This window comes from Rattus rattus, chromosome 11 (assembly GCF_011064425.1).
Source record: "Rattus rattus isolate New Zealand chromosome 11, Rrattus_CSIRO_v1, whole genome shotgun sequence".
In the NCBI taxonomy this organism is placed as follows: Eukaryota; Metazoa; Chordata; class Mammalia; order Rodentia; family Muridae; genus Rattus; species Rattus rattus.
The window spans coordinates 71,472,289-71,544,377 of NC_046164.1; the positions used below are offsets into that span (position 1 = coordinate 71,472,289).

General features: G+C 45.5%; 1 protein-coding gene across 1 annotated transcript; it reads right to left on the bottom strand.

Annotated features, from left to right (window-relative positions):
* Positions 1-4,860: 4,860 nt before the first annotated feature.
* Positions 4,861-38,141, bottom strand: Maea (macrophage erythroblast attacher, E3 ubiquitin ligase). The gene is given in 7 exon segments (XM_032916175.1): positions 4,861-5,884; positions 6,339-6,530; positions 7,624-7,757; positions 9,508-9,616; positions 16,320-16,523; positions 18,397-18,579; positions 38,034-38,141. Coding segments are annotated over 7 exon segments (987 nt in total). The 5' UTR covers positions 38,103-38,141; the 3' UTR covers positions 4,861-5,788.
* Between the last annotated feature and the right edge of the window lie 33,948 nt (positions 38,142-72,089).

Genomic DNA, 72,089 nt, shown 5'->3' on the forward strand with positions numbered 1-72,089 from the left:
TGGAATCTGAGCTCTTCCCACCACCTCGTGGCCAGGTCCTAGGTCCCGTACACTCGTGGGATTATGATTGTGGACTGTACTTTCCCATTTTACATGCACACACAAAGATAAGCCACAGAGTTGCTCCCACCTCCCAAAAAATTTAAAGAAAATGAAATATCTTTAAGATATTTTTATTACATTTTTTATTGGGGGGTGTTAGAAGGTGGAACCTCCCTCGTGTGATCAGGACAATTTCTGAGAGCGGGTTCTCTCCACCATTGTGGTTCCGCTACTCGAACTGAAGTTGCTAAGCTTAGCAGCAGATTCCTTTCCCAGCTGAGTGATCTCAGCGGTTCTAAAATGTCTTTTAAAGAAGTAAAAGGTTTTTGTCAAGCCAGCCTTGTGTATACATGTGCAGCAAGGCATCCTTCAAAGGCTAAGCTTGCTGCAAACGTCAGCAAGCTCCTGTGTGCCAGCATGTCAAGGGAGTCCTGTGAAGAAAGGGAATGATAGCAGACGCAGATTCTGAGCAACTGAAGAACTACAAACGATAAAGCTGACGAAATGGTTTCGGTTTTCTTTTATAAGCTATGGTTCAATAGATTTTGAAGTTTAATAGTGAAGAAAAGATTATGATAACTACTCAAGTGATAGGGAGGGGGAAATGGTAGTATACGTCCTGAGAATTGTATTCTTAGATAAATCATTGTGCTACTTGAAGGTATATCATGATAAACAGTCACATAGTATATAATGTCCTTTTAGTTGATGACCAAATTCAACACGTAAGGACACATCAGATGTTTAAGTACATGCTATGGTCACGTAACAATGTAACTGCCTAGTGACCCATTTCTCAGAATATACCACTACCATCAAGAGAACCTCTAAAGTAACAAAGTGAAGTGAGAATGGCTTACTGACTTCCTGACGGAGCATGGGTGAGGCCCTAGATTTGATCCAACAGAAAAGTGGGACGTCTCTTGTAAGACTGCAAAGGCAGGCCAGGTGCCGTGGCACACATCTTTGATCCCGGCATTCAGGAGGCAGAGGCAGGTGGATTGCTGTGAGATTGAGGCCAGTGAGTTCTGGCCTGTCCCTTCCAGAGAAAGCCTGTCTTACCCCCTTCCCCATGTGATTAATTTAAAATAAACAAAATGGATACAGGTAAAACAAGAACTAAGAACAGATGAGACAAATCAGAAACAAGTAGCAGATAACAGACTTAAGTCTAAAAAGAATTATATGTCAAAGACAGATCTGGTGGCACAGGGCTTTAATACCAGCACCTGCCTTTTAAGTCTCATAACCAGAAGCAGGGGCAGGTGGAGTCCAGCCTGGTCTACATAGTTAAGTTCCAGGAAAGCTACAGCTATTTGGGCGGTGGGGGTGGGGGACTGTTTCAATAACAAAACAAAGGGAAAAACCTGTATGAGGGGGCTTCCCCAGCCCCTAGGCCAACAGTTCATAAGGAGGTAGTCTGCCCCTGGCACTGAGATTTTCTTTCAATACCCTGTTTGTTCTCAGGCCTAATCTTTTTCTCGCTGACACAACCTTTAATGTCTTTAAATGCTGCTTTTGCTGTTCTTCCAGATGCTTTGCCAGACTTGAAAGACACTTCGAGACTAGCATTAAATAACAGGGCCTTTATATAGAGGGTGGGCATGATCTCTGAAGTTTCACTGCCTTTCACTCAAAGCAAGTGAGAATTGGTCTTGGGACTATAAGGAAACTAAACAAGCCAGCAAGGTCTATGATGATGATATCCCATCACCGACATCAGTTATTCTGTCAAAAGGGCGACGGTGGGCACAGCACCCCTGACTGGAGGCACCATTTGCTCTATCCCTCCATGATCCATCTAGCCTCCTCAACCACACTTTCAAGTTCAAAAGGCATGGGGGAGAGGGATGGCTGGAGAGACGGCTCAGCGCCTAAGTGCACTTGCTTCTCTTTTTTTTTTTTTTTTCTTTTCTTTTGGGGCTGGGGATCAACCCAGGACCTTGTGCTTCCTAGGCAAGTGCTCTACCACTGAGCCAAATCCCCAACCCCCACTTGCTTCTCTAGCAGAGAACCTCGGTTCAATTCAAACCCAACACTCATATGGGAATTGTAGCTCACAAGTGGAACTCCAGTTCCAAGGGATCTGATCCCCTTTCCTGGCCTCTTTGGGCACTGCAGGCATGTAGTACACATATATCTATATCCACATATATAGGGAAACAGTCATACACACAATTTTCTAAAGAGGTCTTGGGCTGACACAGTGTAATCTATCCATTTTAATAGACTTCAATTTACCCCAACATCTCTCAAGCAGGATTCTCCAATGGTTGTGTGTGTGATGTATTCCAGCAGTACATGCCTTCCTGTTTTTAATTTCTAAATATTTTATGTATTTTTAACATGCAAGTATGTGCACCATGCATATGCCTGGTGCTGTAGGTTAGAAGGCACTGAACTCCCAGGAACTCATAGATGGCGTCAAAGATGGTTATAGGCCACCCTGAGTGCTGGGAACCAAGCGTCGGTGCTCATCACTGACCCTTGTTCCTGGTGCTTTTGGGTGTAGAGTTGGCCCCACTATCCACTAAAGCCCAGTTCTGCTACTTAGCAGGGACCATGTAATTCAATGTGGGACCCTGGATCACCCTGTAAAATTCTCATCTGCAGGCAACACTGACCACCACACTATGGGTGCAGCTGAGATTTCCATCTTGAGAGCTCCCACCTCCACAGTCTAGTAGTAACACACTGGAAGAATGAAATCCAGTTATCCTCTAACCTCCAATGAGTACACACACACATCTGTGCTGGTCTGAGAATGGCCGTCATAGGCACGTTTGAATGCTTGGTGGAACTTTTCAAGGATTAGGTGTGAACTTCTTGGAAAAGGTGTGTGTCTTAGTTAGGTTTTACTGCTGTGAACAGACACCATGACTTAGGCAACTCCTATAAGGACAACATTTAATTGGAGCTGGCTTACAGGTTCAGAGGATCAGTCCATTTTCATCAAGACAGGAGCTTGGCAGCATCCAGGCAGACATGGTGCTGGAGAAGCTAAGAGTTCTACATCCTCATCTGAAGGCTGCTAGTGGAAGACTGGCTTCCAGGTTGCTAGGACTAGGGTGTAAAAGCCTATGACCATAGTGACACATCTACTCCAACAAGGACATGCCTACTAATAGTACCACTCCCTGGGCCAAGCATATTCAAACTATGACAGTGTGTCACTAGGGGTGAGCCTTGTCTTAAAAGCCTGTAGCATCCCTAGTTCACTCTCTGTCTGCCTCATGGTTACCTCAAGATGTAACCTCATAGGCAGGAATTGCTCCAGCACAGCTGCCTGCTGCTACACCTTCCACCCTTCTTCTGTAGGTGCCTCCACTGGAATTTTATGGCAATGAGAAAGTAACCAAGGGGTTGGGGATTTAGCTCAGTGGTAGAGCGCTTGCCTAGCAAGAGCAAGGCCCTAGCAAGGCCCTGGGTTCGGTCCCCAGCTCCGAAAAAAAAAAAAAAAAAAAAGAAGAAAGTAACCAAGACTAAAATCTTTCAAGTCAGTATCACAGTTTTGTCCTATTATCTACTTCCTGCTAACCAGAAGCTAGCATAAAAGATGTCAACTGCATGTCCTTTCCCGTGTGTCATTCCTCCCTCATGCAGGCAGGATCTCTCGAGGGAGAAAGCTCAGCTTCACCTGTGTCTTCTCACCCAAAGTGGAACCTACAGCTGCCACTACGGCAGAGGGACATGTCATCATATAACACATAGAAAGCCAAAGCCAAGGCACCAGCAGACCAGAGAGAAAGGATGGATTCCATTTAAGTCCAGCTTCATGAACCAGTGAGTTTATGTGGATTTACAGGAACATAAAGTCAGCTTCAGTACCAAGAAGTTCCCCATGTAGCTTGTTGTTTGTTTTTCAAGACAGGGTTTCTCTGTGTAGTTCTTGCTGTCTTGGAACTCCGGGATTAAAGGTATAAGCTCCCTGTGTGGCTTATAAGTAGCTGTGACTCCCCCACTCCCTTATCTGTTTACCTTGTAGAGCCTTGCTGAAGGGAGAAGCCTCCAGAATCTTCTTTCCCTAAGAGAATGTTAACATGCTTAATCACATGAACGTCAGGTCTGGTGATTTCATAAGTCAAACTCAACCCAAAGGACAGCCACACTGAAAAGGTAAATAAATAAAGTGCTGGAGTCATTCTGCTGCAACCTCACTGGTACTGTGGGCAGAAGGGGAAGACCCCAGACAGGGTGTGGCTCCAGAATGATAGAGGTGTCAACTGATTCTAGGCCACAGAGACCCCAAAATATGGCATAAGGTGCTCCAGAGAGCACTGGGAAGCATTGGGTACTTCCACCAACTTGAACTGGGTGCATGTGTTTGTCCACACTGGCAGAACTAGGTGATGAGGTCAATGCAGCTGCCACAGAGGGAGAATCAGAACTACGGAGTTAAGGAAAGACCTGAGTGGGTGAGGGGAAGGAACACTCAGAACACCTGCTTGGCATTGTGCATGGCTTGAACCCTTGCCTCCAACAGTGGTGTCTAAGATCCCAAGAACAGAGACCAGGACAGCTACCAAGATCCTCTGGTCCTTCAACCAGCCTGCAGTGCCCCGGCTGCAGGTGGGCACTGGCTAGATCAGCAGGGCCAACTGTGACCTAACTTAGGACTCTAGGTATTTATGCCCTCAGTCCTCAGAGAAGCCCTTTGGGGGTCTGCAGGCAATGTTTTGTATACAGGGCCAAAGCAGTGTGCTGAGCGCCCTTCACTGTAGTGACAAACGCAGGTCCAACAGAGGTGCTGTATGGTCTACTGCCTGGCAGGGTTAGCAAAAGACACCCGAGGTCTTACAAACACCTCACACAAAAAAGTGAGAAATAGAAAGCTATTTTATTAACACGCTTTACATTTACAGTTCATTAGCTAATCAACATCAACATGCAAAAATAAGCGCTAGATACAAACCTCTACAATATGGTTTTGTGTGAATTACAATGGTTCATGTCTGGAAAACCCGTCAGTACTTACTTTAGCTGAACTATCAGTTTCCGTAATGAAAAGCATGTACACTCTAGGACTACGGAACCACCTGGCAAGGCCTCTGCAGAAACTCAGTCCAGTGGCTTTCCCGTGAATACATTCTCAAAGCAGGAGATAAGGCGGTGCTGGAAGGTGAGACGCTGAACCTGTGCACAGACACAGCCCCAGACACCCTGGCCACAAGGGCAGAGGCTCGAGTAGCAGCCCAGGTGCATGTGGTGGATGGTGCTTTGGCAGCAGCTAGACAGTGAAGTCAGGAAAGGCCTCGGCACCACGTCACAAGTCACTGCAGCCAACCCGGTACGGCCAGCACCTTGCCCAGGCTGTGACCAACAAGAGTTGGCACAGGACCAGCCTGCTCCTCAAGCTCCCCTGAGTCCCGTCACTAGCAAAAGGAAGGAAACGGAGAGACACAGGGAAATAATCGATGACCCAATTCCTACTTCTGAGATGCTCTGGATTTCCTGGGTGCTCAGGTCACACTGTAGAGAAAGTTTCCTTTGAGAGGTGCAAGAACTTGCAGAGGCATCAGTCGAGTTATGTTACAAAATCCTACCAACCAAACGCTGTTCTCAAGCACAGACTTAGTAAATCTCACTTCCTCTTTTTCTAAGAGTATTTGTCGTTGCTCACTGATCTTTGGTCGCAAGAAACAAATGCCGAGGCAGGCTGGGGTCAGGGGTCAAGGGTCAGGGCAGGAGGGCATGGCTCCCACCCACCACAGCCTCTGGCCAAGGGCGTGCACATGGCAACGCAGGCCTACATGATGTACACTTTCTCAGCTTGGGAGAAGTGGAAGACTTCTTTGGTTCTTGGGCAAACAACTTTATCATCTTGACGAATAGAAAGCAGAGACTGGAAAACAAAACCAGAGTTATGCATTAAAATGAGAAAATCCCATGCAAACTAAGATCTGAATTAAGGTTCATTCCAAAAAATAAGCTACCAGGGAACAAATCATCTAATACTATTTACTCATGAGTGTTTTGCTGCATGTGTGTACGTATGTGTGCCTGATGCCTGTGAAGTCAGGAGAGGACGTCAGAGCCCTACAAAGCTGGAGACGGTTGTGCACCACCACGCAGGTCCTCTGCAAGACCAACAAACGCTCTTAACCGTGGGGCCATCTCTTCAGTCTCACGCCATCTAACCTCACAAAGTCACTTCTTGAAGGGATACAGTCAAGAAGCCTGAGGCTGTTCACACGTGGTCCCCTCCTCCATACCCACACCCTGATGCTTTTACCTTCACACAGCTGCCCAGCCCTCCCAGCCCTCCCAGTCCATAGCCCTGATATTCGGGCCCTCACATTGTAGCCATAGACATAGCCATTAGGCAGCATCATGGGTGGGTTGTTCTCGTTCATCACGTCACCAGAGATCTTGCAGACCAGGCGGGAGTTGGCACAGTGAGCCATGGGTAGGGGCTGTGCCAGTTTGTTCAGAGAGCGGCTGCACACAGGGCAGTCGGGGCTCTTGGAGCTGCCATCCTCCTTGTAGCACTGTCTGTACACAGGATTAAGGAAAGGCTGTCCCAACAAGATCAGCAACAAGGCAGGTATGCTGTGACCATTACTGTCTAGCTAGCCACAGGGCATCCTTATGACCATAGGGACACCACTGAGAAAACAAACAGAGCTAACATCCAAGTTAAAAGAATGCCATAATCATCCAATATCAATGTTCACAGAGATCTGACTCAAGACAAGCCATTGGTATTGCTTCCAGTGGCACAACAGCACACTTGTTGGCACCCTCAAACCCAACTCAAATTTCTTCAGAGGGCAGGCGAGTGTAAGACAGAGATGTTCTGGTGGATGCCAGAAGGTGGCAGGCAAGCACATGCTTACTCTCCAGTCCACCAGAGATGGTGAAAAGGATGGTCCTTCAGCCTCATCTTGGAGCCCAGCACAGCAGGCACCAGCTGTGATGCATGCCAGCAAAGTCACTACCTTGTGGGACACTCATACAGAATGGGTTTGGCTACATGGAGCAATCAGGCCAGGCACACAATGGACAGGTTCCGTCAGAGAGGTTCAGCCACACAAGGGAGAGTCGCCCTTGGTGGTAGTGGTGATAGTGTCAGACTCACAAGATGTTAGCTCTGAGTTCTGACTATAGGAACCACAAGGGATGGGAGTCAAACATATGGGCAAGGATCAACCACACAAGGGACAAGATCAGCCACACCTAAGTTGAAAATCTACCATGGGGGTTGGGAGAAGGGGTTTGGAGGATTGGGAGGTGTCCATCACAGGAAGGAATAGGTCAGCTATGCACTGTGGAGTCATATAAGGGATGGGTCAGTCACCTTCAGTGCACAGTAGGTCAAATATAAACAAGGAGGGGTCAGCCTTTCTTGTCTTTCCTGCAGAGGGAGGCTGCTTCCTTTCCAGAGCTATGACCATTATGAGTCAAGCTGAGAAGTCAAACTGGCTAGACAGTTCGGACTCTTGGGAAGCCAGTATCAGGTACACAGCAACATTTGAAATAGAAAAGTCACAGAGGACACACAGACCAAAGAAAGACCAAGCTGCTGGGTCCCAGGCCCTCTCAACCTTTACCCTAGAGGATAAGGTAGAGCAAGGAGGATACGGTGTCTTTATTGCTGAGAGCCCAGCCTGCAGGGTGAGGGTGAAGACGGAGCTGTTTCCCAGCTGGTGCAGCCGGTAGTTGTCATATCGAAACTGCTGGATCAGCATTCGCCACCGGGCTGGGTCCAGGAGGTCCTGAAAGACAATGCAGAGGTGCTGGGACCCTCCCCTGGCAGTTACTAGGAGGCCCAGCCAATAAAGATGCCCCAACAGCCATACAAGACACCTGTTGGTTTAATGTTCCAGAATACTCCCTGGTTTGTATCCTGTGGTCTTGAAACAATGAAACAGAATCGCAGAGAATTAAAGCTGAAAGAGAGGTCACTTCTGAGAAGAAATGCTCGACAGACAATAACATGACCTCAGCTCAGAACTATCCCTGGTTAATGTTGTGACTTAGACAGACACAGTATGCACACAGACAAAAGCAAAAGAGAGAAAGGTTCTGCATCTCTAGGGTAACAACTTAACCTCCACCCTCTTTATAAACACGCTGCTCAGCATTGCTTTTATAGAAGCAGTCGATGGACTGCCCAGTTTGAGAAGCTCTAACAGAAGGGACAGCATCAGCCTTCAGGGCTCTTCTCCTGAGGTTCAGCCATCACTTTCCTCTGAAGGAAGCTTCCTCTTCGCCTCCCTCACTAGTGCACTGATTCTTCCCTCCTTAATTTAGTCAAAGTCATTCTTTCAGTTCTCTTTTAGCTCTCTGAACCCTAAATTTCCTGTCTGCCCCTAAGACCAGGGTTTCTGATGTGATCTTGGTCTTTCTCTTTCAGGTCACCAAAACTCTGTCACTGACAGGACTTGACAGGCTAAGCCTGTTACCCTTCTGGCTTTGACCCCATGAGTAGGCTTGTCCTTGTGCTCACTGATGGGACGGCAGGGATAAGTACCACGTACCCATACCTGCTGTAATCTTCCCTGGACCACAAGGCCTTGCATCTGAAAAGTGGTTCATCTTCTAACTCTGACTCAGGCCAACCCAAACCTCCAATGCAGTTAAGATAAATTTAAGGCATTAACTTAAAATACAAATTTAGATATTTCTGACACTCTGACCTGATGATTATTTCAATACAAGAAGTCCCACATATCAAAGTTATATGGGGTTACTAGGGCCCAGTGCAAATCTAGCAGTATTAACTGGATTCTCTGAAGGAAGAACACAGCTCTCCTCTGTTGGCTACTGGAGTTAGGCCAACTATGGATGAGGCTATAGGGTAGATACAAAGGCCCCTGACAGAGACTTAGTCTCAAGGCTCAGGGAACAAAGTGTTTAACTCTATGAGCAAAACCTGTACTTAATGCCTTCTGAGGTCTTGGCGTGGTGAGGCCATATACTGAGCAAAGGTAAACGCTATACACTGCCCACTCGGGGCAGGAACAGATACCCAAACTGGGGCTGAGGTGTGTCCAAAGCTGTGCAATGCAGCCTGACCATCCTCTCCCAGACCCTCTTCCACCAAAGGCCAGAACACAGGGGCCGAATGCAACAGACCTGCACCAAGGAAAGAGACCAGGAGCAGCCAAAGAAGGGCAAGACCACCATAACCCTTTAGTGCGCTTTAGACCTACAACTCTGGACTTAGAGAAAAAGCAAGAAGGCCAGGATGCTGACATGAAAGACTACAGGAAGAGAACACCAAGGAGAGATGGCAGGGTGTGGAGACCCAGAGCCTTCCAGGTTGAAGCCTGACCTCTGCCTCAAACGCCTCACCAGCTAGATTGGAATAAAGTGAGAGAAGCACAGTTGAGTAGAACAAGCTATGAGGTTTGAAGAAATGACAGCAGATGGGTCCCCAGGAGCTGTGCAGCACTCTCTAGCCCACCCGCACACGTCTGAGTCCAAGGGCCAGCAAGCACAGATAACCGGGGCAGACGTTACCTTGTATGGAGAGATGTGCGTGTCTGGGGGGAAGGCCAGCATGCCCATGACCTGGCGGACCTCATCCAGCTGGCCCCCTTCAGCCTGGCTGAAGTGCTTTCTCGCATGTCTAAAAAGTGACATTTTGGCACATTTAGGTTAATATTTCCAACTTTTAAATAACTAACTAAACAATTCAGGTCAGAAAACAACTGTCGAGAGTTATAACTTTCCTTCCACCATGTTAAATTCAGGCTGTCATGCTTGGAGGCCAGTACCTTTATCTGCTGCTGAACCAACTCTCTAAGGTCCAAATCTCCAATTTTAAGGATCTGGACTAACAGGTCCTTCAGGGTCTGACACAAAGGAATCCCATCCCAGAAGATGTGCTCAGGGGTGTGTGCGTGTGTGTGTGTGTGTGTGTGTGTGTGTGCGTGTGTGTGTGTGTGTGTGAGAGAGAGAGAGAGAGAGAGAGAGAGAGAGAGAGAGAGAGAGAGAAGATATCAGGAAATGGGTTCACTTAGGGCTACATCTACTGCTTGAGCCTCTGAGTGATTCCAATGGCCCTGAGCGCTTGCCCTTCACGCCCAGGGACTTCTAGTCCAGTGTTTTCAATTCAAAGTTGTTTGAGGCAGCGCAGGCCCACAAATAAGACTTATAAAGCTCGTCTAACTCATCATGTATAAGTAAACACATGCACTGTGTGTTTCACACTGTGATGCACATGCTGGCTCCTGACCAGCTTGGGAGGACTGGACATCGAGGAGGAGCATGGAATTCTCCCTGCTGGCCGTTAGCCATGGGGGCCTCAGGTTTCGTATCTTCCCACAAGGCCTCATCCGCAGTCATATCCTCTAAATCCTGAGCCCCTCCTGTAGAACCAGACCATACACCAGTGACCAGCAACACAACAGAACCCATGGAACCAAGTCCACATGGAGATCAGCCCTGTGCTAAGTCAGGACAAAAAGAGCTAGAAGGTTCTGGGAACCCGAGGCAGCCTTGAGGTGAGTAATGTATACCTATGTTTAGATAGAGAGTTGGTAGAAGATGTCACCAAACAGTCCCCAGGGAGTAGCAAGATGACCAAAAGGCCAGAGGAAGTTGGGGGGGTGGGGGGTGTGTGCTCACTCCAGGTTTAGGCCACAGCCAGCTGGATTATGTAACGTTCCATTCAACACAAATAGTGGACAGACAAGAGACTTGGGGAACAGTGATCAGCTCTAAGTAACAAGTGTGCTCCAAGGGAAACTGAACTGGTCACTTCACAGTTTCTTGATCTGATGTTTTCTTCACGGCCATCTGAATGTTCTTCCCTGTTCACACTCCAGAACTAACTGGGCAGGAGCCTTGGCAAAGCTGGAACCGAAGAACCCCAACTAGAGAAGTTACTGCTCTAGGTTTGGCATGCACTGACTAGATAGCTGGTGGACACCAGGAAGACTTTACAAAGCTACTAAAGGTAAGTGGGTCAGGGGAAGGAGTGGAAATTGGTGCATGGTCCTCTCTGACATTTCAATCAAACAAGGATAAGCAGGGATGACGGCTGGCCCTTCCACTGCTAAGAGACCCAGTACGGATCTAACAGGTAGAGGTCACATGGGCAGACAGCCACTCTTCTCTGTACCCTCAGGGCAGAAATAGACCTCAGAAGCTCAGACATGCCTGCAGAAAGCCCTCATTCTGATGTGAGCATGCTCTCAAATGGCCATGTAGAAAACATGAGACCAAGAACGGTGAACTGACCAGTTCAGTTTCCCTTAGAACACACTTATTACTTAGAGCTGATGACTACTTCCCAAGTGGAAAAGACGGGACACAGAGCCCTGATCACATGGGTCTACATGGGTGGTTGGGGGCGCCAGTCTAGCTCACTTGACAGCTATTAGGGTCTAAAGTGTCTGATGAGCAGGGGATCTCAACCTAATTTCTGGCTTGGGAACACAGAGATTTAGTGGGCATGTGAAACTGAGGCCATCAGACTGGCAGTGCCCAACATGTGTGGTTCCCTCTCCAGCACTCCTGCCATGAGGGTGGGGAAAGGGCAACAGCACCGAGTGTCCTGCCTTACCATAAAAAAACTTGTATATGGTGACATCCTACCTCACAGCATCCAGGCGCTTGTTCTGCCGGACAAGTTCGATGAACTCCTGAATCCTGAGGCTGAACTCTAAGCAGCTCTGAGGGGAAAGACAGACAAGAGTTAGGAGGTGCCACCTGTCAGCCGTGCCATGGCCTAGACACCTGAGCACCAGGATCCACAGATCTCACAAATTCTACCATTAAAGCTCAGGGTGCTGGGAAGAAGTGCTATCACAGAGCCTCTATTCTGATAGAAGAGGCGGAAGTCCTTTTCTGGCAGGGCCAATGCACTATGCAGATGGTGAACCCAGTCCCCTCCCTAAGGCAGCCATGTTGCACCCAAATGGGCAGCAGACAGGGAATGTCATCAGCTCCCAGAGTGCATGGGGTAAGGTAAGTAACTGTATAAAGAAACCCTGCCAACTCCCTAGAGGGCAGAGGTCTTCCAGGTCCCACAGGCTACAAATACTACTCCCTCTAGCTGGCACGGAGATGCACAGCTTTAATCACGGCACTCAGGAGGCAGAGTCTTGTGATTTCTAGGCCAGACTGGTCTACACAGTGAGAAGTTAGTTCCAGGACAGCCATGGCTGTGTAAAGAGGACTTGTTCAACAACATAAAAAAAGAACATTTCCTCCCCTCCCTACCATTATCACCAGGCTTCAACTCAGCCCATTTCTTGTCTGTCCTGTAACTGCCTGAGCTGGTGACTGCTCCAGAATAAGCAGGTCCTGTGAATGGCAGAAGCTCCAAGATTTGCAATTGTGAGGAAGATCTAAGGTTAGCACTGAAGTGACTCTTGAGGATAATACAGGGAGTACTGGTAGATGCAGTTTATACAGAAGCCCAGAGCTGAGAGGACTCTGAGAGCAGTGCTACAATCCAATGTAGGCAGAAGTTTCCTTACAAAACCAGCCAGCTTTAGAGCAGCTGCTCCCACCCCACACAGAAAGCCCTTTCTGTGCAGTAATAATCGTACCTCAGGTACAGGGCAGTAGAGCACTTGGCCAGCATATACAAAACCACCGATAACCTAGCACCTACGCGGACATCCCAAGGCTCGCCAGGGCCCGTGTAGCTTCTCTCATGTGTGGAGAGGGGCTTGTGGATGCTCTGTTCACTTTAAAGCCAGGCAAGCAGGAACTGAAGGTGAGCCTGCATGCTAGAGCCCTGTAGGTTGCAGAGGAACACTGTTCCTTCTACGGTTGGTGGGAACCAGTGGGATGTTTAAAAGCAAAGATACTGAAGGAAAAGCAGATTTTTTTTTTTTTTTTGCAAAACATAAACCTTAACCTGTCTATTATTTAGGAGCAACATTCTCTCTAACAGTTAATTTTCAAATGCCTTACCAACACAGAGGTGTCTACTAGTCATGCAAATCAGCTCTCCAAGCCTGAGTCTAAAACACAAATGTAATGCAGTGGGGTGGCTAGCCACCACACTGCTCACTCTACAGCAGCTGGAGCCTCCAAATTTACCCTCTGTGTGACTCCCAGACACAAGGCCTCTGCGTCACTCTTTAGTGTCCTGCCAAGTCTCGAGTTCTAAGCTAAATTACAGATCATCTCTTGGTGCCCTGTTATATGGTTCTCCCAATTTAGTGAAACTGAGTCTCAGATGCTTCTCTCCCCACGCAATCAGTGTCTGGCCTGTGGGACCTTAATGCAGAATGGTTCTCCACTACTCTGAGAGAGAGGAGAGCATGCATGCATGTGCACATTCTGATTACACAGTTGTGATGGCAAGCCTGTCACTAGGTACCATCACAGTGTTAATGGACGACTGCTAACATTTCCTTCTATCTGACTTCTCAGACACCAAAGCAGTGCTCACCCTCCCTCTCAGCATTCACTCAGCACCTCAATTTCTCAGGCTCTGCCTACCCAGAATGTCTACTCCTGGCCCACAGGAAACACCTACAGTAAACTCAGCAAGCTTGTAGACATGCTCTCAGAAGAGGTCAAAGCTTAGGAAGATCACTCATGGAAGAGTTCCTTCTCTGGGAGGGAGGGAAAGAAGGCAGAACTGAGTAGGCCAGACTTATATATCAATTCTGGCTTTCCTTTTAGGAGTTCCATACCAAGATCCTTTCTTTAAGGGAGCCCCAAGTGGCAGAGAAGTGTCATTCCTGGCTGGTGACTATATATACCACAAGCTCAAACAGATGGGTTAAAGCGACACTTAGAACACAAGAAACATAGCTTCTCTGGAAGGCAGGGCTATTAATCAAAGCTAACACATTTCTGCTACAAAACAGGGAACAGGCTAAGTTCTGTGGTTCTGTGTTTTACAAAGTGTATATTCAACAGATACTACAGCCCAGAGTTCTGCAGCCCTTATCTGACTGGGTGAGGAATCCACAGGCTGCCTCATCTTTAAGTGCAGTGGGAGTGAACATGCTATACATGTAACAGGGCTCCATACTTCACTGCTGGTTACTCCTAAGGAAGCATTGGCACCCAAACACCCTGAACCCCACCACAAACCCAACTCTGCTTCACAAACTAAAACCAACCCAAAAGTCCACAAGCAGGTTGAAGCCATGGTGGTCCTGGGTAGGGGACACAGATTCTCCCCAATCTTGGCCCTTCATCCACTCCCACCCGGAGCCCAGCCCAGAAAGCTTACACACCTTCATCTTCCGGAGTCGGGACTTGTTATCATGGCACCAGGCAAGGCAGGTGGCTGTCTCACGCCTCTCCAAGGACTCCTCCACTTCTTTGGCTGTCAGGAACATCTCGATATTCACAAGGTCCTTAGAGGAAGGGGCAGCTCAGGTCACAACATGCCTGTGGCCTACAAGCAGGGGTAACTGGTTTCTACCCTCTTCACCCCAGCCTCCCACCCTGAGTTTAGGCTCAGCCATAGTATACGCCTACATCTGATCCAACCTGTCTAGGGCACTGCTCATCGACAAGTACCCAGGCAATAAGATTCCAGGGAATAAAAATGGTCCATGAAGACTGGGAAGCTTACACGTGGCTGAAGCCTACTGGTTAGGGGACCAGAACCATCTTGTAGTAAAGGCCCAAGGAGGCACAGAAGCACTACACACACTTGGACTGGCTCCCAGCAGGGGTTCAGGCTCTCTATGGTTATATTAATCTTGACAACTTGATGAGATTTAGAATCACCATGGAAATTAATCTCTGCACATATCTGTAAGGGATTACGTAGATTAGGTAAACTGAGGTGGGAAAATTCATCTTAAAATGTGATTTGTACCATTCCAAGGGCTGCAAGTCTCAGAAGTAAAGAGAGAAAGCAAGCTGAACCCTAATAACCACCTCTATTTCCTGACTTTGTATACACTTAACCAGCTGCCTCCTGCTTCTGCTGCCATGCTTCCCATCATAAGGTGAACAATGCCTCCACAGCCTGTGCTAACGTTTTCTTTGTCTATTCTGAACACATCTGAAAGTGTGTGCGTGCATGCGTGTGTGCGTGCGTGCGTGCGTGCGTGTGTGTGTGTGTGCGTGTGTGTGTGTTACACAATGCTCTTTCCAGAGCCTATATTCTTTGAAGAGGGCCAAAGACGATCGTCTGCTGAGCTCTGGAGGATTCCCCAGGGCCCCTCTACATCAAAGGATCCACCAGACTAGCAAGCAGGAGGGAGGGCTGGGCCAATGAGACAGATGTCTGCACATCACAAGAAAGGCAGGAAAGCTACCTGAAGAAAATGGACATGTCTTCAAATTTATAAAGATCATGCTGATGTGTATTTTAATGGGTAAACACACGGAGGACAACTTGCAAGAGTCAGTTCTCTCTTTCCACCATGTAGTTCACGGGATCAAAATCAGTTAAGTTTTGGTAACAAGTGTCTTAATCTGCTGGACCATCTTACCAGCCTGAAAACCTAATTTCAAAAGCAAAATTCCTTTCTGAGATGTACTCTAACAAAAACACATTAATAAAAGACAATTTCTCAACTAACAAGGAGAGTACCAGCACTGCAGTATGCTCTGGCCAGGATCTACAGAGGCCTGATGTGCCTCCTGCCACTCCTTGGCAAGGGCCTTTGTCACCATCATATCCCAACCACTGGACCCTACACATGTAGGACAATGACGAGAGGAGGGAGGGAGGTGAGACTATGGGAAGCTCCTTCCAGAGCTCGGCCAGGCAGGGCATGCAGATCCAGCTGCTCAACATAGTGTAGACACAGCCTTTAAGTAAAAGAAATCAAGATAAACAACAGGAGTAAGCAGACTTGAGTGATGGTGTGAGACAGCTCAGTTGGGAAAGATGCTTGCCACCAAGCGTGACAACCTGAGTTCCATCCACACACTTCATGGTAGAAGGAGAAAACTGACCCCCAAAGACACACATTTCCCAAAGGAATTCATCATGACATGATAAATTTAATAAAAATTAAAAAACAATAACGGATTACAGAAAAAAAAAAAAAGGGGGGGGTATTCCATGGGCTCAGTGATGCACTCTGTGGTGGCCGAGCACAGGATGGTTTTCAGTGTCTCACAGCAGTGGCCCTAACAGTGGTCACTGGTCGGGGCAGGAGGTAACAATACCTGTCCCTGGCTATATGGCCATGTCATCGACTCCAGGGAGCTCCTGCCAAGAACACCACCTCCTGATCTCCTCAGGCACAAGATTAACAAGTTCAAGTTGTCCAAAAGCAAGTCACTTGCCTCCTGTGATTGTCACTGACTGTTGGGCACCACAACAGGTGGGAATAGAAGGGAATGCAATGCTCACACCCAGGCAGGGCCAAGAGCTCAAAGCCCACCTCAATGCCACTCTGGCGAGCCAGCTTCACAGCGGTGTTGTAGTAGCCACAGCGGAGCAGGTGCTCCACCATCATTCGGTCCATGCGCTTCCGCTTCCACATGCTGGCCGCCGCTGGCTGGTCACTGCTGTGCTCCTTGAGGTGCTCGATCCTGCGTTTGCAGAGCTTGGCGCTCTCATCCTCGGCCTGGATGGACTCTACTGCCTAAATCACAGCAGACATGGTTGAGATTTGAGGTTCGTCCATGAGGCACACCACTAGCCATGAAAACATGTGCGTGCCTCTCCTCTGAATGCCCAGGAAAGGTAAGCAAGGGAAAGGCAGAGCCGGGGATGGTGCTGGACTAGACCCAGAAATAGAGAGATCAGGTTCTACATCTGTTCCGGGTGCATTTGTACAGGACAGTGGTTACTGAGAGAGGCCTGGCACACCTCTCCGACCTCTTCATGTGCTTGTGCAGGACATGGGAGGGCTCACTTCCCTCAAAAAGGTTTATCATACACGTATATTTTGTTTTGGTTTAAGCTGCACTGTCAGATGCTTAAAATCTGAAATTTGTTGTATTTCCTCTCTTATTATTTACTATAAAGTGATCCAACTATGTAGCCCTAGCCAGCCTGGAACTTGCTATGTAAGCCAGGCAGGCTGTCGTCAAACTCACAAAACTCCTTCAGGCTCTGCCTCCTGAATACTGGTGTGTGTGTGTGTGTGTGTGTGTGTGTGTGTGTGTGTGTTTTAAACATACATTTGTTTGTTTATTTATTAATTATACAGTATTCTGCCTACATGCCAGAAAGGGGCATCAGATCACAGTATAGATGGTTGTGAGCCACCATGTAGTTGCCGGAAATTGAACTCAGGACCTCTGTAAGAGCAGCCAGTGTTCTTAACCGCTGAGCCATCTCTCCAGCCCCCCAAAGTCTGGTTTTTAAATCCTTTATATATTTCTTTTAAAAATCAACTTGGGTCTAAGTTAAATTCTAGGTAAAAATGTTCTCAATGTGGGCTGCCCAAGAAGGCTGCCACATCCCTGTGTGTCATTGAATTTCTGGAAGACCAGTGTCACCAAGGAACCAAGTCTCATGTCATTGAGGGTAACTTTCTATAGCCACATAGCTAATAGCTAAATGTAAGAATCCACAAGACAGGCCCTACTGGCATTCTTTCCCAAACACCACCATCCATTTCTGTCCCTTGCCTTGGCTGCTGTTACGCTGCTCTCCGTCTGAGCTCTTCTGTCTCACTGTGTAGCACACTAGTTTATCTTCACCTCTTGTACTGGTCTATGAGTCGATGACTTCAGTGGCCCTACCATTCACCCTGCCCTGTCTCTACCCTTCTCTGGGCTCTGAGCAACCACGTCAGAAGTCCATGATCTCTAATATATTTGCCCTTCTATTTACACCGTTATTCTATACAATCTCTTTGGAACACTTTCCAAGTCTTGGTATGGAGCTAATACCCAGCCTGGTTATTATTTGTGACAGAGTCTCACATGTGGCCGTAGCCAGCCTTAAACTCAAACAGACGATCTCTTCTCCCCAGATGCTGGGATTTAAGGTGTGTGCCGCAGTGTTCAGCCCTGATTACTGTTTATCAATCTGGTGTTTTCACTCATTCTTTTTTAAACCCTAAATAAATTTTTATACTTTCTGTTTCCTACAGGTTTTAAAGTTGCTTTCTGGCCCACTCTCCTGGGCCCCCAAAGTCGTCTGTCAAGTCACTTCTATGTTCAGATAATGCTCCAAGGTGGCCACAGCCCTCTGGCCTTTTCTCATATCCAACTCAATCTCCAAGTCTGACTACTATTCTCTTCTGCTACCTGAGTTCTCTACCCGTTTAGGAAGATGTTTTAAATGACTATTCATGTCTTCACAGGGTCCTCCTCAGAGCTAGGTCAGTTTGACAGTTCCAGGAAGTTCTAGGCTGAAACACTGTCTCTGCAAACCCTAGCTTCCTCATAGGTCGGGCTCAGGACACTTTCAGTTCTCTTTCTAGCAGCATGAGGTCAGGACATCCTGCCCCCAGTTTGCCTGTCTCAAATCTCCTAGTCAGGGCCCACTCCCAGAGGACAAACCTTCCTCTTGAGGACACTCAGCTTCTCCACCACTCCATCCAGTAGGCTGACCACAGAGTCCACAGCTGGGCAGCTACTCAAGGTCTTCTCAAGCTCAGCTACCACCATGGTGACGTGGCTGGTCTCCCGATCAATGTTTTTCTGAGCAGCTCGGAAGCGTTTATTCAGTGTCTCATAGGGCACCTAGACAAGAAAAGGCAGAAAGAACCTCAGCCTCGACCTTCAATATATGGATACAGTCCATGTACATGGGCCTCCTTCACATCTGGCACAGGCGGCCTAAGACTCTCGGCTCTCAAAAACCATCTCACAACACCCTGGACCAGGACCCACAAAGTATGATGACTAGAGGTAGTCCAGAGCCTGGAGGGGAGGCTGACTCTAAGACAGTGCTGTACCACAGTCTTGACAGACAGACAGTCAGTCAGTCAGTCAGTCAGACAGACAGACAGACAGACAGACAGACAGACAGACACACACACACACACACACACACACACACACACACACACACACACCCCTTTAAGGACAAAATAACTCCAAAGTTTATCTAAAAAAAAAAAAACAGTTTAAAAAGTGACCAAAAAGCAGGTAAGGGAGGGGGCTTCTTCTCATTTGGCCAGTGGGGAACTGGAGGTGAACCACACTGGGCAGGACAGTCAGGAATAGTCCAGAAAACTTCACACCATTCAGGGTAATAATGTGAAGTCATCATGTTTCATGTAGACTTGCAAATGAACATTAACATTTCCCCTTCATGAAAATGTTTTTATCCCAATTGCAGGAGACAAAACCAGGCCATTTCCTACTATGTAAAGAACAGTCAAGTCACGGGGATTTTCCCAGAGAATCACTGCCATTTCCCCGCCCCTGACTATGAGCACAACACAAGTAAGCTATGCCTGAACAGCGCGCCCCACCTCTGTGGCAGGCTAAGCTAGAGCCACAGCTCATGCCTACTATCAAGTCCTGCTAGTATTAACTGTGCTGTACACCCAGTCTGCTCTACACAGAAAGTTCCGGTCACTGACCGTTTCAAAGCAGCAACAACAAAATCACACCAAAACCCACAAAATAAATCCACACAGTGTCTTGCTGGTGAGGATGGGATGCTGCTGCTAACTGGGAAGCAGCAGAGGATGACCAAGGACAGACAACTGCATCTGTAGCAGGCCCACTCCTGGGTATGCATCTAGGAAAAGAATCTCTACAGATGTCTGCTTACATATTCACTGCAACATCCCCAACGGCAGCCATTGGAATGTCACCAACAAACGAATCAAGAAAATGCAGCACATATATACAGCCCAGCTTTACAGTGGAAAACCCTGCCATACACCAGAATATGGATGAAACCTAAGGACTTCATGTTAAAGAAGAGAGCTGACCACAAAATGACAAACTGTTCCAGTCTACTCACCAAGACTCTTAAATAGCATGCATGGTGAAGCTCTAATGGCAGAACTTCAGTTCGACAAGATGGAATGTTCCAGAGACCATGACAGTACGCACACATAAGTAACAGCACATTTGTACACATAGCAATTCTAAGCTGTGCTTTCACTATAGATAACTAGATAGGTAGATAGACAGATGACAGACACAGACAGACAGACATGTGGCTCAGTTGGTGCTGACAGTGTTCGTCCAGCACATATGAAGCCCTGTCTTTGATCCCCATTCATTACAAAACAGATTGTGCATAGTGGAGATGTGTACCTGCAAGTTCAGCACTCAGGAAGGTGGAGGCAGGGGGATCAAAAGTTCAAGATCATATCCTCATTGACAATATAATGAGTCTGAGGCAAAAAAACAAAACAAACAAACAAAAAAACCCCCAAAAAACAAAAACAACCAACTAGCACTGATAGACTATAAGTTGATAGAATGGGACCTAATATCAAGACTTACTATTACACCTGAGCATGGTGGCATATGTCTGTGACCCCAGCACTCAAGAATGCAAGGCAGGAGGATACTGTGCTTGAGCTTGGGCTCCATAAAGATACTCCATCTCAGCACCATCACCACACCACACCAAGCCACACCACACCAAGCCACACCACCATCACCACACCACACCAAGCCACAACACCATTACCACACCATCACCAAACCACACCAAAAATAAATAACCATTGACCTTTGTGACCCCCCTCAGCAAGGTGTTGGTCTGAGATTAGATATGGATCAAACGAAGGTGGAGAACCCACCTATATATGTCCAACCACACGGCCAAGGGAAACGGTAGTTTTCCCAACAATATCAGGACTAGGAACTCCCTGAAAGCAGTGAAAACCAAGCCATGTCTTATCCGTCTGCCAAGACTACCCTGAAACAGATCTAAACATAAGTGCCGAAACTTCCTGTAAATCTTCTGAGGAAGAAACAAGATACAGTCATGACCTTAAAGAGGGCACAAGCTTTGTACCAATGGCACTAATCACACAAACTATGAAGGAAACTCATTATTAACACTCTTTACCCAACCCAAACGTCTGCCCTGCAAACCACCACCTAAGGAAAGAAAACAGAATCAGGTACTGAAAGGAAGCCATTAGAAATATGTGACTGTCATCCCAGTTACTCCCAGCACTCAGGCAGGAATAGCATAAACTTGAGGCTGTCCTGGGCTATATTGCAAGGCTGTCTGCAGGGCAGGGAAGTGAATTCCACACCCCCTACTTCCCCCTTCCATACAGGCTTTCTCTGTGTAGCCTTGGCTCTCTTAGATCTTGCAGTGTAGACCAGGAAGGCCTTGAACTCACAGGTCTCTGCCTCCCAAGTGCTGGTATTAAAGGTGTGCACCAACACCCCCTGGTGGGGAAATGAAATTCCTTCTTAATGTATTTTAATTCAATGCAATCCAGATACTTTAATTTAGATACAATAAAATTGAGTTTTCCCCCTCTTTGTACTATGTCTTTAAAAGCAAGAGTCCTCTTAATTCAGAGCATATAACATTCCCAGTGTTCATAGCTTCCCTGACTGAGGGTAGTACATGTATGTGCTGGGTAACTCCTCACCGTCTGGGACTCACATCACTGATGTGCTACCACACGTGTAGCAAATGTGATGCGAGCCACAGACCAGCCTGGTTTCTTGAGCCCACTGTCGCTCCACAGACCTATTCTGAAAACAACTGATCATACAGAGCTATGTACCCCAGCCAAATAACGTATCTGGCCATGCTGTCCCCTGTTCAGTTGTCAGTAAAGCTGCCCTTACTACAAAAAAAGAAAAAGAGAAACAAATAAAGAAATACGTTATTTTTATTTATATAATTCACAAACTTTAACTTCCCCCATTAAAAGGTAATGGCAAGGTTGTGGAATCATTACTATCTACTTGGAGAGTGTTTTCATAACCATGTCACTGTAGTCACTTTGAATGTAGTCACTTGGTACGGATGAATACTACTGCTCCCAAAGCCACAGATTATTAAATGAAAATTCCCGTGCCAGATGTGGGATACCTCCCGAGTTGTTGACCAGGGAAGTCCCAGAGGTCCCTAAAACAATACAGGCTCTATTCCAATTGCTCATGGCTATCTCTGGTGGCAGAACATAGAAAATCAAGATAGAACTGAGCTGGAAGCTTCCTTCTTGCTGGCTAGCTATCATAGAGCTAGAAGGTGCTACATAGCCTGCTTGCTAAGAGAAGAAAAACAGTCATGGATAGACTTACTCAGTTGTGGAACCCGTGTGCTACACTATCTCCCTGCCAGGAAAGATCTGACCACTGTTGCAGTAGTGGTGTGAACGTTAGCTACGATAGCTCACTACTTTCTTTTTTTTTTTCTTTTTCTTTTTTTTTCGGAGCTGGGGACCGAACCCAGGGCCTTGCGTTTGCTAGGCAAGCGCTCTACCACTGAGCTAAATCCCCACCCTAGCTCACTACTTTCTGATTGGATTTTAGCCCCACTGCACGGAAGGAATTGACATTTAGCACTCTAAATCTGGTCAAACGCTTATAGCTTGTTTCCTAGTAGGAAACTTACTATAGCTGTCTTGCTAAATGGCCATGCTGTCAAGCTGCCTTCTAAGTATTCGTAACTATAGTCTAGTACTGTTCTCAGTCCTGGTCAGACAAGCTTCTCTTTGAAGCTAGCAACAGTTAATGCAAAGACTCATAACTGACCAAAATGCTCAGAGTATATGACTGTTGTGTACTGGGCCAAATGGGACATCTGTGTCACCCCCTCCACAGCTCAAGGAACACTGAAGAAGGAGTAGAAAGAAAGTAAGAGTCACAAGATGGGGAAGAGTGCTGTGGTTACCTGCACAAGATGGGGCCCATTAATATTCCATCACAGACTGGGAAGAGGCCCATGAAGCCCTACCACTCCACGAGGAGCCATTGGCAATTAGAGGTTGCTGCAGGAGCGGGTGTCACTTTCTTTAGTGGTATAGCCACCACTGCCTATGCTCCAGTAATAATTCCCACCCATGCTCATGCAAGCAACTCTAAATTAAACTCACTGGTTCACAAAAATATAAAACAAAGTAGGGGGACTTGTTGCAAAGAAGATAGATTTGATAGGATAAGAGGGTAGTGGGTGAAAATGAACAAATATATATGTGTCTGAATACATCGAAGAATACTGTTACGATCACTTGCTGCACCAATGTGTGGTGACTTCTAACTGTCCCTATCCATCTGTAGAGGATCCCACACTCTTCTAGACTCCAGACACTGGGCACAGATGCGGTATACTTACATAAATACAGGCAAGATACTCACACACATAGACATAACATGTTAAAATGTTTCAAATTTTCAAATTGGCCTAGCAGTGGCGGTACACGCCATTAATCCTGGTACTCAGGAGGAAGAGGCAGGCAGATCTCTGCTGAGTTCAAGGCCAGCCTTGTCTATAAAGCTAACTTCCAGGACGGCCAAGGCCACACAAAGAAACCCTGTGTCCAAAACAAACAATCAAATAAACAAAAACCCTAAACAAACAAACAAACAAAAAACCCCAAACAAACAAAATATAGAACAAGGGGTTAAAATAAAACTCAAAAGAAACATGTTTAAAGTAAAAAATGCAATCAAACTTTAAAAATTTCATCATCCTTGGACATAAAACACATTTTAGGACCAGCCTGAACTGCAGAAAAATCTGTCTCAAAAATACAAAACCCTAAGAGCATCACTGGGGCTCCGTCCCAAGTCCAACCCAGCCATCTCTCAAAGGCCACAGCTCAAGGCCTGGGCCTTCACATGTACTGTCTGGGGATGGAGACGGACACTCTCTCTGAGCCCAGGCTTCTCAGTTCACACTCCCATTGCAGCCTTTCACCCAAGCTTCTGTGCTCAGGGGCTGAGAATCCAGACTAATCCAAGGTCAGAGTTATCTTTTATATTGTTATAGCTTTCTAGAAGCTTTTTTAATTTTAGATCTTTCACCATGTTCTTTCACTTTTAGTTTTTATGTGCGATGTGATGTAGGGACCCAACTGCACGATGTGAAAGCCCAGCTGTCTCAGCACAAGTAAAAACACTACTTTTGATCTGTCATCTTCAAACACCTTACAGGCTAATTACTATTAATGTATGGTTAAAAGTTGGGTGTGTAAGTGCAGTAACAGCACAGAGCCTGGCTTGTACTATAAGATGTGGGATTCAAACCTCAGACCTCAGCAATGCAGGATAAATAAATGCCCACCCTCAATTTGGGTAGATTTGTCAATTCTTTTGCTAATATCACCTGGTCACACCTCCATAAGGAGTTTTGAAATCCAAAACTCCAAGTTCTACAACCACTGTTTATGAGGTGATCTTGGCGAGTTTGGATTCCTGACTCATTGTGGATTTACAAGCAGCTTGCCAATCTCAGGGGTGCGGGAACTGAGATTCTGACGCAGCTCACACTATCCCTGGGCATTAGTTAGGAAGTAATGCTAACCTAACAATACTGTATTCCTACATGTTGTATTACTTTTGTGCTACAGTAAATCAAAATTACTCAATTTCTTTTAGGCTGGTCACTTCTAGTGTACAGAAATAAAACTTACTTTTATATACTGCTTTTTATACTCTGCAATACTGATGAACTATTATTAAGTCTAATTGTGTGTTGATGTGCATTAGGTGCCCACGAGCATGCCATCTATAAACAATTTTACTTCTTTCTTTCTGATCTGGAAGCCTTGGCCTCCCTGTCTGTCTGCACCAGCTACAACCTGCAGGCCAAGGGTAAGTACACGTGGTGAGCAGTGGTATCTGTGTTATTGCTGACCTTAGGGGAAGCTCTCATTTCTGACCACTAGGTGTTATGCTGATATGCTTTTTAAGCAGTCCTTTATAAGGTTGAAGAAGTTGGTATTTTTATCTTTAATAGGTGTTACTTTGTCAAGTGCTTTTTCTATATTTATTTAGTTGGTCATGTGGTCTTTGTCCTTTATTCCAATAATATGTGAATTATACTGACTTCCACAAGTTGAACAAAATTTGCATTCCTGGGGTAATTTTCACTTGGTGTTTTGAGGCGTGTCAGTTCAGACTAACTTCAGACTTCACGGTCTGATTTTTGGATCTCCACTTCCCAAGTGCTCGGATTACCGCCTTGCTTAGATGTAGACACTGCTGAGGGCTTCAGCATGTAGTCATTTATAAAAACACGGGTCTACAGTTTCCATGTGTTACTGTCTGATTTTGCTATGGATAATACTAAGCTCACAAAAATGAGGTAAAAAGTGACCCCTCGGGGCTGGAGAGATGGCTCAGCGGTTAGAGCACTGACTGCTCTCCCAGAGGTCCTGAGTTCAATTCCCAGCAACCACATGGTGGCTCACAACCGTCTGTAATGGGATCTGATGCTCTCTTCTGGTGTGTCTGAAGACAGCTACAGTGTACTCTTATGCATAAAATAAATAAATCTTTTAAAAAAAAGTGGCCCCTCTTCCTCATTTCTTAGGAAAGTCTGTGTAGAGTTGATGACCCCCTTTAAAATTATCTAATAGGATTCACCAGTAAGGCTATCCAATATTGGGCTCTTCCAGGCAATTGGAAAGTTTTAAACAACCGTCTTTGAGTGTTACAGGGTCATTACAGTTATTGCTTTTAATGTATAAAAAATATTTCAACTCGATACATTTTCCTCTTTGACATCTGTTTGTACCCCCATCAGCTCTCTACAGAAAGGCCCTACTCTTTCTTATCCATTTGAATCAATTCTTAGTTTGTATTTGGAGGACTCTTTAGAAGACTATGTGAGTTTCAATTTAGTCTTATTTTATCTGCTTGAGCTAAATATCTAAAATATTTTACACTTAATAGATATACTTGGTATCTCTCAACATGTCTGGGTAGCAGCAGGAGTCAGTGACAATTTTTTTTACTTCTTTTTTTTTTTTTTTAATAAAAGATCTATTTATTCTAAGCATTTGGGAGGTAGAGACAGGAGGATGAGCTGGAGGCTAGCCTGGTCTACAGAACAAGTTCAAGGACAGTCAGGGCTACAGAGAAACCCTGTCTCAAAAAAACAAATGAACCAAAGATTTGTTTATGTGTATTAGTGTTTTGCCTGCACGCACCACGGGCATGTCCACTGATGGCTGTGAGCCACCATGTGGGTGTCGGACACTGAACTCAGGTGTTCTGTAGTGACAGCTGCTCTTAACCTCTGAGCCACTGCCCCAGCCCCCAGCCCCCAGCCCCCAGCCCCAGCCCCAGCCCCCAGCCCCAGCCCCAGTGATAACTCTTCATTAAAGCCAGGCTCTCTCTGGTTAGCTGCTGGATTCACCAGACATCCTCGGTGTAGCCCAGTCAAGCGCACATGATCTGCTGAGCCCTGAAAGCAGCAGCTTGCACTTCCGCCTGCCAAGCAGCAGTTCACAGAGTCAGCTACCTCAGGGCCTCTTTCCCTCAAGCTGTCTCCATACTTGCCTTGAGTTTTCTGACATTATCTGCTGAACACTCCCCACCTCCACTGCCATGGCCAAAAAAGGGTGCTTTAGCTTGTCATTGTGTTTCTAGCCATTTCCACTAGTACAGGAAGGAAAGGGATTGTTTGGTTAGTTTTGTTTTTGGATGACATGAGGTATTTACTGTTCACAATTAAGAAGCCACAAGGGACTGGAGTGATAGTTCAAAGGGTAAAAGCACTTACCTCTTCTTCCAGAGGACCTGAGTTTAGTTCCTGTCACTCTGTGGTGGCTCACAGCCTCTCTAACTCCAGTTCCAACGGATCCAATGCCCTCTTCTGACCTCCACAGGGATATACATGTATGCAGGCAAACATTCATTCGCATAAAATTAATAATCTTAAAAAAAGCCTCAGAATAAGCATCCTAAGCATTTGCTAAGACGCCAACCTTACCTTCTGAGGAGGAGGCTATGCCCTAGAGAGGCATACAATCCCATCTCTACCAATCACAGAAGCTCTGTGCTACACAAAGCTTCTCCCCCAGGTATGGTCACACAACCCACACAGACAGCAACCATCTAACCCCTACTTCAAGTGTACTTCTTTAAAAAACTACATGTTTCTTGTCTAATTCTAGAAAGCCATAATACAGTGTGGCTGATGGAGATCAAGATGAAAGGAGAGCCATCACTAGGCCCCGCTTCATGTCCATCTTTAACTCACTGGTCTCACAGACCTGTTCTATGCCAGCAGTCCATTTGAGAAAACCCAAGCAGAGTAACACAGACAGCGCACAATGCAGCATAGTACACTCTGCTAAAGGTGGCATGGCATGACACCAAAAGGCACCACAGCCAGTCTCATGTGGTCATCCTTGACTCAACTCAGTGACCCAACCTAAGCCAAGCCTTAATGCACCAGTGACAACTCACATGAGGGAGGCTTACACTTGGTCCACAGGTAACACAGCCCACCTGCAGTCCCAAGTGCCTGGTCAATAGGGTTCTGCGCTTCTTGGTGTTTCCCTTGTTCTAAGTAAAAAGCTCTGTCCAATGCACAACATGTACAGGCATCACTACCACCTCCACACGATAGCAAGACACACACTACTACTGCCTGTCTTCCACCAGCTGTGCCCTCTCTCAGGCTCCTTCAGTGTCACCACTGCCAGCCCAAGGTTCACGCTGGCCACTTCTTCCAACTGGCATGTTGTTGTGGACAGACCTCTCCTCAGGATATGACACAACTGTCCACTGACGGTACAGAGGGCAATGGCTGAGCTCAGTGCCTACTGCATTTCCAGCTGATCGCTAAACTTTATTTTAAAAGTTTTGTTGTATTGTTGTTGTTGTTGTTTTAAATGTGTATGGGTGTTCTGCTTGCCAGGATGTGTGTGCTTGCCCTTGGAGGTCACAAGAAGGCATCAAGACTGCCTAGAACTGGTGGTACAGATGGTTTTTAGCTGCCATGTGGGTACCTCTACAAAAGCAAGTGCCCTGTTAAACTATCTCTCCAGCTCCCCACTAAACGTTCCTAACAGTTGTATCTAACTTCTACTTCATTTTGCCCATTTTATTTTTCCAACACCTTTACTGAGATATTATTCATCCTTCAAGTTCATTCATCTAGCAACTATGATTCTTTAGCTTTTCTTGTTTACAAAAAACTGCATTTATTATCACAATCTCTTTTCAAAACATGCTTTTAAGCTCACAATTATATTGCTATAACTCCTATTTCTCCTCGTCTGGCCACCACTGATGTACTTTTTAAGTACTGGTTGTTTTCTCATTTGCAGCCAAGGTCTGTAAAGCCGGACATCCTAGCAGAATGACTTTGAGAATCAGACCATCGTAGGCCCTGGCCCTGGAAAATGAGACTACAGCACATTGGCCAGAACCCGCTACAGGGTCCTGCCCAGCTAGGATGAGTCAGAGATCTATCGTCTATCTGGAGAGGGATGAGGACTGGGAATATTAACAAACATTTGCATGTTTGGAGTTCTTCCGATATGAAATCAGGACTCAGCAAAGGGTCCACTGAAGGTCCTTCCCAGCTGCCCACCTCACTAGCTTTGTCTCGCTCTTCTCCAGATGCTGTTTGAGCCACTCATATTGCACATCCTTAGACATCCTTCACTCATCCTTCAGCAGATGACCCCTGCTCTGCCTGCACTACTCTTTTACATGCACACATGAAATAAGATCATAGCCACCTACCCTGCACGTTGACCTTAGCCCCCAATACAATACATTTACCTCAATATCCCTCCTTCTTTCATCCCTCATAGCCAAGTAAACCCAGTAAGTGCTGCCCATACGTGCATGGGCGCTGGGCCATCCAATGGAGAGTGGGGAACCCACCAATGGCCACAACTACAAAGAATGCTTCTACTTCCCCAGGAGCTATTGATCTCCAGTGGCTCCTGAGTAAGGAGTTGGGACCTCAAGAGTTCTACCCTATCCATGCTGGAAGTCCGAGTCTTTGATCTTCTGCAGGTCCTGTGCAGGTAACCATACTGTGGTGTGCTGATGAGTGCCTCTTGATGTTTTCTGAGCCTTGTGCCACTACACTGGTAGAATGGCCAGAATAATACTTAGAATTACCTTTACCCTTCAGCAGAGCTTCCATGAGCAACACAGTGCAGTGGATAAAGTACTGGTTGTAGGAGAAGGCAGAAAGAAGCAGAATTGCCATTTCAGTGGGTGACACAAATGAGAATCCAGGAGATAGAACAGAGGGCTGAGGGACATCTGCAGGAAGAGAGGTTGTTGTGGCAGTAGAGGAAAGGCATCATGAAGAGCAGGGCTGACTCCTCTTAAAACTCTTGACCTTTACTTATGGAACCACCAGGCAAACCATATGGCCTATGAACTGTTAGCTATCTGCAAAAGGATATGACGAGCAGAGGTAGAAGAAGCAACCACCTGGGAGGCCACATCCACTTCACAGAGATGAAACCACATCCATCCACACATGGCAGCAGCAAGTGACAGGGTAGGAGGCTCCCACTCAGGTGCTCATAAAATATATCGAAGAACAGGTGTAGGAACAGGGTTAAGGTCAAGCTTCCTCCAAATTTCTGGCCCCAGGGGCTGTCCTTTATTATAGGAGGAAGGTGGGAGTTGGTTTTGGAGAAGGCAATTAGATCAAAGCTTAAACCAAGATAGCAGAACTCGAAAAACCCTAGCACTCAGGCATCCAAGGCAGTAAGATAGAAGAGTTAGGGCTAGCCTAGGTTACCAGAGACCACACCTATAAAGAAGAATGATTCTATTTCCCCTAGCAGCAGCTGTGAACTGTTGGCAGTTGAGTAAGGGGATGGGAATCTCAAGAGTTTCTTTCCTACCCATACTGTAAGACCCTCTTTCAAAAGTAACACAGAGATTTAGAAGTTCCACTTTAGGGGCTGGAGAGATGGTTCAGTGGTAAGAGCGCTGGCTGCTCTTCCAGAAGACCCAGGTTCCATTCTCAGCGCCCACAAGGCAGCTCACAACTGTCTCCAGTTCCTGGTCATCCAATACCCTACACAGACATACATGCAGGCAAAACACTAATGCACATAAAAATTAAAAAATCATTTAAAAAATGTTCCATTTTAACCATGCTAAACTAAGCACCTTACAGAGTTCAGGCTTTTCAGGCTCCCAGAACAGGGTTCTAGGGCACATCAGCCGTGTAGATAGATAATCCCCCCCCCCTTTTTTTTTTAAGATTTATTTATTGTATATGAGTACACTGTAGCTGTCTTCAGACACAACAGAAGAGGGCATTGGATCCCATTACAGATGGTTGTGAGCCACCATGTGGTTGCTGGGATTTGAACTCAGGATCTCAGGAAGAGCAGTCGGTGCTCTCAACCACTGAGCCATACCTCCAGCCCTAGATAATCCCTTTTAAGTCCACAAGACTCATGTGATCACCAGGAATCCAACTACCAGGGTCAAGCTTGGGTGCTGTTCCAGTATTCTGCAGATAGCTTAATAATGAAGAATGAGAGTTGGCTGTGAGCCTGGGAAAGCTGGGCAATTAACTACTGTGGAAGTCAAACAAGAATGTGCCTCAAGACTACAGAGAGGTCACTAGCTTCGAAAGGTCAAGATGGACACCAGGATATGTTAGCAGGTTCCTGTGAATGGACATATGGTCAAAGGGTCTGAGCCCTATAAGGTTGCCCAGTGGCCCTAGCAACAGCATGGCCAGGGACAATATGAGCAAAAACAGAGGAAAAGCTACTTTAAAGACAGTTGTCAGAGAGAGAGAGAGAGAGAGAACGTGACGCTGGATAACTAGACGGGAGCCATTATTAATACATCATTTAATTGTCAGGGATGAAGATGAGCAGGGTAGGGGACAGATGACTTATTTCTGGTCACTGGAACAAGGCAGTGAGTATAGGCAAACAGGTCACAAAGGAGAACCAACCATGAGCACAGCCCATGGGGTGGCCCAGGCACAGGAGTTGAAGGTGAAAAGAGAACTACAAGAAAGCACTTGGATGCAAGGAACCCTCCAAACGAGCCACCAGGGCCCTCAGAAGTGGGGGCAACTGCTGAGCCAATGCGGAGTCCAGAGATGGTTGACTCTGGGCTGGAATTTATCAGTAAGAATGCTGGGCCTGTATGGACGGGAGGGAGGCCGATGTTGCAATCAGGCAGGAGTGGGTTAGAAGACGGATTCTAGGAAACAAAGAAGGGACACGCCTGCCTAGAAAAGCATGCTGGAATTCAAGAAGTGAACAAAAGTGACTCTAAGTTTTAAGGAATTTTCCAACCAGACAGTGGAGAAATTCATTTAGCCAATGGCTGTTTATCATGACTCTGTGCCAGGTACTTGGGATGTGCTAGGACACAGCAGTGACCAAAACATATTCTAAAGGAGATGTCTACTAGAAAGAGAAAGGAAAAACACTCACAAGTGTAGATAATTCTGTTGAATTATATTATTGATAATTTGGTTTTTTTAATAAAGAAACCAAAACAGGGAAGGGGTGGGAGGCTAGAGAGATGGTTCAAGGGTTAAGAGCATTTGTTACCCTAGAGGACCTGGAGTTTGGTTCCCGGCACCCACTCCAGGCAGCTCAAAGTGCAACTCTAGCTCCAGAGACGACACCTCTGGCCTCCTCAAGTAATCTGCACCCATAAGCACATACCTACATGCAGACACACATCTAATTACAAGTAAACCTTTAAAAATTAGTAAATAAATAAGGAGGATGCAGAGGTGCAAGCCCTTAATCCCAGCACTCAGGAGGCAGAGTTAGGCAGATCTCTGAGTTTGAGGCCAGCCTGGTCTACATGGTGACTTCCAGAACAGCCAGAGCTATATAGAGAGAGACTATCTCAAAACAAACAAATGGGAATTTAAAAACAAAAACAGAGTAAGAAATGACCACAAACCTTTATATTATGTGGGCAACAATAAGCTACAAGTGGGCTATGTACTCCAGGTTCTGTAAGTCTAGACGTAGCCAGTCTGTGTTTATAAATGTTCTGCAGGAATTCTGGAAGGAAGGCCCCCTGCAGAGCTGGTCAGAAGGCACAGCAGTGTTCTCGACCTCCCACCTAGACATGAAGCCCATCTCCCAGCAGCTGCTATTAACTAAGGATCTTAAAGATCAAGAGGCCAGGAGACTTGGAGGTGTGACTCCATGTGTGGTTAGAGGGTAGGGAGACAACCTAGGGGCTGTAGCCTGCCATGGAACAAATCCAGAAGAGACTGTCTTCAACTAGGATGGTAAGTAGTGGGTCTGAGGCTTCAAGGCCAGAATCTATTGCTCATTTTGCAAGTGGCACTCCTGACCTACCTCTCAGATAACCAAAGAAACATACACTGGGTGGCTGGCCACCACATGAGAACTTAAGAAGCCTAGCTGGAGGCAGAAGCCTGAGATCAAGCACTAAGGCCACCTCTCAAGGTTAACTAGTGACACCAAAGAGCAAGCAAAAAGATTTGAGATTGGGATTGGGGATTTAGCTCAGTGGTAGAGCGCTTAGGCAAGCGCAAGGCCCTGGGTTTGGTCCCCAGCTCCGGAAAAAGAGAAAAAAAAAAAAAAAGAGTTGAGATTGTGGAGACATAGTAAAGGTACCTATAGACACCCAGAACGGAATGAAGAAAACCTGGAGAGGGGTGGCAGAGCAGTATGAAGGGGAAAGGAGGAGAAGGTGGAAAGAGCAGCAATAGCTGCTGTCTCCATACTAACAGACCACCCCAATAAGGTGGGAGCTGGGCAAGTGCAATAGGAAAGCAGGAAGAAACACAAGTAGAAGCCTTATAGGGTTAATGTGGGGCATGTGGTACCCATAACTGTCATGATACACAAGGACAACTGGGCTGGTAAAGGTCTAAAAAGACAGAAAAGTAGGAAAGAGTATCTCAAAGGACAGCAGGAAGAGGCTGGGCGTGGCGGGGCATGCCTTTAATCTCACTACTTGGGAGCCAGAAGTGGATCTCTGAGTTCAAAGGCAGCCTGGTCTACATAGCAAGTTACAGGACAGCCAGAACTACAGAGACATTGCCTCAAAACCAACAAACAGGGTAAGAGGGAAGGTAGCCTGGCTGGGTAGCACCAGAGGGTCACAATCAGACATGTAAAGCCAGGTCAGTATTCTCTCCATGCAGTCACATTCTGTCAGATAGTTACTAGTTATTACAACAGGAAATAATTCCTTTCAAATTTTCAAAGGAATGGTTCCTATGCCTAAAGAGTCTGTAGCAATACACACCACCACTGGCAGAACCTGAACTCAGTGACACTGAGTCCCATGAGACTAGTGGCAGTCATGGGATGTCCACAGATGGATACACACACCAGATATAGATGCTGGTCAGTCTCCTTTCTTCTAGGCCTGCGGGCCTCACACTACTGACTAGGTCATTCCCAGTCATTATCACCCTGTTGGACTATGTGCCTTCTGAGGCGATGTCAGCTGAGACTTTACAGTCCACTTGGCTTCACAGCACCAGCTATTATTTCCAGGATCACTGGCTGACAGTCAGTCAAAGGAGCCCAGTCCCCTTCCACTACTCAACTTCACTTTGGCTTCACTAAGATCTTTTTAAAAAGTTATTTTTTATGTCTGTACATGTGTGGGAGGACATGAGTGCCACAGAGTGTATACAGAGGTCATGTAAGCAGAGGTCACATTACAACTTTTAGGAACTGGGTTTCTTCTTCTACCACGAGGCTTCCAGGGATCAAAATCAGGTCATAGGTTTGTCAGCAGGTGCCTTTACCTGCTGAGCCATATCGCCCATCTTGGTTATCTTTAACACTCATTGGTTAAATGCTTTCCTTGGGCAGGGTATGAATTCCAAGAGGACAGAATACACAAGTACCTTTCATAACACCTGAGGGTCCTCATGAGGCCTGATAGGAAATTCATCAACAAGGGCCAAGGCTTGTCCCTAAGGCCCGGGCTTTACAGTAGTACTGCAGCCTCCTGGATATGCCTACTCAAGTCCCTTGCCACCCTTGCCTCAGCAGAGCAGTGCCTCAAATATGGTCCGCCTACCACAGAGAACTATGTATTACAAAGTACTTTGTTTTCCTAACTCAAATCTGTTTAATTCAATAACTCTGAAAAAACAACCTGGCAGCTATCAAGGAATTCAAGACTACACTTTCTAAACTCAGTAGGCATCCACCTTTAGGACAGACAGAGGTATGCCAATAGGACACACATCACTCAATCATCTGACAAATCAAAGACAAGGTGACCGAGGGAAGAGGACATAAGCATCAGGGCACATGTCCTAAAGAACAGAAGGAGCTCAGGCTGGCCCACTGATGACAAATGGCAGGGTCTAAAAGGAAAAGAAAGGAGGCTGCTTCAGACAGATCACAGAGTGTTGAAAGGTGGCAGGGTTTGATAAATGAGCAAAATCACAATGTTCTAAGTACCTATGAGGGCAAAGAGTGGATCAAGTATCCTTAGTATCACACAGCCTGCCCACTGAGAACAGCTGGCTCAAGTTTGATTCCCTTATGGCCACCACCTAGTCGTGTGTGCATGTCCCAAGTCACACTTCTATGGTCATTAGCATCTCTCACACTTGATGTCCTCCCAATCCAACCAACATCAGGTTTGCAAAACTGCTCTATAAGTTTAATACAGGTCATGTACTGGGCACTCACACTTTCTCTGTGATAATTCAGGCTGTGAATTTCCAAAGCAGTATTTGGTTAATCAGTCTGTTATCAAATGCAAGGCAGGAAAGGGCAAGGAAGTATTTCTATAAGAAAAGCTTCAAGGACACCAAAGATTATGCTTGAGAATACTACACCCAGGTTTCTGTAAAGCACAGAAGAGCATCAGCAGCTGTGTGTGTGTGTGTGTGTGTGTGTGTGTGTGTGTGTGTGTGTGTGTGTGTGTGTGTGTACACACTCGAGTGTCCTTGTGTATGAGAGAACTGTGGAAGCTGAGAACTTGACTGGACTCCAAAGAGATCAAGGTACACTACCAGGGTGAGATCAGGAAGAAGCTGGGGTCCAGGGCCAGCTACCCCAATATCTTCAGGTCCTGACACTTGTCACCTGATTTAGGTGGCAAGCAGAGAAGGTGGCACAACACTAGGCTACAGCTATCTGAAAGGGGAAAAAAGTAGAATATTAATGGAATGATCTCTTCAGTGGACTAATTTAAAGAAGTAAAATCTCCCTTTATAACAACAACAAAAAGCTTAAAAAATAATTCAAATGGGATCTAAGTTTATGATGCTGGGTCAACAAATCCTAGTCTCCCCTTGCTACAAAGGGCTGTCTGTCACTTTCAATCTGGCACCAGACAGACTTCAATAGGAAAAAAAAGGTTGCAGTCAGAATACAAGAGGATGTCTCTTGAACTACATTCCCAGAGCTCTGAAAAACACAGAACAAGTCCCCTAGAGCAACATGCAGTCCAGAGGTCCTCATTCTGCTGACTTTGTATCCAAGGCAACCTAGCAATGTCTGGAGGAATTCTGGGGATACTCCTACACCTGGTGGGCAGAAGCTAGGGACACTACTGGGATAATGAAGCTGAAAGGTTCCAAGGTTTATCAAGAAGTCTGTGCCAGGCCGCCACTATGGAGGAAACACAGAACAGAAAAGAACCATGCCCAGGGTCAGGGGATGCCAGCAGTAACCCCTCACAGGAAAGTGACATGGCTGCCAGGCACCTCAGCCTGCAAAACCAGACGTCTTGGTGTGCTGCTTAAGCCCACCTGCCAGTTCCCAAGCCTGCGCATCCAAAGAGGCCTCGCTTGGCAGGTGAAGAATCTGTCAATAACAAACATATATAAATTATAAAAATTTCAAAGAATAAATCTTAAAAAATTTAAAAACCTGTCCAGCATACTCCAGCTCCCACTGCTTTTCAGGAGCCCTCCAGCCACCAATCTTCACTTCTGGGAGGGACCCCAACCCACATGCCATACATGCATCAGGACCCTCGGGCTGACCACAAACACACTCTTCTGGTATTGATTCTCTGTCAATAAACACTTCTGGATCAAAGTATAAAGTACCGATCATCAATTACTCTTGAAAAAGTACAGGAAATGGAGCTACGTGTGTAGCTCGGTTGGCAGAATGCTTGCCAATCATGCAGAATGCCCTGGATTTGATACCTATCACTGCGCAAAGTGGGTGTGGTAACAACGCCTGAAAACCCAGCATTCAGAGTCAGGAGGATCAGAAATCCAAGGTCATCCTTAGCTGTCCAGTGAGCTATAGGCCAGCTAAGGCTACATGAGACCTCAAAAAACAAAGAACAAAACCAACCAAACAACAATAACCTGAAGGGAAAACATTACAAAGCAACGACGCTGTCAACAAAGCACAGAAGTAAGGCGAGGATCGGGAGGGAGTAGCATTTCCACTCATGAAAACTTTGCTTACTACCGTTCTTCAAAAAGAGGAAAAGAAGGAGAAAGAAAAGAAAGAGATGTGATTCTGTTTAAGTGACACCATCACCTCTCTGTACCTGCATGAGGATTCACACAATCGTTCTCATCAGAAGCTGTGCAATAGCTTTGGAATGCAAAGTGCATTCTTGGTCCCCAGAAGACGGACTGGAGGAACCCTGACCATCCAGTTCACTGCCTAATGCATTCAGTCAGCCAGAGAGGGAGGGGAGCTCTGAAACCCTTCCTGCCTGTGAGTCCCAAATTCACCAGCCAGAACAAATAACCCTGCTCTCCCACAGCAACTTTCCTGCAACAGGCCTGGAGGTCCTGGCTAGGCCTGAAAGTCAGGTTACAAGTCCAGTGATAGAAGTCCTCAACTATAGACCACTGGAAGCTTCAGTGTCTCCATCTGTCAACCGTCAGAAAGTCAACTGTACCAGGAAACTATGGGATTGCTAAGAGTCACCTGGTTCATGGCCTACAGAAGCCTGTCTCAAAAAAAAAAAAAAAAAAACAGGCCTGAGGGTGTAGTTCAGTAGCAGAGCTTTTAGCCTAGCACGCACAAGGCCTAGGTCTGTCACAACTACCTCCTATCCCACCCACCAAAAACATACATTCTGAACATCTGGAAAAAAAAAAAAAAAAGACTGGTGATGTTTGCTCCCTTCCTTGGTCAAATAAAACACAGGATACAAAACATTGATCAAATATGGCTGCTCACCTACTATGGAAGAAAAGCAGCCGGGCCTTGCTTCTGCCCTCCTGTGACGATAAACTACTTCAGAGCAGTCAGATGTCACAGGGATAATGACAAGAGATGCCTTCCCAGGGAATGCCGAGACTTCCATGTGCAATATGCACTCCCTCACTCCACCCTCAGGGGAAAACAAGTGCTCCCTAGGGCTTACATCTGACAAGGGAACACCAGCATTCAGGTGCCTCCCATACACAATCTGGGTCTCTCTAAGCACAGAAGGCAGTCTAGCCTAGAACCTGCAGTCTACAACCTTAGATAAACTACCCACCCACCACCAAGCGACCACTCAAGTCACCACAGAGATGGATGAGGTGCCAAGTGCTCCAGAAGAAAAGGTGCCCAGACCTCAGGAAAGGAATGTAGAACACGAAGGCAAAGCCGGCCTTCCTTGGAACGACAGAATTTTTTTCTCTGAAGGATTTCTTCCCAGGTGCTTCACCGCAGTCCATCCAGTCCCATCCAACCCTCTAGTAACTGAAGAGCCACTACCAGTCTTCTATCAGGGATGAACGTTTGTCCTAAAGGAACGCACTGGCGCAGCGACCACCCAAGGTCACGCCCCGGAAACCAAGGGCAGGAGCTGCGCTGGAGTTATGGGGACGCCATGCGAGGCAGGGTGCCACCGGGTCGCCAGTGTTCCCCACTGGCCCCCTAATTAGCACCAGAGGCATGCCCGCCACGCCCCAGGCCGAGCTTCCGGAAGGACGCTCGGGGAGGGGGGGGGCGCCGCGACCCACCTCCACGACCAGGGCCCCTAGTTCTCCGTGCCCGCCGCCGCTTGGGCCGTGGCTTCGCTGCCCCCACTCGGACGGCCCGCAGCCTCTAGGCTTTGAGGGCTGGGCGGAAGGCAGGTCTCAGGCTCTGCCGCCCGGACCTCGGAAGCCCTCTGACCCTGCGGCCCCGTGCCATCTAGGTCACAGTACACCCAGAAGTCCCCGCTGGCCCATCAGGAGGCCCCGGCCCATGCACACCGCGCTGGAGAGCCGCAGCCCCACCGCCCCCGACCCCGCCCCCGGCCGTGCAGTCCCTCCAGAAGCGACTCCCGCGCCGACCCAGCCACTGCGCCCCCGCGACCCCTCCGAAGATACGGTGGCGACCCTAGCCGCACCTAGAACGCACCTTGAGGGTTGGGTACTCCTGCACCTTCAGGGTCATGGACAGCTGGGCCGCCGACTCCTGCACCGCCATCTTGGGCCGGCCGAGCGGAGGAGGCGGGTACGGGGCACGCCGGATAGTGACGTGCTACGCGCGGGAGTAGGCGGAGCGGCTGTGCGTCTGCACCAATCGTGTCATCGGGCCGCCCGAGCGGAAGAAATCCAGGGCCAATCATCTTTCACGAGATCAACCAATCGCCGACAGCTCTAGAGAGCGGCTTCCTCATTGAATTGTCCGCCGGCGTAGGCCGCAGATGCAGATTTAGTAGAGCCGAGATCCTGACGCCATGTACATTCCGAGGGTTGGGGCTGGAACGGCTCACGTTGGAATCGCAACCCCAAAACACACACCTCTGAACTCGCCTCTCCTAGTGGTTACAGGCCCTGCCTTAGTGCTCAGTGGCCGTCATCTCTGGGTGGTCACTTAGGGGCGCGGTTATTGCCATCCGGGAACTACTTTCCTTCGTCTCCATTTTCGCCGATTAACAGCCCTGGAGTCCAGGAGCAGGCTTCCCAATAAAAGATAAAGAATGTTTACAATAGACTAGGACAGGAAGAGGCCATCAAGCATCTGGGCTTTTCTGCCAGTAATAGCATAAGGAACTCTTGGGAACTGCTTTTGCTAAAAAGCCGGACTCCTTGATTTGGGTCCAAAAGGCCCCCGAAGGTGTCCAGTCCCTGACCTACACTTGTAGTCAAGTTGGATTCCTGGAGCACTGGTAATAATAAGTTAACATCTTTCTAATAAAAAACTAAGCAATGTTGGTCTTCCAGGACCCCCAAGTAAGAGCAATTATTTATGATGTAAGCCGCACCCTACAGCACAAGTTGCCAGGACCTGAGAATCAGCCTGTCCCCTCAGACATGATGACATCTTTGAACCAAGTGAAAAAACAGAACTGAAATAACTATCAACCAGGCCACACTTTGACTGGGATTGCTTAGTTAACATATCTCTTACCTCTATTCTAGTTTTTTCTCTATTTTGAACTCAAATTGGCAGTTGGTAGACAATAGATTTGGAGGTCACTGAAACCATTTATCTGAACTGAATGGCCACTTTTTTTTTCTTTTTTTGATGAATTGAACCTACCTCATATTTGCATGATTTCTGCAGAAGACAGAAGAGAGCATTAGATTCCCCAGGAGCTGGAGTTACAGATTGTTGTGAGACAAGCACATGGATGCTGCATACTAAATGAACATGAGTCCTCTACAAGACTAGCATGTGCTCTTAACCCACGAGCCATCTCTCCAGTCCCCCTCACCTGCTTTTAAAATTGCATTTAATTCCTTAGGATATGACTTCCACATTGAGTTGTCTTTTGTATTTTACAGATTTGGATCTTGGTTTCGTTCTCTTGAGACTCTATCTTGGAACTCTCTATGTAGACCAGGCTGGCCTCAAACTCAACAGAGATCCTCCTGTTTCCCAGAGCCTCCTTCCCAGATGGTACCATCTCCCCTGCATGTTCCATGCCTCCCTCCCCCTAGCAAATCTTTAATCTTAGAATTAGATGATGAAGAAATTAGTGACCCTGAGGCCTCCCGTCCATATTTGGACAGTGGTATTATGCACTCCCCTCTGTAGCCATCCTGGCTGACTCTCTCTCTCTCTCTCTTTTATATATATATATATATATATATATATATATATATGTGTGTGTGTGTGTGTATGTATGTATATAATATTTATATTATATGATATATATTATATATAAAATATATAATATTATATAATATAAAAAAAGCTATCTTCAGACACACCAGAAGAGGGCATCAGATCTCATTACAGATGGTTGGGAGCCACCATGTGGTTGCTGGGATTTGAACTCAGGACCTCTGGAAGAGCAGACAGTGCTCTTAACCACTGAGCCATCTCTCCAGCCCCTGTCCAAGTCTCTTATATAGTCACATTTATGTTCAGGGCTGTAATATAAGATGTACCATTGGCCCCTTAGAAGCCAATTTTGTGACTTCCTGAAGTCAAAACCAATCCATAGTTATTTCTTCTCTGATGCTGTCAGGATGGTGTGTCTAGGGTTGTAGGAATGAATTCTATTCTGTTGATTTAAAGAATAAAAAGGCAGGAAAAGCAAGGCCTTAGCACGTAACCAAGTTTCGTTGAAAGCAGAAGCACATACACAAAGGCACGACAAACACCGAAAGACGCTCTCTCCTCAGTAGGAAGGGAACCAAAAGATGGCGCCAGAGCCTGCTCAGATGGTAGGGAGATTTTAAAATTTGGGGATGGGGCGAGTCCCCTCTATCCTTTGGTTGGTTTGGGCTCTGGCAGGGGATTGTATGATCCAAACACAGGGAAGCTGATTGGTTCCCATCACAGGAGCCCTCTAGTGGGGGGATTGAAAGTCTCACCCAACAGTTCCCTCTGGAACAGTGGGATTCAGAAAGCCCACCAAGTCCACGTCTTAAAGAAGAACCAGGAAGTCGGCCATCTTAAATCTTAGCGTGAAATCATCTTAAATAAAAAGCACGCTGATCTAATTAGAGCCTCCTTCCCGTTTTTCTTCCGACCAGAGGTCTGTCTGATTCCTAGTCGCTCATCTCCATACCAAGCAATCATGTTCTAGAGGCATTGAACTTAATCAGAAATGTTCAGCAACAGTTAAGTGACAGTTTGTATGTATACTGAAGCTGTAGACCTTACGTAATCAGATTGGATCCTTCACTCTACAGCAGTGCTTCTCAACCTTCTGAATGCTGTGACCCTTTAATGCAGTTTCTCATGTTACGGTGACACCCAACCATAAAATTACATTGTTGCTAATTGTAACTGCAACTTACTAACTCTAACTGTAACTGATAGCTGTAATTTTGCTACTGTTATGAATCGTAATGTAAATATCTGACATGCAGGATATCCGATAGGCAACCCCCAAAGGGGTTGCAACCCACAAGTTGAGAATCACCTTAGAGTTTCTTATATTTGAAGATAAAACTGCATTGGAACTATTTTTCAAACAAATGTTTGAGGATGGGAAAAAAAACCTTAAAAGGAAGAAAATATTTAGTTGGTCCCATGGTTTGCAAAAGTTTCAATCTATGGCCATGGTCACCTGACTCCTCTACTTTTGGGATTCTGTGTGGTGAGACAGAGCATCATGTCAGGGAATGCGTGGTGAAGTAAAGTGTTTCTTTGTGGCTGTCTAGAGGCTCAGAGACCAAGACACAAGAACCCTCAGTTGTAGCACATTCGAGAAACTAGAGAAAGATGAATAGTTGTTTTTTTTTTTATCTTTTTATTTTGCAGAAGTGGTGGACATCAGCTTAGAGAAAAAGAAGAGATGGCTGATGCCCTAGTTCGATATGGTATAGTAGGTTTTTTTTTAAGTCTCTGATCATGAAAACTTCCTGCCCCTTATTCCCATAGGCTGATATACCACGGAGTTAAAATATTCTCACTTGTCTCTGAATCTGTATCATATGGATTCAGCACACGAGCCCTTCCCTAATGAGTATACTGGAGCTTGGGATGATTATGATCCTGAGAGCTGTCTCATAGGAGACTGCCTGTGACTTTTCAACCCTAGAGTGGACTGAGAGCACGTAGACAAGCAGATCCAGCTGCAGCTGAGGAAGGCCTAATGCCTGCAGCTTATCATCCTATGACTCTTTGATGAGCTTCGAGTGCACCTAATACTAAAATGGACCCTAAAAAAATTATTTCTTACAAAGACCAAGAGAGGAAAGGTTCAGGGACAAAATATGTTCTTTAAAAGCATAGTCTCCATACCTCCCTTCCTTCAACCAAACTCCACCTCCTAATTACTCATTCAGGGTTTATGTTTAAAAACCTCAGGGTCGAATCTTTCCTCAACGGTGCTACCAGCAAATACCAGGTCTTCAATACTTGAACCTTTAAGCGGGGTGGTGTACTTCATAGGCAAATAGTAGAATTCTGTCTCTGTCTCTGCCTCCTGAAGACTTCCATTCATTTCACAGTGCATTTGACCTATCCCCAGGAATATCCCAATGGTCCCAACATTGCTTAAGAGTCCAAAGTCTTCTGTAAGTGTCAAAGAAAACTCTTAGCTATGACCTCCTGGGTAAAACCAAACCAAGTTGTATGCTTTCAACATACAATGGCCCAGGGTAAAATATTCCTGTTATAATCAGGGTGCTCTGGAGGAAGAGAGCTAAAGTGATGGGATGTGTGTGTGTGTGTGTGTGTGTGTGTGTGTGTATGTGTGTGTGTGTGTGTGTATCAGGCTTTGTTAAATGAGCTGTAAGATAATGACAGTGGCCAAATCACACCTGAGACACAAAAAAAAATCTGGTGCTCGGTCCTTCAGTCTAGGAGCCTCAATAACTCCCAGAATAACTGTCCCTCACCAGAACGTGGTGATCAGTAGTCACTTGGTCCACAAGACAGGAAGCCCCATGAGTCCTAGTCTGGTGCTGGGAGCCTAAAGGCTCTGGAGAGTCACTAGTCCCTATCCCACAGTAAAAGCCTGGAGACACTGGTTCTTTAGTTAATGAAGGAACCAGCAGCAGAAACAATGGGCAAACCAGCTTGGCAGCAAGAAGGCAGAATAAGGGCCGGAGAGATGGCTCAGCAGTTAAGAACACTGACTGTTCTTTCTGAGTTCAATTCCCAGTAATCACATGGTGACTCAGAACCGTCTGTAATGGGATCTGATGCCCTCTTCTGGTGTGTCTGAAGACAGTGACAGTGTACTTATATATAATAAATAAATAAATCTTAAAAATAAGAAGAGAAGAAGAAGAGGAGGAGGAGGAAGAGGAAGAGGAAGAGAAAGAGGAAGAGGAAGAAGAAGAAGAAGAAGAAGAAGAAGAGAAGAAGAAGAAGAAGAAGAAGAAGAAGAAGCAGAAGCAGAAGCAGAAGAAGAAGAAGAAGAAGAAGAAGAAGAAGAAGAAGAAGAAGAAGAAGAAGAAGAAGAAGAAGAAGAAGAAGAAGCAGAAGAAGAAGCAGAAGAAGAAGAAGAAGAAGAAGAAGAAGAAGAAGAAGAAGAAGAAGAAGAAGAAGAAGAAGAAGAAGAAGAAGAAGAAGAAGAAGGCAGCGGCAGAATAAGCATTCTTCTGAAATATCCTCTTTTTGAAAAAAAAAATCAGGGCTCCTACCAGAAGCTGCCATCCACATCATTAAAGGCAATTGGTGAATATAAATTGTGGCAAATTGACATTAAAGGCAATCATAATAAGTCTCATTCTAAAACAGAGGAATAAAGGGGGTAGAAAGGAGGCATGCGACCAGAACGAGGCAGACATGCAGCTCCAGGCCCCATGTCCAGCACCCATGACGTGTGAACGTTGCTTGGTTGTCTTCAGCCGGCTTCTCTCACTGTCAGTGGCTTTCTTCAGCAGATACTCAACACCTGGCACCTCCAACATCTAGATCCAACGCCTGGATCTGGAACTGGTTTTGTCCAGGCTGACCTTGAACTCAGAGATCTTCTTGCCTTAGTCTCCTGGGCTTCATAGCCTCAAGATCTCCATGCCAAGATCCAGGTCAGAAACTTATATCTCCCAGCCTCAAGGATCACGGGTGAACCTTCCAATTCTGGGTCAAAGTTCATTCCAGACATGGTTAAGTTGGCAACCAGGAATATCCATTACAGAGGGCGTAAGCTCCTGGAGTTACAGACAGTTGTGAGCTGCCATGTGAGTGCTGAACCCGGGTCCTCTGGAAGAGCAGCCAGTGCTCTTAACCCTGAGCCCTCTCTCCCGCTCCCAGTTAGTGATACCAACTTCCATTTTAGTCACTTTCCATCGTCCTGGCAAAACACCTGAGAATAAAACATAAGAGGGTAGGATTCATTTCAACTTATGATTTCAATCTGGTCATTTGGCTCCATCATTTCTGGGTCTCTGGCTTGAGGAGCAGGGAGCATTTGGTGGAGCAAAGTAGCTTCTCATAGCGGGTGGGAGGCAGAAAAAGTGAGAGAAGGCTCAGAAGACAAGATAGACGCGCTCTTCATAGGCTCGCCCCCAAGTGATCCACTTCCTTTAACTAAGCCTCGGGAGCACCAAACAAGTCAAGTTAGTGCCTAATGACCTAGCTGCCTGCCAGGAGCTCCACTAGATAGAATTTAGCTTTCAATTGTGAACCTTATTTGGAAACACGTTCTTCATAGGTCAGCCATACTGGTTACTTTCCTGAGTGATCTTTTTTTTTTTTTTTTTAAAGATTTATTTATTTATTATATATAAGTACACTGTCGCTGTCTTCAGACACACCAGAAGGGGCATCAGATCCCATTACAGATGGTTGCATGAGCCACCATGTGGTTGCTGGGAATTGAACTCATGACCTCTGGAAGAGCAAGTCAGTGCTCTTAACCGCTGAGCCATCTCTCAGCCCTCTGGTGATCTTTTTTAATGCAAGATGTTGGCTAACTCGGTCTTTTATTCTAAAGATGGATCCTGTGCCAGTCCCACCCTTACTCACTGAATTTGCACAGAGAAATGAGAATTTGGGTATGTAGGCAGCTGTCTAGCTTCTGTGACTTGGAACCTCTTGGCTTTGACTATTGGGTCCTGGAGGAATGGTTACTTTTGAGCTCAGAGGGACCTTGATGCTCAGCAGCCACATAAATCTTTGAGGGAACCAAGTTGTTGCATATTTATTCATTTTATAGAATGTATTAATTATGCCATTTGGTTATGACATTTTTATATATTATATTGTATATAAGTCTCACAGCCTTACAAAGTCAAACACTTTTAAAAGGCCTCAGTGTCTGTTTCAGAGTCAAAAGTTTCTTAACAGTGAGCTACTATAAAATAAAAAGTAAGTTAAATACTTTATTTCAAGAAAGTACGATCATATCCAAGTAAAACCAAACTCCAACAGTATAAATCACTCCAAATCTAATGTCTTGAGTTCATTCATGATCTTCTGGGCTCCTCCAAAGAACCTGGGTTACTTCCCCAGCTCCATGCTCTACAATACACTCAAAATATCTTCTAGGCTCAGGCTGGCTCCACTCCACAGCTGCTGCTGTTCTTAGGGGTCAGTCCATGGTAACGCATCTTTAAAACCTTGGGGTCTTCTGCTGCAGCTTGGCTGCACGTTCGTCAATAGCTTTTCCTGTGCTCTTTCATGGGGCCAAGCCTCAACTTCTCTCTATTACTCCTTCAATCCTAAGGCTTCAGCTACTACTGAGGCTGCATCTCTACTAGCCCTCCTAGTGCCAAGACTCAGCTGCTTTTCATGACCCCTTCCTTCACGCCTTCAAAACCAGTACCATCTAGATGACTCTTACACATTATCAAGGTCAGCTAACAGCGTGAGGGACGACCTTAGCCACCTATGGAAGACAGTTTCCGTGTGCTAACTCTGAGGAAACGCTTCCCAGAAAATTTCATTACTGTGTTGCTGTTCTCTTCTTAATCACTGCTAACTTCTTACAACCAGCTAATTTACAGCATCCATTGTCCCAGCAAAGCAGAGGGACAATGTTTCTGGTCTCTTGTTAGCCACAGCCAATTCTTCAGCTCCAGCTGACCAGAACCCAGAACCACAGATTCTAGATGCAAATGCCCTGATAATCTTTGCTTTCCTCAGAAATTTCACAAGCCAGGCCTCCATTGTTTGCACTGTGTCTTAGTTAGGGTTTTACTGCTGTGAACAAACACCATGACCAAGACAACTCTTATAAGGACAACATTTAATTGGGGCTGGCTTACAGGTTCAGAGGTTCAGTCCAGTATCATCAAGGTGGGAACATAGTAGCATCCAACCAGGCATGGTCCAGGAGGAGTTGAGAGTTCTACATCTTCATCTGAAGGCTGCTAGCAGAATACTGTCTCCCAGGCAGCTAGAATTAGGGTACTAAAGCCCATTCCTACAGTAGCACACTGAGTCCAACAAAGCCATACCTATTTCAACAAGGCTACAACTTCAAATAGTGCAATTCCCTGGGCCAAGCTTATACAAACCATCACACACTGCTTATTTTCCAAACTGCTACAGAACAGCTCACTGAGCTCTTAGCACTCAATGCTTTTTCTAGCCCAGAGTTCCAAAGTCCTTCCACAATCCACCCCACCACCACCACCACATACACACACCAAACAAAATTATCAGGTCTGTCGCGGCAATGCCCTGTAACTGGTAAGATGGCTCATTGGTTAAGAGCCCAGGCTGCTCTTCCAGAGGACCCAAGTTCAAGTCTCAGCACCTACATGGAGACACAATCTATAACTCTAGTTCAGAGATCAGATACCCCTCACACAGACACATTACAAAGCTTTAGCCCAATGCACATAAAAAATTAAATCATTTAAAAAATGTATATGTATGTTCATATACACATATATATGAAAATGCCCTAGAGTCCTGCCTATACCTGAAGGCATCTTTCTTCCTTCCTTCCTTCCTTCCTTCCTCCTTCCTTCCTTCCTTCCTTCCTTCCTTTCTTCTTTCTTTCTTTCTCTCTTTCTTTCTTCCCATCACCCCCCACCCTCTGAGAAAGGGTGGTGTAGACTGTGTACTCCTGGCCATCCTGGAACTCCCCCTGGAGACCATGCGCAAACTCAGAGGTCCGTGTGTGCCTCCACCACCCAGCTATGGAGGCATTTTCTTAGTTATGATTTCCCCTCTCAGGTGACTTTAGCTTGTGTCAAGCTGACATTAAACCATCCTGTACGTCAGACAGGCACTGTCTCTCGTGCTGGGCCTCCACCAACCCTGCAATTGCTCTGTGTCTCTCCCCATCCAATTAACGTTCACATCTCGGTTTCCTGGCTGGCCTTCTTTGAGGGTGAAGGCCAGGTGAGGGGGGTGGTGGTGGGGGGTGAGGGTGAGGCAAGAATTCCTTCCCCCTAACCAAGGGTCTTTCCAACAGTCAATTGGTTTCTCCTGGAGTCTACCTAGAGCCACCTTGAGCCCCATTTAGCTCAAACTCAGGTGGAGTGGGAAGGTCACAGATGTCACTTCCGAAATTCCTATCTCCCCCAAGGGCTTCAGGAGCTGCTGCTGTGTGTGTGTGTGGGGGGGGCACTCTCAGAGTCACACAAAGGAATACAGTGACAGAAACTTACCACGGCAATTTCTCTGTTGTAAAAAAGTTATGCCAGAACCCAAATGGGGCTAGTGTGCTTTCGCGGCCAGCTTGACCTCTGTCGTTTATACCTAATGAAGGTGGTAACTGTGTCTCATCCTACTGGTGGGATCTGACTCATCTGGCTAGTTGGCATGAAGGGGCGAGAGGGAGGTTAGGGAATATGGGCTCTTATCAAGCTAATGACCGTCATAGAAAACAAACAAACAAATAAGGAAAAAACAAGGAAATAAAAGTAAATTTTCACACTGAAGACAAACACTGAATGCATTTATTTATTATTTTTATTTTACTTTTTTTTTAACAGTATTTCTTATTTACATTTGAATGTTATTCCCTTTCCGGGTTTCAGGCCAACATCTATTCCCTCCACTCCCCTTCTATATGGGACATTTTTGTTTTTTTAATTTTATTTTTTGTCAAACTCAGAACCTGGCATGACACTACTCTGGTTCTTGGTTTAAACTTCTAAAATCTTAAGCTTTAAGCTCTGAATGACTCAGCATGCAGTAGCTGTCTATTCTTACTAATGGCTCTGTCAGGGGACGGGCTGTGCGGTATCCAAGCCTTCTGGAAGTCACTCCAGAGGAGAACCAGCCAGAGAAGAGGGACAGGGAGACCACTGTTAGCCTGGGGACTTGGTGTCACGTGGTGCCTGGAATCCGCACACCCAGCAGGCGCTTGCTCATTTCAGAGTCCCTGGGACAGGCTCACCGCCAGTGCACGAAAAAAAGCAAATATGGCGGTATTGGGTGTCACAAAAAGAAAAGGCACTGCTGTGTATTTTTTGTTTCATTCTTGAAGCAGTGTCTTGCCTCAAACTCATCTTCCTCCTGGAAAGACTTTATTGCGAGGTGGGCTGAGGATTCTGCAAAACCAACTTAAGCATTTTGTCATTCAGGGGATCTGTGCCCCGGGAGCCCAGATTCCTGCTGATTTCATCGGGATCTGACCCCATGGGGATCTGACCCGAGAACTCTGAATCCTGAATCGTAGATGCAGCTGTCAGTCAGCTGCTTCCTCTCACCCTCCCGCCCCTGAACGTGATGACAACAGGTTTACACCTTGGTGAGTGCAGAGCCAGAGTAGGCACAGCCAAGAGTGGAGCAGGATCTTCACCTGCAGCAGACAGGAGAGCACAGGTCATTTCCAAGCAATGTTCTCCTCAGCTTTGGCAGCATGGACTATATTCAGGAGTCTATTCATGAGGGGTGGAACATACACACTCAGTTAAGGGCATTCTTAAGGGGTCTGGGGGCAGTCAGGAGGAGGGAATGGGTAATGGATATAAGAAGTGAAATGCGTTGTATAAAATGTGAAAATTCTCAAAAGTAAATAAAAAAAATATATATTTCAAAAACTGAATAAAGAGCTGGAGAGATGGCTCAGCAGTTAAGAGCACTGGCTGCGGGGTTGGGGATTTAGCTCAGTGGTAGAGCGCTTGCCTAGCAAGCGCAAGGCCCTGGGTTCAGTCCCCAGCTCTGTAAAAAAAAAAAAAAGGGGGAAAGAAGAGCACTGGCTGCTCTTCCAGAGGACAGAGTTTGATTCCTAGCACCTTCATGGCAACTCATAACCATCTGTATGAGGTTATGATCTTGACCTCTGATGCCTTTTCTGGTCTCCTTGGGCACTGCATGTAAGTGATGTACAGAAGTGTTCTGGCAAAACACAAACATAAAAGTCTCAAAATGTATGTTCAACAACAACACCACTATGACAGCCAAAAAAGGAATGCATTCCTGAGTATCCTCTGTTTAAGGTAATTTAAGAAAAGATAGACTTGCTTAGCTCAAGGCCATGGAACAATCACTGGGCATCGTGGTAACGAATGCTTTTAGACCAGGTACTCCAGAGGCAGAGGCAAGCATTATCTCTGTGAGCTTGAGATGACTAACGTTATGTTTTAAGCTAAAGTTACAGTGCTTAAGAGATCTATAAAATGATCAGTTGTTTTCATGTTTTTAATTCCAGCTCTCAGGGGACAGATGCAGGTAGATCTCTGTAAGTTTGAGGCCAGCCTGGTCTACAGAGCAAGTTCCAGGATATCTAGGCCTAAAAAAGAAACTCTAAATCAAAAAGCTGGGGGCAGGGGGTGAGGCAATCTATAAAACTGGAGAGATGGCTTAGTGATTAAGAGGACTGGCTGCTCCTCCAGGGGACCAGGGTTCAAGTCCCAGCACCTACATGGCAGTTCACAACTGTCCATTACTCTACAACTGTCCATTACTCTAGTTCCAGAGAATCTGAAACCCTCTCACAGATATATATTCAGGCAAAAGACCAATGCACATGAAATAAAAATAAATTCTCTGTGTGTGTGGGGGGAGGGGAAGAGAGGGACAGAGAGAAGAGAGGAGAAGGAGGACAGAGAGAGAGATCTATAAAACAAAGCTGGGTGGTGGTGGACACCTTTAGTCCCAGCACTTGGGAGGCAGAGGCAGGCAGATCTCTGAGTTGGAGGCCAGCCTGGTCTACAGAATAAGTTCCAGGACAGCCAGGGCTACATAAGGTGAAACTTTGCCTCAAAAATGAAACAGGCAAACAGAAAACCCAAGAGATCTATAGAACAAAAAACCACTCTAACATGGCCCCACTTGCCCAAGGACAGATAATGTCCCAGAATTCTGGGAGCTGTTCTTGTAATTCTGCAGTGTATGGCGTACAAAACTGTTGTCCATGTAAGATAGCAAACTGCGTGCTTCACTTCTGTAAACAAGCTTGTTTGCCCTGATTGCACATAGAAAAGATGTGTCTTGATTATGTGTACACAAAAAGAGTATCAGGATGAATGCCTGACCCTGATTTCATGAGGCAGGAAGTATGTAGCCTTTTGAGTTTTCCTTTGTAAACCCCTGATTAATATAATTTGGGGCCATGCCTTGGGAATCTTGAAACTTGGGGGGTAGACCTGCCGCCAGTGTCTAATAAAACCTCTTTAATAGGTATCATGATCAGACTGGTGAATCTCTGAACAACCCCGCATTTATAACAAGTTCAAGGCCAGCTTGGTCTATATAGTGAATTCTTGGCCAGCCAGTGATGCATTGTGTGTGTGTGTGGTGGTGTGTGTGTGTGTGTGTGTGTGTGTGTGTGTGTGTGTGTGTGTGTGTGTGTGTGTGTACAGGAATACCTCTGGATGGTCATGCTGAGCTCACACCATATTGTTTTAGCTCAAAATATATGCACTGTAAAGGGGCAGTAACAAAGGTGTCTGCCTCTTTTAGCAGCTAACAATATTTTTCTTTGACTACTGTGTGGAGAGGAGAGTATATGGCGTGTGGGGTGAGGGAGCACAGCACGCCTGTGAAAGTCAGAGGATAACTTTTTGGACTTGATTTTATCCTTCTACCTTTATGTGGGATCTGGAGACTGAACTCAAGCTGTCAGGCTTGTTTGTTGAGAGAGAACCTTTACCCAGGGAGTCATTTGGTCAGCCTTAGATTGGCTTTCTAAATTGAAGTTGCCCTTGTGGTTACTTTGGACCACGTGTCTTTTCACAGGCAGTGAACACCTGCCAATTCTGTCTTAAAACTTAATTCTTGAATAAACCATACACTTCACATCAAACGGTAAGACTATGGAGCTGAGTGATTTGTTGGCAAGAAAATAACATGACTTGATTTTCCCTCGAAATTATTTAGTAATACAACCTATAATCAGCTTCTATGGTTAGCTAGAGACTGAAACTGTCCAAACCACATAATTGATATTTTCACATCTGCTTATAAATGTCTCCTAGGAAATGGCTTCTGGTTACCTCCAGGCTGGCAGTCCAGAGGCCCTTCCTTGGACGGCCAGAGGTGGACAGGGAGGGGCCTCAGAAGATTCCACCAGGGGCGGGTGCTTAGATAGGAACTTGCTTGGTTGTACCTGAGGTGGTGGTGGGCATCTTAAAGTTACAATGCCAGGTAAAGACGAAGCTCTGTGTCTTGGATCCAGAAAGTCTGTCTTAAGTTCAGTTTCTCTAACAGAGGTCAGCACAGCAAGCTGTGGTGACCAAGAGCTCTGGTGATCAGGAAGAGCTACGGTGAAATGCACCCCATGATGTGTTTCTGTAGCCTGGCTATACTATACGTTAGGAGAACTAACGCAGTGTTTCTCACTCCGAGCAGTTGAGCCAAGCAGATCATGAGAGAGAATGTGCCCCAAACAGTCACTAAAACCACCCATTTCTGAGGCCACAATGAAAATGTTGCAAGGTAAGTCTGGGTATCGTTGGTTGTAATGTCTCAGAGGAGATGATAAGAGACATGGCCCTTTAACCATCCTGGTAGAAATGAAGATATTCTAAAGAAAGACACTAAGACTGTGTCCTTCCCTTTGGTTAGCACAATGGTCCCCTAGAAAATGAAATTTTCTCCAGGAATCTGAAGCTGGAGGAAGGGAGAGCTAAAACACTCACACTATCCAGGAGAGGAACTTGTCCCCCAAGAAAGAGACTTCTGGGGGTTGGGGATTTAGCTCAGTGGTAGAGCGCTTGCCTAGGAAGCGCAAGGCCCTGGGTTCGGTTCCCAGCTCGAAAAAAAACCAAAAAAAAAAAAAAAAAAAAAAAAAGAGACTTCGACAATTGATCTGGTCATTTTATAGGACAAATTAATGATGGGTCAGTGATGGGCAGATCCACACAGGACCAGGCCTGCTTAGTCGTACATAGCTTTTGTCCTCTACTTGAACTACACTTCGTGCTAGGACACTGAAGACGGACTTGGATGTCACTGACCTTTTTAGTTACCCCTCTTCCCACTGTGGCTGTATTGAATAAAGCTGCTTTCTCCTCTTTTCACAACCGCGTGTCTGTTTAATTGACTTTATGAAAATGGGTAGTTGTATCATATTAATTGGATTCTAGAGTCCAGGATTTGATCCTAAAACCTCCAGTAAAACTCCCACTGGAAACAGCAAGTCCTCCCCGGAACCATGGAGGAGGCAGGCATTGATGGCAGTTGTTCGAAGCAACCAGAGAACTGCACTTTGCTGGACCTCAGGGAAAGCCACAGCTTTTTAGACCTGTGCTAGCTACAAAGTGAGAAATAAAAATGCAGAGTGCACGTGTCTTAGAGTTTCCATTGCTGTGAGGAGACACCGTGACCAAGGCAACTCTTACAAAGGACAACATTTATTTGGGGCTGGCTTACAAATTAAGAGATTTATTCTATCATCGTCATGGCAGGAAGCATGGCAGCATCTAGGCAGGCATGGTGCTGGAAAAGGAGCCACGAGTTCCACATTTTGATCCAAAGCCAGTCAGGAGAAGACTGACTCTTCCAGGCAGCTAGAAGATGAGTCTTAAAGCCCATGCCCACAGTGACACACTTCCTCCAACAAGGCCACAGCTCCTAATAGGGCTACTTCCTGGGGCAAGCATCTTCAGACCACCACAGTGTGATACTAAGAAGTGTGGCCTGGGATGTGGCAATGTGTTAGAGCGTTTGCATAGCACAGGTAAGATCCTGGGTTCACTCCTTAGCACCATTTCTCAAAAGTAGAGTCTGGAGAGGTGTCTCAGTGGTTAAGGGTACTTATTCTTCCCGAGGACCCAAGAACAGATCCCAGCACCCACATCAGGTGACTTGTAACTGCCTGTAACTTCAGCTCCAGGGATCTGACACCCTCATCTGACCATCTGACTTCTGGGGGCATCAGGACACACACACACACACACACACACACACACACACACACACACACACACACACGCATAAATTAATATAAATATAAATATCTTTAAGGAAAAAAGCAAGCAGTAATAAAAACAAAAACAAAATTAGAAATGAGGTTAGACATCTTAAAGATGGTAGAATAATATAGAAAATGTGGACTATGAATGTTTAAAAGTTAACTGACAGTCCCACTCTCTGACTCAATTGAAAACAAAAACAAAATGTCATGAATGTAGAAAGTGGAAAATAAAAAAGGAGACCTGCCAGGAGCATGAAAGGAACCCAAGGGATCAAGACTCTCTGTTCTAATCCCAGCCTGAAGTAAACCCCTGGGATTCATGCCCTGCATGGCTATCTACTAGGGTAACTAAAGTGGGTAGTGAGCTCTGCAGGCTGCCACTCACGAGCAGGCTTTTCTGGAAGGTACATGAGGGATAGTGTGGCATTGATCTGTGGCTTGACACATGGCAGCACCATCTGCTTCCTTTCTCTATTTAAAACATTGCACTGAGCTGGCCATAGTGTTGCACGCGCCTGTGTCTGGCTGAGGCAGGAGGATCACTTGAGTCTAGGAGGATGAACCAGTGGGCTGAGGAAAGTGTTTCAGTGAGGGGTCAAAGGGAGACCACAGGATTTTGAGGCAATTCCACCAGAAAGCACAAAGGTAGTATGTATTGCCAGTCAGCAGCTTCAGGGGGAACTTGCCCAAATCATGTAGCCCTGAGCCTCACTGTTCCTTGCCTTTTATGCACAAAACCCACACTGTGGTTGACACACTTCAGTTAGTAAGAACAGTTAACAAGAAGCAAAACTACAGACGCTAACGAAGCAAGGTAAATCCACTTAGGGTCTTTCCTGGGTCCTGGAACTATGGAAGCTGTGTCTCAACTGCAAAGCTTTTTTATCTAAGAGACTTAGGTAATTTAAACTTTTGAAAAAGGTTAAGTTCGGGCTGGGGAGATGGCTCAGCGGTTAAGAGCACTAACTGCTCTTCCAAAGGTCCTGAGTTCAATTCCCAGCAACCACATGGTGGCTCACAACCATCTGTAATGAGATCTGATGCCCTCTTCTGGTGACAACGACAGTGTACTCACATACATAAAATAAGTCTTAAAAAAAAGGAGGCTAGCCCTTTTTAAAAATGAAAGAAAGAAAAGGTTTTTAAATTTGTATCATCAGCAATTAGCATGTCCATCGCCTGTACCCAAAGTCACTGTAAAGCCAAATGTTTTAAAGTGAAAGCTGTATGTGGACTGACCCGGCAGCTGCAGCCTAAGAGGATCAGCTGTCACAGGCTGGCTTGCTGCTGCTACACTGTCTGATAAAGCCAGGGCCCCCCATCAATGCTATCACGGGGGAGGAGAAATTTGAGCAGGAAATGGCCTCTGAATCAATCAAAATGACAGCGACTGTAAACAGCCTCCTGAACTTAGCACAACTGGCTGTGTTAGAGGCACCATTTTGGCCTTAGAACACAGCAAGTAGGCCCCAACAAGTGCCCCCAAAAAGGGAACAAAGACCTAATCCATGCGGCTGAGTTAAGGTTTCTATTGCTATGTAGAGGCACCATGACTACAGCAACTCGATCAAAGAAAGCATTTCATTGGGGCTGGCTTACAGTTCAGAGCTCTAGTCCATTGTCATCATGGTGGGGAGCACGGTGGTAGGCAGGCAGACACGGTGTTGGAGAGGTAGCTGACAGTTCTACATCTGGATTCACAGGCAGCGGGGAGAGACAGTTACACTAGGTCTGGCTTGAGCATCTGAGACCTCAAACCCCACCCCCAGTGACATAATTCCTCCAAGGCCACACCCACTTTAACCAGGTCACACCCTCCCAATGGTCCCACTCCCTATAAGCCTCTGGGGCCATTTTCACTCAAACTACCACACTACAGTTGCAGGATTCAGGAAACTCCCTAAATGGACTGACTTTGCTTTCTGGTTTCTGTCATTTTGCTTCTCACTAACTGTTCTTACTAACTGAGGCCTGTCAACCAAGATGTGGGTTTTGAGCATTAAAAAGGCAAGGAATGGTGAGGCTTGGGTCTTCATGATATGGTCAAGTTCCCCATGCATCTGCTGGTCAGAGATAAAGACGTTTTATTTGTCTTTAAGAGTGTCCATGTATGCTCTCTGGTATACTTACCTTGCAGTGTTCTGGAGGTGCCCATAACACTCTCAGAGACTGAAATGCTAGGGCTGACAGGGACAGGGTGGGGCTCAGATGCCCTCTGGGCTGACAGCATGGGGAACGGACAGTTCCTAGGGGGTACTTACTTTGAGATATCCTCAGGGAACTTCTCTGGCCTCTGCTCCTGTCAACCCAGAGGCCTCCGCCCTAAATGGTGAACTACTGAAAGTTGTCTGGCTCTGTCTCCTCCAGAGGTGAGTTTACTTACGGCCCCTTCTGCACAGGACCCTTAGGAAGGGGTAGAAACAGCTCTAATTACCTGTCAGGGATCCCTGTGAGACGTCAGTAGATCCCGTTTTCAGTTTGTGTGGTGGCACCCTGGTTGTCTTTAGTGTACGCCTCTGTGTGTTTCTGTCAGTTCTGTTGACTGGAGAAACAGATCCTAAATGGGATGGGGAGCAAGCAGACCTGGGACCCCAAGGAGGGTTTTACAAATAAGGACTGATACAATCTGTTTCCATGGAAAACTCTGGACCTTCTGTGAAACTGACTGGTCTTCTTTTGGAGTCAGGTGGCCCCGTTGAATGTGACACTGGAGACCCTGGCCACCATGACCAGTTTCTCTATATTGACCAGTGACTTTCTCTGTTCTTTCACTGGGGAACTCAAATCCAAGTTACCCAAAGAAATTCAAACCTTCCCCTGTTCTCAGTGGCCAGAGAAAATTGACCTTCCCTCTCCCAAAATGTCCCCTGGTCATGGGGAGGAGGATGGGTGTGGAGGTTGGGGGTTGGGGAAAGGTAGAGTCTTCTGCCTCTGACCCTTTCTCCCCTCTATATACATGGAGTGGTTCTGATTATGGGAACTCTGGGAGCAATTTCCCTAGGGCACAGGCAACCCTCATTTTCCCATTAAAGGAGGAGTCTCCAGTAGGTTCAAGACCTGAAGAGATTCATCCCCCTTTCCCCTTTCCTGGTTTATGTTTCCTTTTCAAGCAATGATTTGTGTAATTGAAAAGCTCAGAACCCACAATTATCCAAAAAACAAAACAAAACCAAACCCCCTTCGGGATCTCATTAGTCTCTGTTCTACACCTTGCAGCTCTTGGCCACCCTCTTCATGGACAGAAAGTAGAACAGAATCTGGGTTAAGAATAGGGAAGCCACACTTGGGCCAGCTCAGGGATTGCTGTTGGACAGAGAAGCCCAGATAGACTGGATTCCCACTGCCCAGCCTGGCTGGGACCCCAACACTGACCAAGGTAAGACGGCTCTAGGCAATTCTGTCAGGCCATTTTAGGAAGATTGAAGGTAGCTTCTAGAAAACCTATTGATCTGTCTAAGGTGAGCAGGGCCACATAAGAGTCTCTGAATTGCTCACTTGGTTCCTAGAGCTCATTTGTTAGGATTACTGGGTGCTTAGCCCCATAGACCCCAATGTTCCAGAAAACCAGAGAGCAGACTACATTGGTTTTGTTATGCAGTCAGTCCAGATATTAAAAAGAAACTTCAGAGCTGGGCATTGGTGGCACACACCTTTAATCCCAGCACCTGTTAGTCAGAGGCAGGCAGGTCTCTGAGTCAGAGGCCAGCCTTGTCTACAGAGAGTTCCGGGAGAGTCAGGTCTTCATAGAGAAGCCCCGACTCAAAAAACAAACAACACAACACAAACAAACAAAAGAAAGAAACCGGAAGTTAGAAGGGTTTGAGAGTATGAGCAGGTCCCAGTAATTGGAGATTGCTCAAAGGAGTTACAGTAACCGTGACTATGTAGAAGAAAAGCAGAACAAAAGATTGACTGGAACAGTGATGGCAACTCTCAGGGGGACTGATAAAAGAAACCTCAGAAGGGGAAGCCAGAGAAACCCGGGGGCGGGGGGAGGGGGGGAGGAAGAGGCTAGAAGAGGACCAATGTGCTGACTGTAAAGGAAAAGGACACTGAAAAAATAAATGCCCAAATTATGAGGGAAGAAGGATTCCCTGTCTGTCATGTGTGCAAGGACCAATGGGGCCAGGGCCAGACTACCTCTATGCCCTAATTGATGACTCCCAGACACTGGGACCCTGGAAATGGCTAGTGGTTTACTTACCCAAAAGACTTGATCCTGTTTCAGTCAATTGTCCTGCTTGCTTGAGGGCAGTTACTACTATACACCATGATAGTAAAAATGGCTGACAATCTAACATTGGGCCAGGAACTAACTGTTCCTAATTACCCCACACTCTGTAGATGTCATCCCGGGGGTCCCAGAGAGGTAGATGCCCGGTACCCAAATAAAGCATCATCAAGCTCTTCTCCTGGATCACGCTTTATCCGGTTCTATAAAATGTAAGCATCAAGGCATCCAGCCAGATGATAACTCAGCAGAGCCTCTCCAGGATTGGCTGGAAGTGACGGGTGTGGTCCAGTCCATCAGACTGGACCTAACGGATGCCCCGCCACAGGAAGTGGAGGAGGTAATGTACACTGAGGGGAGAAGCTTTGTTCAAGACAGAATCGGGTGTGCTGGGGTTGCCACTGTCACCTTGGACTGGACTGTCAGTTGAGGGACTTCAGGTGTTAGTTCAGGTACTTCTCTGGAGGAAGGGCAAAGCCATTATTATGTACACAAACAGTCTGCAATGTCTTTGCCACTTGACGTGTCCACGGGCCCTCTGTAGAGAGAGGGCTATCCTCATCTCAGCTGAAAATAAAATGAAATCGAAAAAGAAATCCTGGCCCTACTACAGGCCACATGGCTGCCAAAAGAAATACCCATTGTTCACTGCCAAGGGCATCAAAAAGGGGGTTCCCTGGAGACCCAAAGAAACAGAGCAGCAGATTTGACCACTGTCTCAGGGTTACCAATGCTGTGGTGAAACACCATGGCCAAAAGGAACTTGGGGAGGAAACATTTATTTGGCTTCTGCTTACATCATAGACCATCACTGAAGGCAAGTAGGACAGGGCAGGAACCCGGAGGCAGGAGCTGAAGCAAAGGTCATAGAAGGACACTGCTTCCTGTCTTGCTCCTCACAGCTTGCTCAGCCTGCTTTCTTACAGAACCCAGGACTACCAGGCCAGGGATGGCCCCACCCACAGTGGGCTGGGCCCTCCTCCATCAATTACTAATTAAGAAAATGCCCTCCCTACAGGCTTACCTATAGCCTGATCTTAAGGAGACATTTTTTTTTTTTAAATTAAGATTTTCTCCTCTCAAATGTTTTCGGTTTGTGTGTCAGGCTAATATGAAACTATCCAGCCCAACCACCCAGAGGGCAGTCTGAAAACCAGGGGGCTTTTCCAGATCTTGATCACCTTGCCTGTGGTGGTTTGAACATGTTTGGAGGTGTGGCCTTCTTGGAGTGGGTGTGGCCTTCTTGGAGTAGGTTTTAAGACCCTTGTCCTAGCTGCCTGGAAACCAGTCTCCTCTGTCTTCCTTTGGAACAAGATGCTGCACTCTCAGCTCCTCCCGTACCATTCCTGCCTGGGTGCTCCCTTGTTCCCACCTTGATGATAATGGACTGACGCTCTGAGCCTGTAAGCCAGCCCCAATTAAATGTTGTTTTTATAAGTGTTGCCTTGGTCACGGTGTCTGTTCACAGCAGTAAAGCCCTAACTAAGACAACTTAAACTCTAACACAGGAAAAACCTAATTGGGCAAAAGAAAAGGTACAAAATGGGAGACGAATGTATGGTGGCTCTTGATGGACAGGAGACCTGACTCACTGCTGCTAGACAATTTTACCAATGACAACTGTGTCCAGGTATACCACTTATGTACAAGTGAACCCTAAAGGAGAAAGAAACCTGGAAAGGAATTCTTACTCAAGGGAGCACCCCCAGGGAACATTTGGAAGTGGGCTTTACAGAAGTAAAACCCACAGTTCTTGGCTATAAGCATTTGATAGTTATTATAGATTTCTTCTCCGGATGGTATCCCCCCATCTTAGTTACTGTTCTTTTGCTGTGAAAAGATACCATGACCAAGGCACTCTTATAAAGGAAAGAATTTAACTGAAGGCTTTCTTATTGCTAATGCTGGAGCGAGCTAGGTGCACCCCATATCAAAATTGTTTCACCTCATATGAAAAATTACTTTTCCCTACACTTCCCTAAGCTCAAAGATGTTCATAAAATAGAAATTACTAACCACTCTCTCCTCAAGTCCTTACAGGCCCTAATATAAACCTAGAGGACAGTTCAACAAATGGTTCAAGAGACTGTGTTATTGCCTGTGTCTGAACTTTATCCACAAGTTCTGCCCTGGCAGCTTGGTATGAGTAAAGAGAAACGCAACCTGGAGCCAATGTGGAAAAGTCCATACCCTGTGGTCCTCACCAAACTCACAGCTGCGAAAACTGCCAGTTTTACCCCACGAATCCACTACATCCAGATAAGGAGGCTGCAGAAGATGACAGATGGGTAGTCACCAGGCCACTTGACCCCCCTAAATACGGGCTCTGTAATTATGATTGTCTCATCTTTTGGCCTTTCTTGTATCTGCATGGTTACGGAAATTAAGAGAGACTGCTAGCCATGCCAGACTTTAATACCCCCAGCCCCAAAATATGCTAAAAGAGAAGTTAATCAAACAATAAGCTCCACTTCCAGTCCTGTTAACTGTAAACGGGACCAGCCTAAGCTCACCTTGGTGGACCTCTAAGGAAAGGGTGCCCACTTAATGTCACCAAGATATCCCTATATACTTTCCCCATGCAGATCCCTGCAGCCATATACAACAGGTTAACTCCAGAAATGACAGTTGAGTGTATGTCCAGGACCCAGAGACTTCCTGGTTTACTCACATTAATGGCTTAAACAAGTGTACATCTTCTGAAATGTGTACAGTGAGGGAGACCCCACTCTTTCCCAGCCTCATGTATATTATGGTACAGGTTCTTATCTATAATGAGGAAGAGGGTAGGGCTTGCTGAAATCTAGGTTCTTGTGAATGGCAAGCTGTCGCCATTCTCACGCTCCTGCCAGTGGGGCAAGCACAGCAGGCTTTGCTACAGTTGGAATCTTGGCCCTAGCTATGGGGGATAAAGCCTATTGAAGTGGACAGACCTGGGCCATCTGGAAAATTTTATTTCCCATTTGGAAGCCCAGGTAGACTTCTTAGTGAAGGCTATTCTTCAGAAACACAGATAAGTGGACTTCCTGTTGATTAAACAGAGACATCTCTGAATGACCCTAGGAAAAAATTCAAGCTTCAGTGCTAACAAGTCAGGAGTAGTAACTAGAGAAAGTTTAGCCATGGTCAAAAATAAACTTAAAAAAGACAGTGAAAAACTGCTATCAAAACTTGTTCTCCTGGTCCCTGTGGTTAACTAACCCTATTCATGATGATGGCTGGGGGCCATTAACCCTCTTGCTCCTAGCTTTCATTATAGAATCCTGCTTGCCCAACCTTCTACTTAACCATGCAGAATAGAGAGTAAATTCTGTCAAACTTCTCGTGCTAAGGGGACACTAAAACCCCCTGCCTCAAGATAAGTCCTCAATTTGACTCACATGCATAGAACCAGTAGGGAATGTAGCAGCCACCAAACCTTAGCACAAGTGATGTCCCTTTAAAACTCAGCACATAAGTTCCAACATATGTCAGAACAGGAATAAAGACTTAATCTGTTAAAGACCAGTTCCATAGTTCCAGGATCCAGGAAAGTTTCCAAATGTACTAACCTTGCCTTTTGGCTTCTGTAATTTTACTTCTTACTATTCTTGCTAACTGAAGTGTGTCAACCAGGATGTGGTTTTTGTGCATAAGAGACAAATACTGATGAGGCTCAGACCTGCATGATTTGGGTAAGTTCCATGCTCATCCAACAGCCAGAAGAAAAAAAGACTTCCTAGTCGGCTTTAAGAGTATGTGTGTGTGTGTATTCTTTGATGGACAAACCTCAAAACAGGACACCTACTACCTGGACAACCAGCTTGGGCTTCTCCATGCTGATCTCGGTGACTTTGTTGGTTAGTGGCAGAGGTTGTCAGCCTTCAGCTATCACACAGGACAGCATTAGTTCTTTGGCTGCTACACAGAGCAACATCAGTCTTGGGCAGCCAAAAGAGCCAAGTTTTTCTTGCAGAGGGACCTGGGGGACTGGCCTATTTTGGCAAGGCAGAGTAGAGTAGTCTACCCAACAGTGCCCACTGTTTAGACAGTGTAGTGGGGTAGATAGTAAGAATGATGCCCCACCCCCCACTCCCATAGGCTCATATATTTGAATGTTTAGTCACCGGGTAGTGCACTATTTGAAAGGATTAGAAGGATTAGAAGGTGATGCCTTGTTGAAAGAAGTATGTCATTGGAGGTGAGATTTGAGGTTTCTAAAGCCCATGCCAAGCTTAGTCTGTCTGTCTATGTATCTATGTATTCCTCGATGCCTGCAGATCAGGATGTAGCTCTTAGCTACTGTGCCAGCACCATGAGTGGTGCCATGCTCCCTGCCTTATGAAACTATAAGCAGGCCTCCAACTAAATGCTTTCATTCATTAGAATTGTCTTGGTCATGGTGACTCTTCACAGCAATCGAACAATGACTGAGATAGTCAGGGCCTGGCAGTGAGTGAGGCATGGAGAAGTTCAGCATTACCACATTGTTCAGCATTACCACATTCAAAAGAAGGGCCAAGTGGAATCGTCTTTGTAGACAGCCACAGGTCTGCCATAAGCTGGTATTTCTGCCTCTTTCTTCCTTCCTTCCTTCCTTCCTTCCTTTCTTTCTTTCTTTCTTTCTTTCTTTCTTTCTTTCTTTCTTTCTTTCTTTCTTTCTTTCTTTCTTTCTTTCAGATTTATTATGTATACAGCGTTGCACCTGCATGTACATGTGCAGGCCAGAAGAGGGCACCAGATCTCATTATAGATGGTTGTGAGCCACCATGTGGTTGCTGGGAATTGAACTCATGACCTCTCAATGAGCAGACAGTGCTCTTAACCTCTGAGCCATCTCTCCAGTCCATTTCTGCCTTTTTTCATTAAACCCCTTAAATGCCATATTCGGCAGGTATCTGAGTGGTTTGAAGGCTGTTATCTAACTTGTTAAGTATATCTGACTCTAAACACAATTTACTTGTTTTTCTTAATTGGATTTTTAAAAATTTATTTACATTTCAAATGTTATCCCTTTCCCAGTTTCCTGTTCATAACTCACCTATCCCATCCCCCAACCCCCTTCTTCTTTGAGGGTGTTCCCCCACCCATCCACCCACCCCTTTCCACCTCCCTGCCCTGACATTCTCCTACACTGGGGGTCGAGCCTTGGCAGGACCAAGGGCTTCTCCTCCCATTGGTTCCCAAGAAGGCCATCCTCTGCTACATATGCAGCTGTAGCCAGGGGTCAGTCCATGTACACTCTTTGGATGGTGGTTTAGTTCCTGGGAGCTCTGGTTGGTTGTAAAACTCTTTAACTCCTTCAATCCTTTCTCTAAATCCTCCAATGGGGACCCCAGTCTCAGTTCAATGGTTGGCTGTGAGCATCTGCCTCTCTGTTTGTCATGCTCTGGCAGAGCCTCTGAGGAGACAGCTATACCAGGCTCCTGTCAGCATGCACTTCTTGACATCAACAATGTTGTCTGGGTTTGGTGGTTGTATATATATGGGCTGGATCCCAGGTGGGACAGTCTCTGAATGGCCTTTCCTTCAGTCTCTGTTCCACACTTTGTCTCCTATTTCCTCCTATGAATATTTCTGTTCCCCCTTCTAAGAAGGACTGAAGCATCCACACTTTGGTCATTCTTCTTCTTGAACTTCTTGTGGTCTGTGGATTGTATATTTGGGCTAATATCTACTTATCAGTGACTGCATACCATGTGTGTGATTTTTGTGATTGGGTTACCTCAATCAGGATGATATTTTCTACTTCCATCCAATTTGCCTATGAATTCCATGAAGTCATTATTTTTAATAGCTGAGTAGTACTCCATTTTGTAAATGTACCACATTTTCTGTATCCATTCCTCTGTTGAAGGACATCTGGGTCCTTTCCAGTTTCTGGCTATTATAAATAAAGCTGCTATGAACATAGTGGAACATGTGTCTTTGTTGTATGTTGGAGCATCTTTTGGGTATATGCCCAGTAGTGATATAGCTGGGTCCTCAGGTTGTACTATGTCCAGTTTTCTGAGGAATCTCTAGACTGATTTCCAGAGTGGTTGTACCAGCTTGCAATCTCATCAACAATGGAGAAGTGTTCCTCTTTCTACACATCCTTGCCAGCATTTGCTGTCCCCTGAGTTTTTTTTTTTTATCTTAGCCATTCTGACTGGGGTGAGGGGGAGTCTCAGGGTTGTTTTGATTTGCATTTCCCTGATGACTGGGGATGTTGAACATTTCTTTAGGTGCTTCTCAACCACTCAATATTCCACAGTTGAGAATTCTGTGTTTAGCTCTATACCATTTTTTAATAGGATTATTTGGTTCTCTGGAGTCTAAATTCTTGAGTTCTTTGTATATATTGTATATTAGCCCTCTATCAGATGTAGGATTGGTAAAGATCTTTCCCCAATCTGTTGGTTGCCATTTTGTCCTAATGACAGTGTCCTTTGCCTTACAGAAGCTTTGCAATTTTTTGAAGTCCCATTTGTTGATTCTTGGTCTTAGAGCATAAGCCATTGTTGTTCTGTTTAGAAAAATTTTCCCTGTGCCCATGTGTTTGAGAACTTTCCCCACCTTTTCTTCTATATATAGCTTGAGTATATCTGGTTTGATGTGGCAATCCTTGATCCACTTGGATTGAGCTTTGTACAGGGCAAAGAATGGATCAATTTGCATGCTGATCTTCAACTGAACCAGCATCATTTGTTGAAAATGCTATCTTTTTCCCATTGGATGGTTTTAACTCCTTTGTCAAAGATCAAGTGACCATAGGTGTATGGGTTAATTTTTGGGTCTTCAATTCTATTCCATTGATCTACCTACCTGTCTCTGTACCAATACTATACAGTTTTTATCACTATTGCTCTATAATACAGCTTGAAGTCAGGGATGGTAATTCCCCCAGAAGTTCTTTTATTGTTGAGGATAGTTTTTGCTATTCTGGGTTTTTTGTTATTCCAAATGAATTTGCAAATTGCTCCTTCTAACTCTATGAAAAATTGAGTTGGAATTTTGATGAGGATTGCATTGAATCTGTAGATGGCTTTGGGCAAGATGGCCATTTTTACAATATTAATCCCACCAATCCATGAGCATGGGAGATCTTTCCATCTTCTGAGATCTTCTTCAATTTCTTTTCTTCAGAGACTTGAAGTTCTTGCCATACAGATCTTTCACTTGCTTATTTAGAGTCACACAGAGGTATTTCATATTATTCGTGATTATTGTGAAGGGCGTCTTTACCCTAATTTCTTTCTCAGGCTGTTTATCCTTTAAGTAGAGAAAGGCTACTGATTTGTTTGAGTTAATTTTATATCCAGCCACTTTGCTGAAGTTGTTTATCAGGTTTAGGAGTTCGCAGATGGAATTTTTGGGGTCATTTAAGTATACTATCATTATCATCTGCAAATAGTGATATTTTGACTTCTCCCTTTCCAATTTGCATCCCTTTGACCTCCTTTTGTTGTCCGATTGCTCTGGCTAGGACTTTGAGTACTATATTGAATAGTTAGGGAGAGAGTGGGCAGCATTGTCTAGTCCCTGATTTTAGTGGGATTGCTCCAAATATCCCTCCATTTAGTTGATGTTGGCTACTGGTTTGATGTATATTGCTTTTACTATGTTTAGGTATGGGCCTTGAATTCCTGATCTTCCAAGACTTTTAACATGAAGAGGTGTTGAATTTTGTCAAATGCTTTCTCAGCATCTAATGAGATGACCAAGTGGTTTTTCTTTGAGTTTGTTTATATAGTGGATTATGTTGATGGATTTCTGTATATTGAACCTTCTTTGCATCCCCGGGATGAAGCCTACTTGATCATGATGGATGATCATTTTGATGTGTTTTGATTCAATTTGCGAGAAGTTTATTGAGTATTTTTGCATCAGTATTCATAAGAAAAATTGGTTGGATGTGTAACTGTGGCTTCATAGAAGAAACTGGGTAGTGTTCCTCCTGTTTCTATTTTGTAGAATAGTTTGTACAGTATTGGAATTAGGTCTTCTATGAATGTTAGAATTCTGCACTAAACCCATCTGGTCCTGGGTTTTTTTGGATTGGGAGACTTTTAATGACTGCTTCTATTTCTTTAGGAGTTATAGGACTGTTTAGATGGTTTATCTGATCCTGATTTAACTTTGGTACCTGATATCTCTTTAGAAATTGCCCATTTCATCCAGATTTTCCAGTTTTGTTGAGTATAGGCTTTTGTAGTAGGATCTGATGATTTTTTAATTTCCTCAACTTCTGTTGTTATGTCTCCCTTTCCATTTCTGATTTTGTTAATTTGGATACTCTCGCTGTGCCTCTGGTTAGCCTGACTAAGGATTTATCTATCTTGTTGATTTTCTCTAAGAACCAGCTCCTGGTTTTTGTTGTTCTTTGTATAGTTCTTTTTGTTTCTACTTGGCTGATTTCAGAGCTGAGTTTGATTATTTCCTGCAGTCTACTACTCTTTGATGAATTTGCTTCTTTTTGTTTTAGTGCTTTTAGGTGTGCTGTCAAGCTGCTAGTGAATGCCCTGTCCAGTTTCTTTTTGGAGGCAGTCATAGCTATGAGTTTTCCTCTTAGCACTGTTTTCATTGTGTCCCATAAGTTTGGGTATGCTGTGCCTTCACTTTCATTAAATTCTAAAAAGTCTTTAATTTCTTTATTTATTTCTTCCTTGATCAAGTTATCATTGAGTAGAGCGTTGTTCAGCTCCCATGTGTATGTGGCCTTTCTGTGGTCTTTGTTGTTACTGAAGACCAGACTTAGTCTGTGGTGATTTGATAGGATGCATGGGATTATTTCAATCTTCTTGTATCTGTTCAGGCCTGTTTTGTGACTGATAATATGGTCAGTTTTGGAGAAGGTACCATGAGGTGCTGAGAAGAAGGTGTATTCTTTTGTCTTAGGATAAAATGTTCTATAGATATCTGTTAAATCCATTTGGGTCATAACTTCCATTAGTTTCTCTATGTCTCTGTTTAGTTTCTGTTTCCATGATCTGTCTGTTGATGAGAGTGAAGTGTCGAAGTCTCCCACTAGTATTGTGTGAGGTTCAATGTGTGCTTTGAGCTTTAGTAAGGTTTCTTTTATGAATGTAGGTGCCTTTTCATTTGGAATGTAGATATTCAGGATTGAGAGTTCATGGTGACTTTTTCCTTTGATGAATATCAAGTGTCCTTCCTTATCTTTTTTGATAACTTTTGGTTGAAAGATGATTTTATTTGATATTAGAATGGCTATTCCAGTTTGTTTCTTAGGACCATTTGCTTGGAAAATTGTTTTCCAGCCTTTTATTCTGAGGTATTGTCTGTCTTTTTCACTGAGATGTGTTTCCTCTATGTAGCTGTCTCCTTCTGTATGTGTCCATGTTTGTGTGGCTAACTTCTTTTGGGTTAGCTGAAATTAGATTACTTTCTTGCTTTTTCTAGGATGTAGTTTCCCTCATTGTGATGAAGTTTTCCATCTATTATCCTTTGTAGGGCTGAATTTGTGGAAAGATACTCTGTAAATTTAGTTTTGTTATGGAATATCTTGGTTTCTCCATCTATGTCAATTGAGAGTTTTGCTGGATATAGTAGCCTGGGCTGGCTGGAATTTGTGTTCTCTTAGAGTCTGTATGATATCTACCCATGATCCTCTGGCTTTCATAGTCTCTGGTGAGAAGTCTGGTGTAAATTCTGATTGGTCTGCCTTTATATGTTACTTGACCTTTATCTTTTACTGCTTTTAATATTCTTTTTTTTGTTTTTGTTTTTGTTTTGTGCATTTGGTGTTTTGACTATTATGTGATGGGAGGAATTTCTTTTCTGGTCCAATCTATTTGGAGTTCTGTAGGCTTCTTGTATTTATGGACATCTCTTTCTTTAGGTTAGGGAAGTTTTCTTCTATAATTTTGTTGAAGACATTTACTGGCCCTTTACGTTGGGAACCTTAGCTCTCTTCTATACCTACTATCCTAAGGTTTAATCTTCTCATTGTGTCCTGGATTTCCTGGATGTTTTGGGTTAGGAGTCTTTTGCATTTTGTATTTTCTTTGATGGTTGTGTCAATGTTTCCTATGGTATCTTCTGCCCCTGAGATGAGATTCTCTCTTCTATCTCTTGCACTCTGTTGGTATTGCTTGTGTCAATGACTCCTGATCTCTTTCCTAGGTTTTCTATCTACAGAGTTATCTCCCTCTGTGATTTCTTTATAGTTTCTATTTCCATTTTTAGATCTTGGATGGTTTTGTTCAATTCCTTCACCTGTTTGGTTGTGTTTTCTTGTAATTCTTTAAGGGATTTTTGTGTTTCCTCTTTAAATGCTTCTACCTATTTACCTATGTTGTCCTCTTTTTAAGGGAGATATTTGTGTCCTTCTTAAAGTCCTTTAACATCATCATGAGTTGTGATTTTAAATCAAAATCTTGCTTTTCCAGTGTGTTGGGGTATCCAGGGCTTGCTGTGGTGGGGGAAGTGGATTCTGATGATGCCAAGTGGCCTTGGTTTCTGTTGCTTAGGTTCTTGCCCTTGCCTCTAGCCATCTGCTTATCTCTGGTGTTAGCTGGTCTTGCTGTCTCTGACAGTGGCTTGACCCTCCTGTAAGCCTGTGTGCAGGCTTTCTCCCCACAGAATCTGGCTACAGAGAGCTGTGGCACAGGGTCATCTCTGGGCACAGGCAGAAACGAGAAGCATCCTGTCTCAGACTGCTCCTCGGTTCCTGTGTTCAGAGGACTCCAGGTGGGTTCCTCTTGGGCCAGGGATGTGAGCAGAAGTAGTGGTCTCACTTGTGCTCTCAGGATTGTTCTCACTTCTGAGAATCCAGCTCTCTCCCCATGGGATCTGGGTACAGAGAGCTGTGTCACAGGGTCAGCTCTGGGCACAGGCCAATTTACTTGTTTTTAGTTACTTGCTCCAGGCTTAACCTTGACAACATATACAGAAAGCTAAAATGTGTCCCTGTAAATGAATTACATTTGTACCTAGCATGAATACAAACATAGTTCTAGCTCATTAAAGAATTTGACCATATGTAAGATGACTGGCCATTAATTGCATGTCTTAATTGTCTTTAATAGTTTTTGATTTTTAATAAGATTAGAATTTTATACTTTTGTCTCTCTTAAGTTTGAGCCTTAAAACTTGAATTGAAGATTTAATTAAAGATCCTTTAGCATAAAAATAAAACTTTAAATCATTATTTCAATCCACAGAGAGACTGGGAACCTTATTTTTCTGATCCTTTCATGGTGTACCTTTGCAGAATATCATATTTCTTATATGACTCAGTTTACCTAAACAGCAAAAGTTTAACAAAGTTGGCAAAGATAGTCTAGCTATATACCTTCACTCAGTTTTGTTAGCCTGAATGGACCTTAGGAATTCATAAACCTCATTCATCAAACATATATTGTTGGGTCAGTTTATATGCTGTGTTCGCTTTAACCAAGATGGTGGTGAAGTCACATGGTTTACCCTTTCTTTAACCTTAGTAAAGATGTCTGTTAGCTACATGGTTGCTCTTTATTCCAAGGTGAAAGCATTGGACACACAACCTTTAAAGGAAATCCATGCTCCTACACAAGAGTTGAATGCTTCCATGCATTAGCTATACAAAGAAACCTTGTTACAAGTTTTAAACATTTTGTTGCAGAATTTACTGACCTTTTAAACAACACCTAATGAATTTAAAAATTCTAATATACAGAAAGTTTATAGGGTGGGATTACAAGTCCTGAAATAATAGAAACTTTACACTTTAGCAAAAGTTGTTTAGAGATTTAAGAAGGAGATACTCAGAGAGTTAAACATCTGGGATTACACTTTGTCATTTTTAAAAATATTAAACAAAAAAACAAGAGGAGCAAGATAAACATCAGTGGTCCCTGCTGGGAAGCGCTACTTTGTAGCTGTTCCTGGTCTGGTTCCTCTTGCTTTCCGGACCCAGGATGGAGGCTTTGGAGAAAACTTGTTCTGTTTTTCAAGACAGGATTTCTCTGTGTAACCCTGGCTGCACTGGAACTCCCTTTGTAGACCAGGCTGGCCCTGACCTTGCAGAGATTTGCCTACCTCTGCTTCCTGAGTGCTGGGATTAAATTTGTCACGTTTTATTAAAAAAGAAAAAAAAAAGGATATGTTCGTAGAGGCACGGTATGATAATGTGGAGGGGGGTACCATTGATGGCCCATGCTGAGGCATCCCGTCCCACTGAGCTACCAGCCATAGGACAGATACAGTATGTATAGTTTATTTAGGGCATGAGAAGGGGAGCTGAGGGAGTTGGAGAGGTTTTGAGAGAGAGAGAGAGAGAGAGAGAGAGAGAGAGAGAGAGAGAGAGAGAGAGAGCCAGGAACACATGGAGAGGTGGGGGAGGGGAATGGGGAGAGAAGGGACAGAGAGGGTAAGAGAGTAAGAGGATAAGAGTAAGGGAGTATGGAGGGGGCAAACAGCTCCTTTTATAGTGAGTGGGGCATACCTGGCTGTTGCCAGGTAACCATGGGGTGGAGCCTAGAAGGAAAGCTAACGAAATTAGTGTGCCACCACTACTAAACCACTTTGTAGGAAACTTTTAAACAAGTATGCTTGGAGCTAGAAAAGGAAGGCCAAATCCCAGCCCAGAGACAGACTTGTTTTGTTTTGTTTGAGACAAGGTTTCTTTGTATAGCCTTGACTGGTCTAGAACTGGTTCTGTAGACCAGGCTGGCCCTGAAATCACAGAGATCTGCCTGCCTCTGCCTCCAAAATGTGCTGGGATTAAAGGTGTGTGCCATTACCACCTGGCCAGAGTCAGCCTTTATAGAGTAGATGAACATATGGCAATAGTTAATTAATAGTTAATAGTTAATAGTTATCCCTACCCAATGAGTCTGAAAAACTGGGCGTTGTCATTGGAGGGGGGAACCAGAGCAAGCAGAGAGCAGGAAAGCTAAGAAATGAGATTTTCAAGAGGAGAATGGGGAAAGCTTGGATAAGAGGATTTGGGGGGGGTGTCATTTTCTTGTGCAGTGGCTGAACTTGTCCCACTCTGTGAATTTGGAAATCGGGTGTGCTGTTTTCTGGCCATGGAGACATCTAGTTTGTACTGAGACCAAGCTGTTGGCAGTAAGACAGTGTGCCTTAATGGAATCTTTGAGTCTGGGGATTAAAAAGATTGGAGAAGGCAGGCGAGGAGTCACAAGTCTAATTCCGAATGGGAAGTGTCCATGTTACCGACAAACCAAACCCCAGGAGCAAGTGACAGAGGAGGCAGGAAGGGGGATATAGAGGATTTCCAGGAGAACGAGGAGGAGATGGCAGAGACTTAGGAAAGGGGCCTTGTGTATTGTGAGCCAAGGAGGGTCCCAGCAGTGTAGAGATGGAGACACAGGAAAGTGTCATAGTGACAAGGTCTCAATCTGAGGATGTCTCTAAAGGATCAGTGGAGGAGCATCCCTCCCCCACATGATGGGGCACACAAGAGGGTGTAGGCAAGCTCCTTGTGGAAGCTTTTGTAGCAGTAGAAGTAGGGACACAGAATCAGGCTCCAGTGCACCATATGAGAGAGAATGACTGAATAGGCAGCTGTGAAATGGCACGTACCAGAGTAAGTGAAGAGAGACCTGAAGAAGAGAGAAGATGAGGAGAGACAAATGGTTAGAGCAGATGGAGGTGAAACTGTTAGCATTCTGTCTAAGCTCCGCCCCACAGTTACCTGGCAACAGCCAGGTATGCCTGACACTGTAAAAGGGGCTGCTTGCCCCCTCCTCACCCTTACTCTTTTGCTTTTTTGTTCTCTCTTGCTCTTGCTTTTCCTTCTCCCATCTCTCTCCATGTGTTTATGGCCTGCCTCTACTCCTCTATTCTTCTTCTTCTTCTTCTTCTTCTTCTTCTTCTTCTTCTTCTTCTTCTTCTTCTTCTTCTTCTTCTTCTTCTTCTTCTTCTTCCTTTCTCCTTCTCCTTCTCTTCTCCTCCTCCTCCTCCTCCTCCTCCTCCTCCTCCTCCTTTCTTCTCCTCCTTCTTCTTCTCCTTCTTCCTTCTCTCTCTCTCTCTCTCTCTCTCTCTCTCTCTCTCTCTCTCTCTGCCCCTACTACCTCTTAACTCTCCTCCCATGCCCTGAATAAACTCTTTTCTATACTATACCATTGTGTGGCTGGTCCCTCAGGGAAGGGATGTCTCAGCCACAGAGGCACCCCCTTTCCTCATACTTCACCACACCTCCATAGAACATATCCCCACTCTGCTAGGGTTTAAATCTTGGCCTGTGCCTGCACAGAACACACCAAGACAACATGGTTCCATGTGGAGAGGTTTACTGAGAGAAGAAGAGGAGAGGAAAGGAAAGGAAGCCAGCCATGGGCATGTGGTGGGAAGGGGGAAGGGGGCAAGAACAGAGAAGAACAAAGAGTAAGAGGGGGTAAGAGAGAGAGGAGGGGGCAAGCAGTCCCTTACATAGTCAGGCACAGCTGGCTGTTGCTAGGCAACTGTGGGGCGGAGCATACCTGGCTGTTCCCAGGTAGCTGTGGGGGTGGAGCTTAGACAGAATGCCAACATGCTCTCTTTATCTTTTTACAAACACATCAGAAAACGCTCAAGAAATGGACTCTAAAATTTAGATTTGCTTGATAGGAGGAGCCAGAAGGAGCAAGTTATGTGCACCGAGAAGGTCAAAACGCTGTAGTTTGGTTTCATTAGAAGGGGTCAGGCCTTTTGGGGATCCAGTGTTCCTTTCAAGTTTCAGGTATCAAATATAAAGGATGGTATAGGGCTGGGGAGATGGCTCAGCGGTTGAGAGCACTGACTGCTCTTCCGGAGGTCCTGAGTTCAAATCCCAGCAACCACATGGTGGCTCAAAACCATCTGTAATGGGATCTGATGCCTTCTTCTGGTGTTTCTGAAGACAGAGACAGTGTACTCATATAAATAAAAAGAAATCTTAAAAAAAATAAAGAATGGGACAGAGAAACTGTAAGGGTCCAGAAGTCGCTGAAGGAAGGCTCCAGACTCAGTATGCAAGGACAAAGGTGGGGTTTGGAGAGGAAGGTAAGGTTGTCCCCCTGCCCTAATGATAGGGAAATGGGAGAGAGAGGCGGGTCCCCAAAACTCTGTTAGGACCGAGTAAGGGGCCCTAGTGTCTAAAAGGAAGGAGGCAGGCTGC